Below are 69,275 nucleotides of genomic sequence, written 5' to 3'. Positions count from 1 at the left end.
GGCATATGGAAGTTCCCCAGGCTAGAGGTCGATATGGAGCTGTAGCTGCTGGCCTACACCACAGCCACAGCCACTCGGGATCGGAGCCACGTGTGTGACCTACACCACAGCTCACGGCAACACCAGATTCTTAACCCACTAAGCAAAGCCAGGGATGGAACCAGCAACCTCACGGTTACTAGTCGGATTCATTTCCACTGCACCACAATGGGAACTCCAGGTCTTTTTTCATATGACAGCAACAGCACAGTTACACTTACCCCCAATTAACAGTAATGACCTGATATCACTTCATGCATGACCATACTCAAAGTTGCCTCCTTGTCCTCCTAAATGACTCAGTAGTGGATTCGTTCAATCAAGCCTGGTCTGGAACCACCACAGGTTGCATTTGTAAATTTCTCTTATCTATAACAGACCCCTATTTCCCCCCATGCCTTTAACTTGAACAGCTGGGACCAACTGTCCCGAGACAGGTACTTTAGAGAAAAGAGAGATGGGGCGAGAGGGTGTGGCTTTGATTTAAATGGTCAGAGACGCTCTCAGAGGAGGGCATGTCTGGGCTGGCCCAACAGCCAGCCGTGCAAAGTTCTAGAGGAAAATTGTGCCCAGCAGGGGCGAGGCTCAGTATGTTGAAGGAGGTGGGTGGAGGCCAGAGTGGGTGGCCGGTGAGCAGGAGGAAGGGCTAGAAGTGCAGTCAGAGAAGCAGGCGGGAGCCAGGTCAGGAGGAGCTGAATGAGTGCGTGGACAAAGGCTGGCACAGACATTCTTATTGGATGACTGCCTATAATTATGAATCATCTGCTGGGCATGAGGTACATGCTGGGCACCATTCTAAGCATTTTATATTATCAACTCAAGATTTCCTATCAGTCAGGACCTGCTAGGTTCTGCAGCAGTAACAAACTGCTCCAAAAATCTCAGCCACTGAAACCACACAGGTTTTCTTCTTGCTCCTGCTACCTAGTCATCCCTAACAGGGTTGTCCAAGGGCTCGGTAATGAATGTTTAGCCTGGCTTAGACGTTGCCAGGGGCAAGCTCAGGAGGAGCAGTTGGGAGCTCCATGCTGGAAGATTCTGCTGACAGCTCATCAGCCAGAACTGACAGCACTGCTCTAACCATGAGAAGGGCAGGAAGTTTGTTCTCACTGGGTGCCCAGAAGCTGGGAAGTGGGAAATAGCCCAGCAGCATTGAGGCCCCACTTTGTAGATGAGGAAACGAGTTTAAAAAGGATGAAAGAAAGTGGCCCAAGGCTTTACACCTGGTTATTGGACAGGCAGGGACTGTTGGCCCAAACTTTGATGACAGAGGCCATAGCAGAACAGTGACAGGTGTGGCGGGTGTGGCTGCTCCTGCCCCATGACACAAGGCAGAAGAGTTTTCCCTGTCTGCCTCAGAAGGCTGGAATCTTGGAGTTCCCTGGTGGCCTAGCAGTTAAGGTTCCAGTGTTGTCACTGCTGAGGTGCAGGTTTGATCCCTGGCCTAGGAATTACTGCATGCCAATGGCGTGGCCAAAAAAGAAAAAATGCTAGGGGGAGTTCCCATCATGGCTCAATGGAAATGAATCAGGCTGGTATCTGTGAGGATGCAGGTTTAATCTCTAGCCTTGCTCAGTGGGTCTGGGATCCAGTGTTGCCATGAGCTGTGGTGTAGGTTGCAGACGCAGCTTGGATCCCACATTGCTGTGGCTGTAGCGTAGGCCGGCAGCTGTAGCTCCAATTTGACCCCTAGCCTGGGAACTTCCATATGCCTCGAGTATGGCCCTAAAAAGACAAAAAAAACAAAACAAAACCAAAAAAAATGTTGGAGAGTTCCATTGCAGTTCAGGAGGTTATGAACCCGACTAGTACCCATGAGGATGTGGGTTTGATCCCTGGCCTCTATCAGTGGCTTAAAGATCCAGCATTGCTGTGAGATGTGGTGTGGGTCACAGATGCGACTCTGATCTGGCATTGCTGTGGCTGTGGTGTAGGTTGGCAGCTGCAGCTCTGATTTAACCCCTAGCCTGGGAACTTCCATATGCTGCAAGTGCAGCCCTAAAAAAGACCAAAAAAAAGCTGGAGTCCGCCTCCAGACACTTGCTTCCTAGCCTGGAGTCTCCCCAGGTCCCTGGGGGCACTGTGCAACTGGGGGCCAAGGGCTGGGACCAGGAGCCACAGGCTTCCTTGGCTCAGGCCAGTGGAGTCATGTTACCCACGCCTCCATCTGCACATTCTCTGGGCCCTTCACGCTGCATCGCCTGGGGCCTCTGGCTTCTCCTGGGTTTGGCCACCCAGGGGCACTTGGTCCCAGCTGTGAGTTCCAGTATCCCCAGCCCCAACCCCCACCCAGTTCCAGCACCCCCTGCAGGCCAGGCAGAGCCCCTGCTCCCTGCACAGCTCTGGGACTAGCCCTTCACTAACATCCAGTGAAACTCTTCAGAGTGGGATTATTTCCCACCAGGATCCTGACTGTAATGGGAATAAAGCTGGTGGTCACTTTCCCAGGGACATGCAGGTGACACTTCACACTACAATCAACTGAGGGCTTCCTGAGAGCTAGATACCGATGGAGGTTCTAGAAAATTCCTTCCATCATGGAGGTCCAGTGAGGGAGACATTCAAACACCATTAAACAAGGTCTGTTAAATGGTGATGGGTCCCCTGGAGGAGGGGGTCCAAGTGTTCGGGAAGAGTCACCACTCTCAATAGGGAGGTCAGGGAGTTCCCTGGTGGTGCAGTGGGTTAAGGATCCAGCATTGTCACTGCAGCGGCTTGGATCACTCCTGTGGTGTGGGTTCAGTCCCTGGCCTGGGAAATTCTCCAAGCTGTAGGTGAGGAAAAAAAAAAAAAAAACAGGGAGGTCAGGACCTGAGGAAGAAAGGGGAGCTGGGGGAGATCTAAGAGAGACAGGCCTCTCCCAGCTAAGCAAACAGCAAGTGCAAAGGCCGTGGGGCAGGGATGTCCATGTATTGCGTGAGGCAGGATACACCAGGTGGGATGGCAGAGGCAAAGGTGTCCAGCCTAGAGTGTGAGGACCTGAGCTCCTGCTCTGAGTGAACTGGGAGTTATTGGGAAGGAGCTGTAGGCTGTAACTTGGGTTTTCCAAGAGTTGTGGGCCTGCAGAGGTAAGCAGAGACTGGGGCAGGGACACAGGCTATGAATGCAACCCAGGAGAGAGACACCGGTGGCAGAAACCAGTGTTTCCCACCTAGGTTAGATGCTGTCCTGGCTGGATAGTGTCCCCTCAAATTCATGTCCACCCAGAACCTCAGAATGTGACCCTATTTGGTTTGGGGCTTTTTTTTTGGACTGCACCTGCAACATGCAAAATTTCCTTGGGCCAGGGATCAAACCCTCGCCACAACAGTAACCAGAGCCACATTGATGACAATGCTGGATCCACCAGCCACCCTCAATGGGCTTAAACCACTGATCCCCCAGGGAACCCCAGCATGTGATATTCTTTAGACATAAATTTTTTTTTTTCATGTTACAGCTGCACCTGTGGCATATGGAAGTTACCATGCTAGGGGCTGAATCAGAGCTGCAGCTATTGGCCTACACCACAGCTCGCAACAATACCAGATCCTCAACCCACTGAGCAAGGCCAGATATTGAAACCCATGTCCTCACAAACACTATATTGGGTTCTTAACCTACTAAGCCACAAGGGGAACTCTCTAGATCACTTTGGAATATAGAGCCAATGGGGTTTCCAGATGTGCTGGAAAGCGTGGGTCAGGGATGCCTACAGGGTTCTGGCCTGAGCAGAAGGAAGGATGGACGTGGAGCCCGGAGATAGGAAGCCTGCCACCCCTGTCTTGAGGGAAACACCCAAGGCACCCCTGGGCTGGGGTTACCCAAGAAGAGGTCCCTGCCTCTCCTGCTCCCTCCCTGCAGACCCAGCAGGACTGTTCTGCTCAAAGACCCTCTGTGGGAGTTCCCGTTGTGGCTCAGTGGTTAACGAAGCTGACTAGCATCCATGAGGATGCAGGTTCAATCCCTGGCCTTGCTCAGTGGGTTAAGGATCCAGCGTTGCTGTGGCTGTGGTGTAGGCCTGCACAGCTGCAGCTCCAATTCCACCCCTAGCCTGGGAACCTCCATATGCCATAGGTGCAGCCCTAAAAAGAAAAAAAAAAAGCCTCCGTGGCAGAGTTCCCATCACAGCTCATCGGGTTTAGAACCCAACTAGTATCCATGAGGACACAGGTTCAATCCCTGGCCTCCCTCATTGGGTTAAGGATCTGGTGTTGCCTTGAGCTGTGGTGTAGGTCTTAGATATGGCTGGCTCAGATCTGGCATTGCAATGGCTGTGGCATAGGCTGGCAGCTACACCTCCGATTTAACCCCTGGCCTGGGAACCTCCATATGCCATGGGAGCAGCCCTAGAAAAGGCAAAAAGACAAAAAAAAAAATCTTAACCACAGAGCCTCCTTGCCTGCCTGGTTGCATCTTTTATAAGCATCCTATCTTAATACATCTATTTCTTGCCTAAAAAAAAATCTTAACCACTTCAGGAGTTTCTAATGTAGCTCAGTGGGTTAAGAACCTGACTAATATTCACGAGGATGCAGGTTCAATCCTTGGCCTCACTCAGTGGGTTAAGGTTCTGACATTGCCATGAGCTGTGGTGTAGGTCACAGACTGGTTTGGATCTGGCATTGCTGTGGCTGTGTCTCAGGCCGGCAGCTACAGCTCCAATTTGACCTAGCCTGGGACCCTCCATATGCCATGGGTGCAGCCCTGAAAGGGACAAAAAAAATCTTATCCACTTTAGACTTCCCTGGTGGCTCATAGGGTTAAGGATCAGGCATTGTCACTGCAGTGGCTCAGGTCGCTGCTGTGGTACGGATTTGACACCTGGCCTAGGAATTTTCACATGCTGCGGGCACGGACCAAAAAAAAAAAAAAAAATTTAACCCCTTTGGAGAGGATGAATGGTAAGTTTCTGTTGGGGGCAAGTGAAATAAGGATGTAACTATTTCCCATTCCATTTCATAGACCCTTGATTGTGCTCCTGGTTCCGAAGACCCTGGAAACCAGTTTGGATAAGAGCCACTCAGTGCAAAGGCTCTGTAGCTGGGACAGATCTAGTGGGGCTAGATGAGGGCAATGAAGAGAGAAGACAGCGTGGTTCCAAAGAGTGTGGCTGATCAGGAGGCAGCAAGAGAGGGGTCCCTGGGTGGTCCATCCCCAGACCAAGGTTTGGACCAGTGTATGGCCAAGGCATGGAATTGGGTGGGGAGAGGACAGCAGATTGTGTTGGGGAGGTAGCTGGGGTGCGGACATCATTGGGAGACACACCTGGGTGCAGCTTAAAACTGGGAAGACCAGAGTGAGAACAGGTTTGCCAGGTGGGGAGAGCAGGACCTCGGAGGATTCTGGAATCAGGGCCCAGAGGCGTGGAAGGGAACTCTATGGCCCTGGAAGGAAGCCCAGGGCCCTGGTCCCTGCCCTGGGCCTGGCAGGTGCTTCTGCCTGCTTTTAAGATATTCCACAAACCTCTTGACTGTCTTGTCATCCATCAGCAGGGCACCTATTGTCCCTGTCAGGCTGAGTCACCCACCTGACATGGTGCGAAGGCCTTGGGGCACTCTGCTATAACTGCTGCAGGAACCAGTCTGGCCAGCTGTGGGTCAAAAAAAAAAAAAAGAATATTTCCGGTTTAGGACTTTTGTTTTTGTTTTTATTTTTGTTTTAGGGCCGAACCCAAGGCATATGGAAGTTTCCAGGCTAGGGGTCTAATCGGAGATGCATTTGCCAGCCTACACCACAGCTCCAGCAAGGCAGGATCCAAGCAGCATCTGGACTTACACCGCAGCTCACTACAATGCAGAATCCTTAACACCCTGAGCAAGGCCAGGGCTCGAACCTGCATCCTTATGGATATTAGTTGGGTTCGTTAGCACTGTACCACCACAGGAACTCCCCCATCAGGGACTTTGTGTGAATGCATGGGAGTAGGATGGCCGGGTTGTAAGGTAAATTTATTTTCAGTGTTGGGGGGTGGGGTGCACAGGGACCCAGCCCTGCCCTCTGGGCTTGGGGCTGGATGGGGCTGGCTCTTAGACCAGGGGAGTCAGTCCCTGAGGCTACTCAGGATTGAAATTAGCCCAGAGCCTCCTTAGGATCCCTGGCTGTCCCCATCCCAACCTCCTGAGGGCCAGAAAGGAAATTCACATCCATCCTGCCCCTCCCAGGATTTAGAACCAACAGGGCCTCCAGGGCAAAAGTGGTCCCCGCCCCGCCTGTTGTTTAAACCCAGTCTGAAGCCCCTGAGAGGAGCCTAAGGCTCTGAGAAGCTTTACCTCAAGTCCCCAGGGGGAGGACAAAGTCCTCTCCAGGATGAGGTCACCCATTCTCCTGTCAGCAGCATTCCCTGAGGGCCCTGGGGTTGAAATTAGTTTAGGCAGGAAGGTGGTGTGTTCCAGAGAACTCTTCTGGAGGAAGCTGGCCGTCTACATTGTTCAAGTTAATCCTCTTTAGTCTCCCTGGTGAGATAACCAAGACGCAGATTACAAATAGAAGACTACCCCAGGCTCCACCCCTGTGCCTGGTGGGGACCTACCCAGGCCGTTTCCTCCACTCAGCTCTGTGCTGCTTCAGTCCATAGTGGGGGCTGGGGGGAGGGTCAGGGCTGGAGGGACACCACCACCACCACCAGTGGTGTTTCTGAAGAACTTGAGGAGCAGGTTCACCTCTGGGCCTTGTGGACAGGGAGGATACAGACAGGAACTCCTACCTAGATTATTGGCTTTGTTTTTTTGGTTTTTTTCTTTTTGCATCTTAAGGCCTCACCAGCTGCATATGGAAATTCCCAGGCTAGGGGTCCAATTGGAGCTGTAGCTGCAAGCCTATACCACAGCCATAGCAACGCCAGATCTGAGCCACTGTCTGTGACCTACACCACAGCTCAAGGCACGCTGGATCCTTAACCCACTAAGAGACCCCAAGGATAGAACCTGTATCCTCATGGATACTAGCCAGGTTCTTAACCCTCCGAGCCACAACGGGAACTCCAGGAATTCCTACTTAGGTTTTGATCATATCCACTACCACTGTTTGGGAAAATAATTCCAAATTTGTAAGTTTCGGCATTGTCATCCTGTTGGAGCATTACTGAAGGATTACTTAATATTTCAAGACCACGGGTGCCAAACACGTTCAGTAAGGGGCCAGACAGTAAAGACAGCTTTGCAGGCCACATAGCCATCTTTGCAGCTACTCAGGTTTTCAGGTGCAGCTCAAAGTAGCCACAGACCATAAATAAGCAAACGAGTGTGGTTGAGTTTCTGTAAACTTTGTGTAGCAAAATAGGCAGCTAATGTCCAAAATACATGGAGAACTACAACTCAGACAATCCAGTTAGAAACTGGTCAAAGGACTTGAGTAGACATTTCTTCAAAGAAGATAAATAAATAGCCAATATGCACATGAGAAGATGCTCAACACCTTAATCACTAGGGAAATTCTGGAGTTTCTGTCGTGGCTCAGTGGTTAGCGAATCCAACTAGGAACCATGAGGTTTCCGGTTCGGTCCCTGCCCTTGCTCAGTGGGTTAAGGATCCGGTGTTGCCATGAGCTGTGGTGTAGGTCGAAGACGCAGCTCGGATCCCGCATTGCTGTGGCTCTGATGTAGGCCGGTGGCTACAGCTCTGATTCGACTTTGTCAAAAGTCGAAAATGACAAAAAGACAAAAAAAAAAAAAAAAAATCATTAAAACCTCAGTGAGAGGAGGTCCCTGGTGATCTAGCAGTTAAGGATTTGGTGTTGTTACTGCTATGGTGCAAGTTTGATCCCTAGCCTGGGAACTTCTGCATGCCTCAAGTGAAGGCAAAAAAGAAAAAAACAAAACAAAACAAAAAAAACAACCCACAGTGAGATCCCACTAAGACTATAACGGCTTTCTTCTCCTTCTTCTCCTCCTTCTCCTCCTTCTTCTTCTCCTTCTTCTTCGGCTCCACCTGCGACATTCAGAAGTTCCCAGGCCAGGGACTGAAGCCAAGCCACAGCAGTGACAATGTCAGATCCTTTGTGTGTGTGTGTATGTGTGTGTTTGGGGGTCACACCCAAGGCATATGGAAGTTCCCAGGATAGGGGTCCAATCGGAGCTGTAGCCACTGGCCTACACCAGAGCCACAGCAACGCGGGATCGAGTCGAGTCTGCAACCTACACCACAGCTCACGGCAATGCCAGATCATTAACCCACTGAGCAAGGGCAGGGATCGAACCCGCAACCTCCTGGTTCCTAGTCAGATTCGTTAATCACTGCGCCACGACGGGAACTCCAAACTTTTTGATCATAAGTTTGCTGATGCTCAATGCAGGGATTCTGCACCCATATTTGCCTTTCTGTGGATCAAAGGCTCTGGGTCTGTGACATTATCTTCATATTAACTGGTAGGGTTTTTTTTTTTTTTCTTTGTTTATTTTTGCTGCACATGATGCATGCAGAAGTTCCTGGGGCCAGGGAGTGAACCCATGCCACAGCAGTGATCAGAGCCACAGCAGTGACACCACCAGATTTTTAACCCACTGAGCCACAGGGGAACTCCTTAACTGGTAGGTTTTTGACACATGAGGAGTTCCTGCTGTAGTGAAATGGGATGGGTAGTGTCTCTGGAGCCCTGGGGCACAGGTTTGATCCTCAGTCTAGCACAGTCAGGTTAAGGATCCGGCTTTGCCACAGCTGGGGTCACAACTGAGGCTGGGTTCTGATCCCTGGACTGATGCCTGGCCAGGAACTCCATATGCTGCAGGGCAGCCAAAATTAAAAAAAAAAAAAAAAAAAGGAAGACCAATGCTTTCTCTGAGGTAGAAAAAATCATCAAAGGTTAAAAATTTTGCCCTGAGGAGCAATAACCAGTTTTGAATCTAACTGACCAATCTCATTCTAACTTTCTTTTCAGATCTCTATAAATAACCAATTCCTCAAATTCCACCTAGGAAGCATCTTTGCTATCTGGGTGGTACCTTCATGAATGAGTTAAATAAACTCTCTAGGCTACCTTTTTCCTATATTCATTTGAGAGTTTTTTAACTTTTTCAAAATTACACCAGCAAATTCACAATGACACAAGAAGGTGGCCCTCCATCTGTTTTAAGGCACACAAACCACCCCACACTCCTGGCACCTGTGACAGACATTACTAATCGATCACAGACCTCTTAAGTTTAAGGCCCCAGATAGCTGCCACCAGTCCCCCCCCACTCCCCGCTTTTTTTTTTTTTTTTTTTTTTTTGTCTTTTTAGGGCCACACCAACGGTATATGGAGGATGGAATTTCCCAGGGTAGGGGTCCAATCGGAGCTGTAGCTGCCAGCCTATGCCACAGCCACAGAAACGTGGAATCCGAGCCACGTCTGTAACCTACACCACAGCTCATGGCAATGCCAGATCTTTAACTCATTGAGCAAGGCCAGGGATCAAAACCAGATCCTCATGGATGCTAGTCGGGTTCCTTAACTGCTGAGCCACAATGGGAACTCTGCCACCAGTGTCTTTGACAGGATACTCATTTGCAATTCCTTTTGTAGAAGGTGGCAGCAGCACTGGAGCCCTGTCTTGGGGGGGCAGGTGGCATCTCTGATCTCAGGGAGACAGCATAGAGCGATGGCTCAACATGAGATCTTAATTCCCTGCTGAGGAATTGAAACTGAGCAGCCCTGTGTAAAAATCAGACATCCTAATTACTAGACCATCAGAGGCTAGTAGCTGGAAGCAGAGCCCCTGGATCTTGTCTGCACTGTAAACAAGGATTTTACAAAGAGATGGAAACTATAAAACAGACACAGAGTTTATTGTAAGCACAGTACATGTGGGAGAGCACCCAGAGAAGACATTTAGAAGCAAAACACACTCAGAGAGGAGTGTGGATGCCCCTGATGGTGGGGAACATGTCATAGGGGTGATTTAAATCTCTTATATAGGGGCAGTTCTTCCAGGCTTTTCTTTTCCTCTGGCCAATTATCCTGCTTTGTTTCTCATACCTGATCAAACCCAGGGCCTTCCACGATAGGAATATACATCCTTTAGCCAAGATGGGGGTCTATGGGAGGTTAGCAAAACTTACTATGGCCTGGTGTCTCCTCCCTTTTGCTGCCTTCCCCCTCCCCAACCCCCGCCCTGCCCAGAAGTCTTTCTGTGCCTGTGGAGTTGGGAAGGGCTCCTTGACCCCAGAAGGGATTGAAGTGGTCAACTTATCTTATTTTTTCCTCCAGCAGAGCTCAGATCCTGCCATTAACTTTCTCCTTGAAGCATCAAAGAGAAACAACCTCCAATTTACTCAGTCTGACAAGTCTCAGCGCTTTTCAGCCCAGGGGCCCATCTACCTCCTACCTCGTCTCCATGGAAGGTGCTTTGTTTTTGCATGTTGAGGGAGCAAGTGGGGGATGGTTTCCTTCATTCAACTTCCTTTCTTTTTTTTTCTTTTTTTCTTTCTTTTTTTTTTTTTTTTTTTTTTTTTTTTTTGGCTTTTTCGGGCTGTACCCGCAGCATATGGAAGTTCCCAGGCTAGGGGTCAAATTGGAGCTGCAGCTGCCAACCTACCTACCCCACAGCCACAGCGACGTGGGATCCGAGCCGCATCTGCGATCTACACCACAGCTCACGGCAATGCCAGATCCTTGACCCACTGAGTGAGGCCAGGGATTGAACCCGCATCCTCATGGATGTTAGTCGGGTGGGTTCATTTCCACTGCACCACAATGGGAACTCCCAGACTGCTTATTTTAAATGCTAGAGCTGCCACTAGTTAGTTGTGTGACTTTAGGCAAGTCACTTCTCTGACCCTCAGTCTCTTCTCCCATTAAGTGGAAGGAACCATAAGATCCACATCCTAGGGTTGATGTGGGCATAGGCCTTAGTTCCTGTAGAGTGTTGCCTGCACGTGGCAATAGAGCTGATTCTTACTCTTCTTGGTACTGATGCTTTATCATGTTTTCACCAACACAGGATTAGCAGATTCTGAAATTGCTCCAGGAAAAATACAGAGTTAGGTTCCTGCCACCCCCTAATCACAACATTTATGTCAACTCTACAATACATCACAGTGTGTTTATGTGCGTTTTTGCCTAAAAGACATGTTATTTAATATATGCCGTTGGGGGAGCTCCCGTTGTGGTGCAGTGGAAATGAACCCGACTTGTATCTGATCGGTTCCCAGGAGGATGGCGACAGACTCCCCCCCGCCCCCCAAGTGTGGCTGTTTATCTTGGAGACCTGCTGGGGACACCATCTCAAGTTGGGCAGCAAGAAAAAATGGCCTGTGAAAAACAATTGCCTGCATAGATCAACTGCCTATAAGGATTAACTGCCCTCTGTCACGGGACTGGACCCTCTACCCCTCCCCTGACCTTCCCCTCCTCTTTCATCGTTTCTGCCACAAGTTCCCACCATGAACTCCAGCCACAAATTCCCACCACAGATCCTTTATAAGCCTAGCACCTCCTCACAGTCAGGGCTGGTGCCATCTGGAGCTCAGCCCGTGCCCCTCTGATGCCTTAATAAATCTCTCTTGCTTTACCAACGTGACCTTGAGTGTTTCTCCCTCAGCAACCCTAACATTTGGTGACCAAACTTGTGAGGGAATGACGAGGGAACAGGTAGCAGGTCAGCGTTCCCCAAAACTCCTGGGCTTGCAACCTGGAAAGCAGCAGGCAGCAGCAGCTTGTCCTGGGCTTAACCTCGGGATCCCACCCAGATTTAGGCTCCTGATCCAGGCACCTCCCCGCCAATCCTCTCGAGCCCAGCCAGGGAGGAATGCCAAACTGGGAACTTCATCTTTCCATGACTGACTCCGTACCTAACACCGGCCTCCTAATTCTTGGGTGAGGGATTGCCACCTCTCCGGGTCTTCTGTCACACAGCTGCTGGGCCCCAGTTCCTCTGATCTGGGGATACCTACATCAGAGCATGACCTCCCGCACTCTCTCTATCTCGGGTCCACTACTCAGACCTTGGGGATGCCCAGCCTGAACAGTGGCACTCCCAAAGGTGGCCCCTTACTTACCCTCCGTCCCCTCTTAGTCCTCTCTCTCCATCTCCTCATGGGGAACACCTCCTCCACTCCCCCGGGAACATGTCTCTTGGCTGCCTCTTAATGAAACTTAGATACTCTCAGACTAAGAGGAGACATTAGGTCCAAGTGTCTTAAATTCTTTTGAAACACCGCCTGAACCCAATATACACTGGGTAACGGGTCTCAATGACCCCAAAACAGCACTTTTAATTTTAATACCTTGTGTGACCTCCGTAACTTTTGTTGCCGTAATAGCAAGTGGTTCGAAGTTACCTATGTTCAGGCCTTCTTCTTTTTTTTTCATTATTTTTAAATTTTTTGTTTTTTCCAGGGCCGCATCCTCTGCACATGGAGGTTCCCAGGCTAGGGGTCCAGTCAGAGCTACAGCTGCTGGCTCACACCACAGCAACATTAGATCTGAGCCCCGTCTTCAACCTACACCACAGCTCATGGCAGTGCCAGAGCAAGGCCAGGGATGGAACCTGCATCCTCATGGATACTAGTCAGATTCGTTTCTGCTGAGCCACGACAGGAACTCTAAGAATGGCTTCTTTCCTATCCCTTTACACCCAGACTCTCAGGACCTTTTCACCTTCACCTTCACCGACACAAATCAAGTCAGCTTCCCTGCAGGGTCTTTCCCCAGCATTTTCAGGACAGCCCCCATTTTTTCAGACGGGCCCTAGCTTCAGATCTCACCACTTCCGATCTCATCCCACGTGGATGATCTCTTACTATGCAGCACATCTTATGACACCTCTCATAAACACACAACAACGCTTTTAAACTATCTGCCTGATGAAGGATATCGGGGTCTCTCCTGCCAAAGCTCAACTTTCCTCCCCTGGGTCAAATACCTCAGACTCTCTATTATGCCCCAACATCACACTATCACTCTATACTTTTTTTTTTTTTTTTGTCTTTTTGCCTTTTCTAGGGCCGCTCTCCGCAGCATATGGAGGTTTCCAGGCTAGGGGTCCAATCGGAGCTGTAGCTGCTGGCCTATGCCGAAGCCATGCAACACCAGATCCGAGCCATGTCTTCGACCTACACCACAGCTCATGGCAACGCCAGATCCTTAACCCAATGAGCAAGGCCAGGTATCGAACCCACAACCCCACGGTCCCTGGTTGGATTCATGAACCACTGAGCCACAATGGGAACCCCATATCACTGTAGATAGAAGACAACTCTTTGCCTCTCTACTCCTACTTCCAAACAGGAACTCCTATCTTTCCTTGGCCTTGCAGCATTTCTCCATATCTGCATCCCCAACTTTGCGCTTTTGGCCCATCCCTTATACCAAGCCACAAAAGGGCCTCTAATGCAGCCACTAGACCCTGTTGTCAATATTTTCTTTTCTTTTTTTTTTTTTTTTTTTTGTCTTTTTGCCATTTCTTGGGCCACTCTCACGGCATATGGAGGTTCCCAGGCTAGGAGTCTATTTGGAGCTGGAGCTGTAGCCGCCGGCCTACGCCACAGCCACAGCAATGCCAGATCGTTAACCCACTGAGCAAGGGCAGAGGATAGAACCCGCAACCTCATGGTTCCTAGTCGGATTCGTTAACCACTGCGCCACGACGGGAACTCCTGCAGCTGCGCTCTTAACATTCGAAAGCAAAAAACTTATCTTTGGACAGTCCGCCACAGTCCAGTCCACACATAACCTCTTGGACCTTCTCTCACATAAAGCCACTCACAAACTTCCTCCCTCTAGAATACGAGCACTTCATTTGGCCTTTATTGAATCACCCAACATACATTTACCCAAAAGCCCCCCACTTAACCCGGGGCTACACTTTTACCCACCCTGGACAGGAAAATCGTACATTCTTATGAGGAAACTTTAGATTTCAAAATACCATACCTTGGAGTTCCTGTCATGGCTCAGTGGAAATGAATCTGACTAGCATCCACAAGGATGCAGGTTCAATTCCTGGCCTCACTCAGTGCGTTGAGGATTTGGCATTGCTGTGAGCTGTGGTATAGGTCGCAGACACAGCTCAGATCCTATGTTGTAGCTGTGGTATAGGCCAGAGGCTAGAGCTTGGCTTTGACCCCTAACCTGGGAACCTCCATATGAGGGGATGGGGGGGGTTGCTAAAAAGACTAAATAAATAAACACCATACCTCACTAACATTTCAGACCATCCTTTGCCTAAGGCTTCTTATATCTGCTTTATTCTCTCAGCTCCTTCTCTCAGGATGGAAAAAGGGTGACAGGATATGCAGTAGCTTCTCTTAAGGAGGTCACAGAATCTAACCCCCTTCCAATAGGAACCATCTCCCAAAAGTCAGAATTGATTGCCCTTACTCAGGCCCTGGTCTTAGCTGCAGGACAAGGTGCAAACATTCACACTGACTCCAAAAATGCCTATCATATCCTTCCCTCTCATGCCAAGATCTCTGAAGAGAGGGGGTTCCTCACCATGAAGGGCTCCCGCATAATCAATGCCTCTTTAATCTTTAAGCTTCTCCAGGCAGCCTGACTCCCCAGGGCAGCTTCATTGTAAGGGGTATCAAATGGGAAGTGATCTCCTCATTCAGGGTAACAACAAAGCAGATAGAGAAACCAAGAGGGCAGCACTACGCCAAGCCCCTTCCTATCAATGGCTAGCCGTTCCATATATTACAGCACTAGGCTCCCTGGGGAAACAGCAATCCCTCTCAGCCTCTGGAGCAGTCAGAGAAGGGACTTGGCTAACAATACAAGGAAAGCACATCCTACCAAGGGACCAAGCTCAACACATACTGAGGGACCTTCATAACTCTCTCACTTTTTTTTTTTTTTTAGGGCTGCAAGGGGTCAAATGGAAGCTGTAGCCCCCAGCCTACACCATAGCTACAGCAACATGGGATCCAAACTGTGTCTGCAACCTACACCACAGCTCACAGTGATGCCGGATCCTTAATCCACTGAGTGAGGCCAGGGATTGAATTCCTTGTTGGATTCGTTTCCCCTGCGCCATGACGGGAACTCCAGGACATTCATAACTCTCTAGACAGTGGGTTCAAATCTCTCTTACAACTCTTAAGTTCCCTCATAGCCTGCCTGCCCTCACTTTTTTTTTTTTTTCTTTTCTTTTCTTTAAGGGCAGCACCCGCGGCATGTGGAGGTTCCCAGGCTAGGGGTCCAATCCGAGCTGTAGCTGTCACCTACACCACAGCCACAGCAACTTGGGATCTGAGCTGTGTCTGCAACTTACTCCGAAGCTCACGGCAATGCTGGATCCTTAACCCACTGAGCAAGACCAGGGATCAAACCTGAGTCCTCATGGATACTAGTCAGATTTGTTTCTGCTGAGCCACGATGGGAACTCCAGTGTCCTGATCTTTTTAGAGCATGTGCTGAGAATGAACCTAGATTAGCAATTAAATCTGAGGCAGCCGTTTCATGAGGTTGTAAGATTTGAGCATTGGGCGTTAGTGCGCCTATAGTGCATGTACCTTACGAGCATCTTGGTAGTACTAGGTAGGCCATGCTGCCACATAAGAAGAGTCCAGTTTCTAATAAAGAGAGGGCTGTAGTGGTGGCAGTGGAGGCATTATATCTGTGGTCTCCTGTAAAATATTGATCTGGACACAGGACTGTAGATGCTACCTGCTTTTCTGTCTTGCTGTCTTTTTATCTCTTCCCTTGGCTGACAGAGTAGATTTTGGAATAAAAGATGAAAGAGGTCATTTTGGGCCGTTTGAGGTAAAAGTACTATTAGCCATGGGTTTAGTGAGAGTCTGTCCTGTTCAATCAGTCGGCCCAAAGAGTATAGTGTGAGAGTTATTATAGATGAAAAGATTGTGTTCATAAGTTTTTTGAACGTAATTTGGAAATTTTCCCCAGTGAGGTATTACATTATGTCACCTGCCAGGCTTATGGGGACCTACAGGCATCCATGTACCTGTAGTGGCATTTGAGTGAGAGTTTTCAGTTGCAATAGGAAATGTTCAGGTTTCCTAGGGGTAAGAACCAGGTGTAGTTGGATATTTGTTGGAAACAGAGAAAAGCCTTATCAGCCAAATGAGTAACTTCCCCTACCGACTGAGAAACTCCTGGAAATGTACTTAAATCGGTCCCAAACAGCTGATCTTTTGGAAAAATGAGGCCTTATCGTAATTTAAAGTTGGGTTAAGAAGGATCTCTGGGATGGAGTTCCCATCATGGCTCAGTGGAAACAAATCTGACTAGCATTCATGAGGACATAGGTTTGATCCCTAGCCTCACTCAGTGGGTTAAGGATCCGGCATTGCTGTGACCTGTGGTGTAGATTGAAGATGTGGTTTGGATCCCGCGTTGCCATGGCTGTGGTGTAGGCCTCCCTGTGTCCTTATGGATTCATTTCCTCTAAGCCACAACAGGAACTCCTGGGAAGGTCTTATAGGAGGGGATTCTCTCATTTCTCCTATTGGCAACTCTGGTTGATTTTAAATATGGTAGTCTTGGAATTCCCATCATGGCTTAGTGGTTAATGAATCTGACTAGGAACAATGAGGTTTGGGGTTCGATCCCTGGCCTTGTTCAGTGGGTTAGGGATCCAGCTTTGCTGTGAGCTGTGGTATAGGTTGCAGACTCGGATCTGGAATTGCTGTGGCTGTGGTGTAGGCCGGCGGCTATAGCTCCAATTAGACCCCTAGCCTGGGAGCCTCCATATGCTTCAGGTGCAGCCCTAGAAAAGACAAAAAGACAAAAAGACAAAAAAAAAAAAAAAAAAAAAAAAAAAAAAGGGAAGGCTTCATGAATTTGGGTGTTATTCTTGCCCGGGGGCCACACTAATCTTTTTTTATTTAGGGGGGCCACCCCCATGGGATGTGGAAGTTTCCAGGCCAGGGATCAAACCTAAGCCACCAACCATAGTGACAATGCTAGATCCTTAACTCACTGGACCACCAGGGACCTTCACGCTAATCTCTGTATCCTTCCAATTTTAGTATATGTGCAGCCAAAGCAAACTTGCATACTCACTGAACAAAGGGAGGGGATGGACGAGGCAGCTAGGGCATTCTGTGAGTGATCATGTGGCACTGGGAGACCTCTTCTTGGAAAGCAAAGATGGTGAGCCAGGAGATCCATTGCCTCATCCAGCTCTGATGGCTTCTGGCCCCAGTCAGTGTAGGGAGCCTGAATATCCTGGGCCCTGAAGCTAAGAGGGTAGGTGTAGATAAAGAGCTTCCGGGGCATCCTGAGTGGAGTTCCTCCCTGAGTGGTTGGCAACATAGCCCACTCTGTAATGGTGGCAGGGGAAGCCCTGGCCAGGGAACCTGCTGCTCAGAACTGTGTTCCTGCAGGCTGAAGTAACCATCCAGGGTTATTTCTGAAGGCTGAGGGTGGCCGGGAGGATTGTTTAGAATTCTGCATTTGCAGGGAGTTCCCATTGTGGCTCCTTGGTAACGAATCTGACTAGTATCTGTGAGGACGTGGGTTCTGTCCCAGGCCTTGCTCAGTGGGTTAATGATCCGGCATTGCTGTGAGCTGTGGTATAGGCTGGCAGCTGCAGCTCTGATTTGACCCCTAGCCTTGGAACTTCCAGATGCTCCAAAATGAGGCCCTAAAAAGACAAAAAAAAATGTTAAAAAATTAAAAATTCTGCATTTGCAAAAGCAACACTTGAATATGATAAAAGAAATTCAAGGTGTAAGGTGAAAAGGACTGACTCTTCCCAAAGTAACCACTGTTAACAGTTTCCCCTGTGAGAATCCTGGTTTCTCTTGCTGGCCATGTATCTTTTGGGCACACCACCTAACTTCTCTGGGCCTCAATTTTCTTATCTGTAAAAGAGGGATATAATAGCAAGTATCTCATAGAATCATTGTGAGAGTAAATGAGTTAATATGGAAATACTACAGCCTAGCATTTAGTAAGCAATGGGTTAGCTGTTACAATTACACAATATACCACATAAGTATGTATAGTACTAGGTACCATATATATGTATGTACATACATATATACATATAAGACTGTATACACACGTAGGTATTGTATACACACACCTCTCTCCAGATACTTTCTTAAATGACAAGTAATAGTCTTTCATTGTTCTGCATCTTGCTTTCACCGAATTATAAACTTTGGAGCACTTTTCATCCGAGCACACATATATTTAACCCTGCCTCTAAGAATCCGCTATGCTATTCCATAGAAAGATGCACCAAGATTTGCCTAACTTTAGACCTAGTTTTGGTGCCCTAATTTGGCGGACAATTTGTACCTATCCAACGCAATTTTAAATGCATAACCAGCAACGCAGTCGTTCTCTAAGAATTTATGCTGTTCAAGCTCCAGCCCTGGGGTACACAGGCCACGTCCCAGGTATTAACGGCGACTACGGCAAATGTGCTCTCCCGGAATGGGCAGAAAGGGACACAGCGCAAGGCTGCGGCAGAATAACCAGCCGGAGTGCGACCCTAGGCCCATGCCCGGGCTTGCAGCTCCCAGCTCTGTTCCCAAGGGGACTGGCCTGCTACTGGCCCCGCCCCAATACCTGGCCCCGCCCCAGTAGGCCCCGCCCCAGAGTCCTGCCCCCCGCAAGTGCCACCGCCCACTCAGCGCGGCCGCAGGCCAGGCCCCGCCTCGCCCCGACCAGGCCCGCCCTCAGGCCCCGCCCCGCCTGCCTAGCTGTGCGCTTGCGCCAGCGTCTCTGGCTCCGGGGCCCGGCGGCCGCGGCTCTTTTGTTTCCCTGCTGGAGCCCGAGCCGGATCCCAAGCTAGGGTCGGAGGCCGGGTCAAGACCGGGTTGGAGTCGGATCGCGTCGGCATCCCAGACTGCCCGATGGGGCGCGCCCCCTGCCCACTGCCCTCGGTCCGTGCCGTCGCCTGAGCCCCGGCCTGCCTGGCCCGGCCCGGCCCGCGCCATGGAGCCCGGCCGCGGCGGCCTGGAGGTCGTGGGCAAGTTCGAGTTCTCGCGCAAGGACTTGATTGGGCACGGCGCCTTCGCCGTGGTCTTCAAGGGGCGCCACCGCGAGGTGAGGGACTGGCGGGCCCGGACAGAACCCGGGCGAGAGCGATCCCCCACCCCGGCGTCCCCTCTCCGTACTCCACGCTCCAGGGGCCTCCCCCCGTATCCCACTAGGGACCCCACATCTACATGGCCAGGCACCAGCTCATCCCCACCCCACGCCCCAGAGACTCCCTCATCCCAATCCCACATCCTGGAGGCCCCTTATCCCCGCAGCCAGATACCCTCACCTCCACCCACATCCCCCTCACACACACTCCTGACTCCCGTCATCTCGAGGGACCTGCCAGGTGCTTACCTGGCTTGGGCAAGGCCTTCAAGGGGTCTCCGGGTTCCTAGCCCCTCAGGGATACCCCTGCTTGGTTTTCAGAAACATGACCTGGAGGTCGCTGTCAAGTGCATTAACAAGAAGAACCTCGCCAAGTCTCAGACTCTGCTGGGGAAGGAAATCAAGATCCTCAAGGTGAGCTGGCTCTGGAAGCAGGAGGGGAGGTTGGGGCTTGGGGGTTGGGGGGACATCCACCTTGCTCACAGGAAACTTGGGTTTCTGTCCTAGGAACTGAAACATGAAAACATCGTGGCTTTGTATGACTTCCAGGTAAGGCTTGGAGCCGTGGTCTCAGTGGGGAAGGGGTGTGTTTCCCTCCTAGGCTGACCCCAGTGTCTTGGGTCCCCTAGGCCAGCCAGGTGCTGTAGACCCCAGTTGGTTAGTAGTGGACTGTTCTAGGCCAGCATCTCATGTTGGGGGAGGGAGCTGGGCGCCCCCATGTGTGGATGCCTGTCTGGCCTGTCCTGCTCAGAGGCCTCATGGACCTTGGAGACCCCATCCTTGGCCCAATTCTGGGGCCCAGACTTCCTCTGGTCATGTTAGGAGGGCTGCCACCTTCCCGGCTGTCTGACTACCACAGGGACCAGCAATGCCCGCTGAAGGAGGTCTGGCTACAGCAAGACCCTCCAGGGGGAGGGGGGTGGGTAGCTGACCCAATGGCCCCGACCCGACCGCGAATCCTGTCCTGTCCCCAGTACAGGCCCAGGGCAGTCCTGTCGGCTTGGACCACCTGTCTGGGCCAGCCGATTGTTTGTTGACATTACTCCAGCGGCCTGGCATTGGCCAGTGTCTCCCTGCGTCAGACTGGGGGAGGGGAGGGGCCAAGGGAGATTCCTTCTTGCTGGCAGTTGGGGCCAGCCACCCAGCCAGGCGGCAGGCTGAGGCTGATGAGGCCACCTCAGGTCTAGCTGGCCCAAGAGGCCGCAGCTGGCTTCCCTCAGTGCCCTTAGGCCTCTGGACCTGCCGGCAAGGCCCAGCCCTGGCCAGGGTCTGGGACCCTGGATACCCAATTTGGGGACAAGGAACCTGAGGCAGCAGATCTGAGGGCCAAAGTGCTGACTAATGGTTTTGAAACCTGTTTACTGAGGCCACGGGACCAGCCCCTGGCTGAGGGGAAGTTCCTGGCCTGGCTGTCTGTGTTTTGGTAGCCTCCTCCTCCGCTGCTGTCCCCTCCCTCTCCCTTCAGAGCTGGGCTGTGGCCTTGGGGGTTGTGGCCTGACACAGATGAGATGAGGGGGGAGGGCCTAGGTCAGCGGGATGGCGCATACCTGGAAGCCTGGAAGCTGTGTTCTGGGGCCAAGTCCCTTCCCCCTTCTTTTCCTCCTCCTCTCCCACCCTTCCCAGCCCTGTCTCCCTCCCCCCAGCCTCTGCTGTCCTCCTTGGGCCACACACCTGGCTGTGGGCAGCGCCACTTCCTCCACGGCTTAGGCGCTGTGGCTTCCCTTGTGCAGAGGAAGTGCTTTAGAGGCCAGCCAGCCTCTACCCTCCAGGCCTCCCCAGCCCAGCCCAGCGCTATAAGTTCTTTGCCCTCGGGCTCAAGGGTGGCTCCTTGAGTTCTTAGATGCCTGTCTGAGACACATGTGGGACCCAGGGAAAAAGTGGCTTTTAAAACCCGATAATCATTTGGCTTTAGAAAAAGAAAGAGGGGTTCCCGTCGTGGCGCAGCGGAAATGAATTTGAGTTGGAACCATGAGGTTTGGGTTCAATCCCTGGCCTTGCTCAGTGGGTTAAGGATCCTGCGTTGCTGTGGCTGTGGTGTAGGCTGGCAGCCGTAGCTCACATTGGACCCCTATCCTGGGAACCTCCATGTTCTGTGGGTGCAGCCCTAAAAAGAAAAAAAAAAAAAAAAAAAGAAAAGAGAAACAGGGAGTTTCCCTTGTGGCAGAGGAAATATATCTGACTAGTATCCATGAGGATGTGGGTTCCATCCCTGGCCTTGCCCAATGGGCCAGGGATCTAGCATTGCAGTGAGCTGTTGTATAGGTTGCAGATGCAGCTTGGATCCCAAGTTGCTGTGGCTGTGGCGTAGGGCAGTGGCTACAGCTCCAATTCGACCCCTAGGCTGGGAACTTCCAAATGCCACAGGGGTGGCCCTAAAAAACAACAACAACAAAAAGATAAACAGTACAAAAGGGACATGGAAAAAGGTAACTCTACCATCCCTGACCCAGTGGAGCCCCATCTCCTCCAAAGGCTCTCTGTGGGTGGGGACAGAGACACATCCTCAGCTACCCCTTTGCCGCCACACCACCCACTGTCCTCCTGTGGCATTTTTTACTTCAGTATGTGTCTTGGAGAACGTCTGGGTCACCCCCATATTAACTACCTCAATCTTAAATTTTGTGAGAAAATTATTTCTGCAAGGTTCAGCACCCAGACTCTGAAACTAGATGACCTGGTTCCAATCCTGGCTCTGCCACTTAAACTGGCTGCGCGTCCTTGGACGAGTGTCTTAACCTCTCTGTGCCTCCATCTCTTTCTCAGTAAAATAGAGAGACTCTGGGGTTGTTTGGTTGAAACTGGTCCTGGTAAACACTGTGAGCATTAGTGTTGTTCTGATTGTGGCCGTGGGTGTTATTGGCAGCTGCGTGGTGTTCCGTTGCCCCATATTCCACAATTGACCTCACCAGTCCCCCGCTGATGGGACATTAGCAAGGTTATTCTGGGATTCTGACATGTCAGCAGTGTGGTGGTGACTCTCCTTGACTCACCTCTGCTGTGTGCATGTCTGCAGGGTGGATTCCTAGAAGTAAGAGGATGCGTATTTTAGTTGGGAACAGTTGGCAGGTTGTGGTCCATAGAGAGTGGACCGTGGACACAGCAGGGCTGCCTGTCTCCCCACATCCTTGCCAGGAGGTCAGTTATCAGACTTCATCTTGGCCCATGTGAGAGGTAGAAAATGGCACCTCTTATGGTTTTGCTTTTCCCTTATGAGTGAGGCTCAGCATCTCTCGATATGCATGTGAACATTAGGGATGCCTCCTGCCCCAGGATGTCTTCCTGTGGGTCGCATTACCAGGGCTGCATGGCACTGTGGTTAATGGCATGGGTTAAAGATGCCGTACTTCCTTCCTCTGAGCCCAGCACTCCCATTTACTTATCTGTGTGACCTTGGGCAAGTCCGTTGGCCTCCTGGTACCTCAGTGTTATCCAGAAAATGGGAGATTATAACAGTACAGCTATGTTGTAGGGTGGTTGTGATGACAACTTGAGACGATATATGTTAAGTGCTTAGTTCTGTGCCTGCTGCCTAAGAAGATATTATTGATTTGTCTGAACTCTTTTTTTTTTTTTTTTGTCATTTTAGGGCCGCATCAGAGGCATATGAAGGTTCCCAGGCTAAGGGTCTAATCGGAGCTACAGCTGCCGGCCTACGCCATAGCCACAGCAACGTGGGACCCAAGCCACCTCTGTGACCTATACCACACACAGCTCATGGCAATGCTGGATCCTTAACCCACAGAGCATGGCCAGGGATCAAACTTGCATTCTCATGGATACTAGGCAGATTTGTTAACCTCTGAGCCATGATAGGAACTCTGATTTGTAGCAACTCTTTATATGTTAAGGAAAGCCCTTTCATGACAGGCACCGAATATTTCCCCTCAGGTTGTGTCTTGTCTGCTGGGGGACTTTTTTTTTTTTTTTCTTATACCCACAGCATATGAAAGTTCCCAAGCTAGGGGTTGAATCAGAACTACAGCTGCAGGCCTGCACCATAGCAACAGCACTGCGGGATCAGAGCCACATCTGTGACCTGCACCACACTTCACAGCAATGCTGGATCATTAACCCACTGAGTGAGGCCAGGGATCAAACCCCTGTCTTCATGGATACTAATTGGATTCGTTATAGCTGAGCCACGAGGGGAACTCCAAGGGGGGGCTTTTGTTTTGTGACCATATGGAATAGTGACTTGTCAGGCCCATGTGGGTGCCTGGGAGGAGGGCCCCTTGGATTGCCCGGAGGCCCCCAGATCTTTGGGGAGGTGGCCTTTCCTTTAGGACCAGAGGGGTAGCCTCTTGGTCTTACGCAAGCGTTCTGTGTGGGGTCCAGATGCACTCTTTCTGGAGAAAGTGGCCATTATGGGACATAGGGTATAGGACTGTGCAGCCAGGACTAACCCTGCCCAGCATACCCAAGGCCAGCACACTGTCCAGCTGGTTCCCACAACTGGAGTGACTCACTCACCCCAGCCCAGCAGACAGAGCCAGTTCCTTGTGCCTTTCGGTTGGCAGCCACCTCAGCCAAGGGGAGCGTTCTGTCTCATGGTGGGGTCTTTCAGGATAGTGCCAACCCCGGGCCTTGCTTTTTGCAGACCCCTGGCTCTTAGTGATGGGGCATAGTGACCCAGGCAGACTTGGAGGGTCCCGGGGAAGAAGGTGTGGAATCTGTGTTTTCTGTTCTGAAAAGTCCCCTGCTTTTTCCCAGTCAGGGAAGGTGGGAAGAAGCGGGCTGGTGAGGCCACGCCTGCCTGTCCCCAGGGTGCCGCAGGCCCACAATGGGCAGCTGCAGGAGGCTCCCTGAGGAAGGAGGGTGGGCCTTCCTGCTCAGGGTGGGGCCAGGCATCCCTTCCTGTCTGGAAGCTGTCCAGAAGGACCCGGCCTGGGGGCAGGGAGCAGCTCTGCTGTGGGTGGCTGTGTTCTGCTGACAGTGGCTTTTGCCACTAAGGAGTTAACTAGGTCAGGGCCTGCCCGCCCACCTGCCCACCAGGCCCAGCCCAGGATCACCAGACAGAGTGGGCTTGGCCCAGCTGGGGAGCTGGGATCCTATTAAGCAAAGCACCTTAGCACCCTGTGGCGGGGCAGCCTCCTACGTGCCTGGACGCCCGTGCCAGGCTGCCCGGGACACCTGGCCCTGACACCCGGGCCAGCCCTCTCCACCTCAGGGACAGATCCGGGGTTTACCACCCCTTCCTTGGGGGCTGCACAGTGGAGTGGTCAGGACTCAGGGCCCACCCTTGCCCCTCCCTTGCCAGCCGTGTGATGGACAGAATTGTAGGACCTCTCTGGGCCCGTTTGCTCCCCGAAAACAGGCTGTGACCTCCATGGGACCTGCCCAGTCCTCAGGTTGTGCTGGGGGTGACTGGGCAGTGAGGGTGGCTCACTGAAGGATGTGGGGCCCGGGGCGCCTGCGCCACGGCCGTGTTGGTGTTTAGGCATTAATAATATAATGGGTGGGAGTTCCCAATGTGGCTCCGCGGTAACAAACTCGACTAGTATCCATGAGGATGAGGGTTCTGTCCCTGGGCCTTGATCAGTGGGTTAAGGATCCAGCGTTTCTAGGAGCTGCTGTGCAGGTTGCAGATGCAATTCTGATCCCGCATTGCTATGGTTGTGGTGTAGGCCAGCTGCTGCAGTTCTGATTCAACCCCCTAGCCTGGGAACTTCCCTATGCCACTGGATGTCTGTCTGTCTATCCATCTATCTATCTATCTAAAGCAGGTGCCTAAGGACGAGAACATGGCTGCTAGCTCTCATCTGCCTCCTCCAGCGGGTGAACCCTATCTGGGCTCAGGCGCTCACTGCAGCCCCAGGAAAGTCCTGGGCTTTTCCGGTGTCTAGACTGACCCCTAAGGACATGGCTTGCCATCTGGAACCCACTTGGTCTCCACTCCCCAAGGGAGCTTATGAAAACCAAATACAGCTCATGAAGCAGGCTGAGGCAGAACCTTTCCAGGTTCTGGGTGGGCAGCAGGCTGGGCAGGTGTAGACAAGCTGTTTCACAGGGACCTCCAGACCACTTTCTTCTCCCAGAGGGGCCGGAGAGCTGGCTTCTTTAGGGAGGGATGGGGCATGCAGCCTTCCTGGAAAAGTGCCCCATGGCTGGGGCTTCAGGGACCTGGCTGATGTTGGCCTTGGAGGGAGGTGGGGGACACTCCAGCTGGCCTCGACTTCACAGCCCTGTGTGTTTCCTGACCTCACAGGGCTGAGGTTCCTGCCAGGGGTGGGGGGGTTAGTAACCCCCTAACAAGTAGATGCCACAGGCAGGGAGAGAGGCCTTCTGAAGCTCTCTGCACTCTCCCAAGTCTGGGGCTCTACAGAGGTGGGTGCCACTCCCCCTCAGCCCAGCCCTGCAGTGCTCCTACCCCTGGGCCCCAGACCCAAGCCCAAGAGGGCCTGCAGGGGATGAGGCTGAGCCCAGGCTCAGGGGTGGGGTGGGGTGGGGTGGGGGAAGACAGCCTCCATCTGTGCTGAGTGATATACTGGGGAGGTGGGACAAAGATCAGAGGGAGGAGAGAAGCCTGGACCCCCACAGTCTCACATGGCCAAGAGCCTCTGGTCTCCTGCTCACTCAGGCCTGTGAGGCCCCAGCAAGGCTTCCGGGAGGTCTGGAAGAGGGGAAGGCTGGGGTGTCAGGGAGTGGGGAGTGCTTTGGAGTACTGAGCAAGGGGAAGGGGCAGTTAGGACCCCTGGGATGGGCCCTGGGGGGCAGGAAGCATCTGGTGTCGCCTTTGGAAGCTCCCCTTGGCTGGAGTGGGTATGGTGGGTGCAAGGGTCCTGTGGATTCCTGGCATGAAGGGCTGTGTGTTGTCACTGATGCCACTGGGACCTCCTTTCTGGGGGAGGTGGTTGTGGGGTCCAGGGGTCTGCTTGGATTTGGGAGTAGAAAAGTAGGCAGTGCAGTGGGCTGCACCTCCCAGCTGGCAGGCTGCTGGTCCCCACACAGCCCTGGCGTGGGGGTCAGCGTTTCTGCCAGTCCTGGGGACACTCAGTGGGGATGGGTGCTGCATCCATTTTATTTCTGCCTTGCCTGTTTTTGTCACTTTGTCCCTACCTGTCCTGGGGGCAAGTTTGGGGCTTTCCTGGGGAGCAGGGTGCCAACCTTCTGGAAGACAGGTGAGAGCTAGAGGCACTTGGGCCCGAGTCCCCACCCTGCCCCGCTGGCTGTGTGGCCTCGGCAAGGGGCTGGGCCTCTGGGCCACTCCAGGTGCTGACAGTGCCCAGGAGGTATGTGAATTCTGGAGCATACTCAGCACCAGCATGTCACCAGAGTGGCCGTTGTCCAGGTGGCAACAGGTGAGGGAGCAGGTGGCCTGGGTATCACAGGCAGTGGGTGTTTCCATCTCCTGGGTTATTTCTGGGTCCTTATCTCTGGCACCTCCCTCTGCCCTCGGCTGGGTCCTCTGCCCAAGACTCACTCCACTCTGTGGTCAGATCCTCCCTGTGCCCCCCTCCACCGTGACCTCCTTCTTCTCCCCCTCTGTCTCCTTCCATGCCCTGCCCCTCTGGCCTGGGCCCACCCAGCAGGTCCCTGTAACTGGGGACTCACTACCTGCCCGAGGTTATCTCTCTCCAGCAGCTGGCCTGGAGGGGCGGGGCCGGGGGTGGGGCTGAGGCTGTGAGGGCGGGGCCAAGGCTGCTTTCGTGGACGGAGCCCACCTCCTCCCGTTCTGGGAGGAAGGCTTCTGCCTCCCTACCTGGGCCCGCCCCCAGGGACGGGCTTGGGACTGCTGGGCAGGACGTGCGGGAACTGGTCTGAGGCCCAGCCAGCCCCAAGAGGTTTAGTGGCCACCTCTCACCCCTGCTCACTGAAACATACCAGCCCTCCATGCACAACCCTTCTGTTGGTGGAGTTCTGGAAGTGTGGGGGGTTTCTCATTTGGGAGCTGGCATTTTATTTCCTTTTTTATTTTTTTTGGCTGCCCCCCGGTGCATATGGAGTTTCCAGGTCTGGGATCAGTTACTAGCCGTAGCTATGGCAATACAGGATCCTTAAGCCACTGTGCTGGGCCAGGGATTGAACCTGCATCCCAGTGCTTCTAGATGCCACCGATCCTGTTGCACCCCAGCAGGAACTCCTCAGAGATTGACATTTAAAAACAGGGTGTCACCCTGTGGCTTCGTGTCCTTTCTCCTCACCTGCTGGTGTGAGTCTGAGCCTAGGCCCAGCCTCCTGGGGCAGGGGGACTGAGCAGGGGTCCTTTGTCCTGCCGGGGAGCGGGGGATGTCATCCCTGGGAGCTGAGGCTGGATGCTGGTTCGGGGGGTCAAGTCTCTGCCTGAGCCTTGACCCCCCTCAGGGCCACCAAGAGATGTCTCTCCTGCACCCCCTCCCTCCCTCCCCCCAGCCTGGCCTCCCTTGGGGCTCCACCCTCCATGCTTCAGACTCACTCCCCTTGCAACTGTGAGCAGAGCGCTGGTGGGGAATAAGAACTTGGTGCGTTTTCTCTGTTCGATCCCCGGCCTTGCTCAGTGGGTTAAGGATCCAGCGTTGCTGTGAGCTGTGGTGTAGTTCTCAGATATGACTCAGATCTGGCATTGCTGTGTCTGTGGTGTAGGCTGGCAGCTCTGATTTGACCCCTAGCCTGGGAACCTCCATATGCCGCAGGTACAGTCCTAAAAATACAAAAAAAAAAGTCACACCAGAGCCCACTTGGCTCTCAGATGTCCTCTTCTCCTGGCATGGCAGGCCCCAGGCCACCAGGCCAACCAGTGTCCATGCCACTGGCCTCTCCTGCCTGGAGCCCAGATGGTATGTTGGCATCTGTGAGTGCCAGCTGCCTCTGTCAGCGGGGCTAAGTCAGGCTTCCCAGAGAGCTGCCCAAGTGGAGGACAGGGCTCACTCTCTTCCGTCTCTCACTGCTTCTTATGTGTCCTGCAGGAAATGGCCAATTCCGTCTATCTGGTCATGGAGGTGAGTCCCTGGAGGCAAGCTGTGAGGACAGGGGGGCTGAGCCCTCTTGCTTCTTGGGTCCCTTTGTCATCTGGGGCTTAGAAGTAGTCCTCGTGTCTGTGGGCATAGGACCACCTCACCAGGAGCCCTGGCAGCCACAGCAGGTGCTGGAGGGGTGATGAGCATGCCCATTGACCTCTTCAAGCATGGGCTGCAGGGGACACCTGTCCCAGGGTGGTGGTAGGGCATCCAAGTGCCCAGGGAGGAGGCGTCCAGGGTGGGGAGGTGGGGAGGGCTTGAGGGTCTGCCCTGGCCACTGACCTGGGCCCATGGCTGCTCTCTTGCAGTACTGTAACGGCGGGGATCTGGCCGACTACCTGCACAGTGAGTGGACCCCCTGTGGCCAGATGGGCTGCATGCCCCGTCTCACCCTGACCCAGCCTGAGAGGTGGCCTGGCGTCAACGAGCTTTCCCGGGCCTGATCACAATGGCAGGTCCCCCTGGCGCCTGCTGGGGAACATGGAAGAGGGTGTGGAGCTCTACTGGGGACACATGCTGTGTCAGAGCCACCAGGGTTGTCCTCACAGGGCAGATGTGGTCTGGAAGAGTCACTCTTAAGCAGGGCACCTGCGGTCTGCTGGGATGAAGTGCCCCTCAGGGTCCCTGAGGCAGCTGGTTGGCTGCTCTGCAAGACGTAGGCCTGTCCTGAGCACCTTGGGCCCACACATTCGGGCCTCTGTGGGGCCCGGGTGTAGGTTGGGGACAGCGCTGAGATACATTGGTTCAGCTCCTCGCTCAGTGAGGGCTGGGACAGGGGCTCAGGGCACAGAGCTAGGGTTGGGGGGTGGGGATTGGTACACAGGAACAGGTCAAGCTTTGTGGTGTGTAGGGAAGAAGGTTCCAGACAGCCGGCAGCTGATGGGCTCGGGGCAGACGGGAGCATGTGCCCGTGCTGGGAGGGATGGCATAGGGGCTTCATGGACAGGAGCCCCTCCAGGAGGGAGGATCTGTGCCATCCCTGTCCCTGTGCTCGCAGCCCCTTGCTCCGGGGGGCTGGTGAGCTGAGCCCCATCTCCCCACAGCCATGCGGACGCTGAGCGAGGACACCATCCGGCTCTTCCTACAGCAGATTGCAGGCGCCATGCGGCTCCTGCACAGCAAAGGCATCATCCACCGGGACCTGAAGCCCCAGAACATCCTACTGTCCAACCCCGGTGGGCGCCGTGCCAACCCCAACAACATCCGGGTCAAGATTGGTGAGGCAGGGCTGGCCAGGGTGGGAGGTTGGGGGTGGAGGCCCCGGCCGCCCTCCTTACACCTCCTTCCTTGCCTGTAGCTGACTTCGGCTTCGCCCGCTACCTGCAGAGCAACATGATGGCAGCCACACTCTGCGGCTCCCCCATGTACATGGTAGGTGCGCCACTTCCACCCCAGCTGCCCCTAGAAGGGGGCGTCAGTAGTGTGGTCCCCTCCCATGTCCAGAGCTGAGCCCCGTCCTGTGGCCTCATGTTTGGGTGGCAGCTGGCATGGCCATAATGGTTCCCTCCACATCCGTGCCATTTGGGTGACAGCTGGCTGGCATCTGACCTGTGCGGCGGGTACCTGGCGGGAGCAGGCTCTGGCGGGTGCGTATTCAGTGCCCCTCCTCCTACGCTGACCCTTCATCCCGCAGGCCCCGGAGGTCATCATGTCTCAGCACTACGATGGGAAGGCGGATCTGTGGAGCATCGGCACCATCGTCTACCAGTGCCTGACGGGGAAGGCGCCCTTCCAGGTGAGGGCCGCTGCCACCTAGCTCACTCCACGTGGTCACCTCAGGGCCCTGCCCTGCTCCGAGACAAGGCCGGAGCCTCCACTGTCCCCAGGGCACACCCATGTGTCCACATGTCTGTCTGAACCAAGTTTCGTGGCCTCCTTCCACGCATTCCAGGGCTGACGTGACTCACTGAGTTGGCATCAGGATCCCAGGCTCTGGGGCGCACCTCACCCTTGGAAGGCAGTGGTACCCTCCGCTCTGTGGTGGACCCCAGAGGATCCTGGGTTCTGAGCCCACCCTCAGGGCCTGACCCAGCAGCTCTCTGCTGTCTGCAGCTTGCCCCAGAGCCTTCTGACTGCCTCGTGGCTTAGGCTGGGCCTTAGACCTTCTGCTCCTGCCACCCCACCGAGGCTGCCATTTTCCCGCATGGGCATGCAGAGGGCTGCCTCACCTGGCAGGTCACGTCAGCCTTGGGAAGGCAGCGGGCTGTCTCCTGGCTGTGCCCTGGTTCCGGGAACAGCGCCTGGCACAGCAGCGCTCAGTGAGGGCCAGCCAGGTGTCCCCCTCAGGGTGGGAGGCCCATTTGGGGGAAAGCTTATTCTGGGGCCCCTGTTGGAAGTGGGATACATGGGCTATTCTTTGATTTCAAGGAGCAAATGACCAGTGACACCAGTCATGTGGAAGGGGGGCGGGAATCCTGGCTACCTGGCTCCTGGACTCAGCGGTCCTGATGGTTTCATGGCCTGGATCGGGGGCTGGGGGAGCCCCTTCCTTGGAAATGCATGAAGGCACTCAGTGTTTGGCCATACGGGCTGGTCATGGGGCAAAGGGGCAGAGGCTCTGAACAAGCAGTGGCTGAGTGCTGTGGGATGCTCACCTCTCCCCTTGCCCACGTTGCAGGCCAGCAGCCCCCAGGACCTCCGCCTCTTCTACGAGAAGAACAAGACGCTCGTCCCCACGTGAGTGCCCCTCCCTCTGGCTGCAACCCCCCTCCCCCGCCCCCCACCCGAGGCTGCCTGGTGAGCATTGTGCTCTGTGCCCCCAGCATCCCCCGGGAGACCTCGGCCCCGCTGAGACAGCTGCTCCTGGCCCTGCTTCAGCGCAACCACAAAGACCGCATGGACTTTGGTGAGCACTGGCTGGCTCGCCCCCACCCCTCCCAGCAGGCATGGGTGGCAGGGGGGCAGGACCCTTCTGGCTGGCACCCCTGCCTCCCATGTCCTACATATCCAGCTCCCATGGGCCCCTGAGGCCACAGTGGGTGGGTTTCCCCAGTGCCCACAGCTCCTTGCCTGGCAGCACAGGTGGGTGGGGCCAGGCCTGGATCACCCTGCAGGGACCAAGTATGTTCAAGAGCCACCAGCTGGCGCTTTGTTGCCCTCCTCACCTGGTGTGAGGCAGCCGGGACAGGGGCCAGAGCTCAGCCCAGGGGACAGTGGGTGTCTTGGCCTTCACCCCAGGAGCCCTCCTGAACCCTAGGCCCTCTTATTCCTGCAGATGAGTTTTTCCATCACCCCTTCCTTGATGCCAGTGCCGCTGTGAAGAAGTGTGAGTCCCTGAGGGTCCCAAGGACTCCCCTTGGGCTGATAGCACCATCCTGGGCGGTGGGAGGGTACCAGCTCCTTAGCCTTCCTCCAGCCAGTAGTCACCCAAGGCCATTGGGTGGGCTGGAGCTCAGCCCACTTGGGGCAGCAGGTTTGGAGAGGAGGGGGCAGGGGCCTCCCTCAGGTTCCCTTCCAGGCCCTGGGTTCCTCTGTCCATGGGGCCCAAGCCAGCACTGTCCTCTGCGGAGGCTGAGGCTGATGCTGACGGGGTGGAAGCGTGCAGAGCCAGAGTGAGGGTGTCCTATCCTGACCTGCCTCCTCCGCCAGCGCCACCTGTGCCTGTGCCCTCGTACCCAAGCTCGGGGTCCGGCAGCAGTTCCAGCAGCAGCTCCACCTCACACCTGGCCTCGCCACCGGTGAGTTCTATGAAGGGTCCATGCTGCGGGCTTCTCTTCCCTGGGCTTTGGGATGGGTGGAGCCCTGCAGCAATGCTGTCGAGACTCTGCTGCCTTAGCAGCCACCTTTGTCTCTGCTGTGCCGTCTGGTCAGATCACCCCAGATAGACATGTTCTGCTCGTGAATTGTGGAGGGGTTAGAAGCGGGCAAAGACTGGAGTTCCCGTTGGGACTCAGAGGGTTAAGAACCCTACTAGTATCTACGAGGATTCCGGTTCGATCCCTGGCCTTGCTCAGTGGGTTAAGGATCCTGCATATTGCCGTGATCTGTGGTGTAGGTCACAAACATGGCTCAGATCCGGCATTGCTGTGGCTGTGGTGTAGGCCTGCAGCTGTAGCTCCAATTCGACCCCTAGCCTGGGAACTACCATATACTGTGGGTGCAGCCCTAAAAAAATAAAATAAAGGAGTGAAGAACCCCCGTCAGGGCCCCCCTGTCCCCATTCAGGATCATGGCAGCTCCAAGCCTTGGTGTGTGCTGGCTGGTATGCAGGTGGACTCGAACAGAGCCCTCATGTTCAGGGATCTTGTGTCCCGGGACCCCACCCACAGCCCATGTGACGGCACGGGTGGTGTGAGGTCTGCGAAGGTTGTGCACAGGGATTGGGGGGATTGGGGCTTGTCCCTCCCTCTGTCTGTCCTGCGCGGCCCAGCTGGGGCTCTCGCTCATGCCTGAAGGCAGACCTTCCAGGTGCCCCTTCTGCTGAGCAGAAGGCAGGGCCAGCCAACAGGAAGATCTCCTTTGCACATGTCCCCAGCACACCACACTGTTCAGGCCTTCACAGGACAGATGGCGAGATGGGGGGAGGGTGACCTGAAATGGGGTCTCCCTGGAGCTCTGTGGGAGCCAAGTGTTTCCTCACTCTGGGTGGCGGGGTGAGGTGACTGTCCCTTCGGGGTTCAGGCTCGGCCTGGGTGTGGCTTCAGAAATCACAGAGGATGGACTGACCTTACAGCTCAGCGGGTTAAGGATCTGGTGTTGTCACTGCTGCGGCTCGGGTGGCTGCTGTGGTGCAGGTTTGATCCCTGGCCCAGGAACTTCCACACGATGCGGGTGCAGCCTAAAAGGAAAAAGAAAGAAATCAGAGGAGAGGAATGGCCTGTGGGGAGAATAAAGTGCAGAGCCCTCTTCCCAGGGGTCTGCCCTCACCCAGGGCCTGAGCCCCAGTCTCAGTGACCTCCGCACTAACCCCCAGTCCCTGGGAGAGATGCAGCAGCAGCTCCAGAAGACCCTGACCTCCCCAGCCGACGCCGCCGGCTTCCTGCAGGGCTCCCGGGACTCAGGCGGCAGCAGCAAGGACTCATCCTGTGACACCGACGACTTTGTCATGGTCCCAGCCCAGTTTCCAGGTCAGGGATTCACTCGGAGGGGTGGTCAAGGGGAGCGCCGTGGGTCCCACATGTGCCTTGAGGATGGGCTTCTGGAAGCTTCCACACCATGGCTTAGCCATAGAGTCAGAGCTCAGCCCCGCTGTGGGCTGTGGGTGGGCAGAGGGCCATGAACAGACCCTGCTTTTCTCACCTCCCAATACTGTCTAGTACCCGAGTGAAAGCCAGCGTGGGCTCTTTCTGAGAGCCCTGCTCCGTATGGGGAGCTGTGCCCACTCTGTATTTGCTGAGGGTGTGTGTTGGTGGGGAGGTGCTCTAGCCTCTGGGGCAGGCCTGGCCCCTCCCAAAGCCCTGTCCTGGGGTCCTCAGATCTCCTGGTGACCCTGGATGCTGGCACTTCTCTCACTGGCCCTGCCAGCCCTGACACACCTCGCATAGGGCTGGGTGGGAGCAGGTGCTGGTGTCTAGTGGGCCACACCATTTGACCCTGGTTAGGGAGGGGCCCTATACCCAGTCTCGGGCTGCACAAGGAGAACGGCAGGAAGGTGGAGACCCAAAAGGTCCTGTAGGAGTGGACTGGAGCTGGGGACACCTGGCCTGGAGTTGGCTGAAGGCTGACAGGCAGGGCGGGTCTCAGAGGTCCAGGCAGGCAGAGGGGGTTGACAGTCCAAGTGACGGGTTGAGACATGAGAGCACTGGGCCCAGTGTGACCCCCAGCCTGCCCTTGAAGAGGTACCTTTGTGTCACAAAGCCAAGAGTCCCCACTTCTGTCTGTGTGGGGCCACTGGGGAGTCAGGCATAGAAGGTGGCCTGGGAGGGCTGTATGGAAGCTCGTCCTGATGAGAGAGGACACCTGGGCCTGGCCTCACCTATCTCCCTTCCACAGGTGACCTGGTAGCTGATGCAGCTTGTGCCAAGCCCCCACCGGACAGCCTGATGTGCAGCGGGTGAGCCCCTGCCCCAAACCCTCCTTGTCTTGGGGGGAGGGAAATGCCTGCAGGCTGTCCTTTGACAGCCCCTGCCCAGGTTTGACAGGAAGGAACAGGACGGATCCCAGGGAGGGCCCCGGGGCTCTGTGTGCACGGTTCGCTCGAATGTGAGGCCCTGCCTGCTCTGTCTCCACCAGGAGCTCACTGGCGGCCTCAGCTGGCCCAGAGAGCCGTGGCCGGACCCCATCTCCTTCCCCGCCCTGCAGCAGCTCCCTCAGCCCCTCAGGGTAAGCAGGGCCCCTGGCTGGGCTGGGGAGCATTGTACTCCGCCCCAGGGCCGTAGCTGGGGCTTCCCTCGCGTGTCGCAGCTCCCCATTCCTGAGTCACGTGCTGGAAGAGGCTCTGCCCGCCTTCAAGCCCAGCAGGATGCCAAGCTCCTCCTGGGTGCTCCAGCAGAGAAGGAAGGGATGCAGACCAGGGTTGGGGGTAGAGGCCAGGGGTGGCTATGGGAACCACCCGAAACCAGGGTCATCACCACCCTTGACTTCCAGAGCTGGCCTGGCCTCGCTATCCTCTATCCCACTTCCTACTTCTGGTCTCAACCAGAAGCCACCTGGGTGCAGAGAGTGGATGGAGTGGGTTGTGGACAGGCAGCCTCTGGTACCCAAATAGAAACAGAACCAGTTATGTGCAGAAGCACGGAAGCAGGTGGCCTAGAGTGGCCTCTGCCCCAGGATGTCTGGGTCAAGCGCCCCATCTGCAGTGACCCCAACCTCTCTACCCCACAGCCGGGCCGGTGCATTCTCCAGCAGCAGGTGTGGTGCCTCTGTCCCCATCCCAGTCCCCACTCAGGTGCAGAACTACCAGCGCATTGAGCAGAACCTTCAGTCACCCACCCAGTACCAGACCGCACGGTGAGTGCAAGGGGCTCCCCAGTGGCCAGGTGTGTCTTGGAAGAGAGTAATGAGAACCCCACTGCAGCCCACTGGGAGAGGTACAAGGCCATTTCACATGCACAGTTGTGTAGGCTCCTCACTGTGTAACTGTTAGCACTGCCACTTACTTTGTGGACATACTGAGATTCTAGATGTGTTGAGTGTTTTCTGAATGTCAGTAAAGTGTCTTGTGTTTACGAAACCGGCATTGATTTTTATAAATTTCAACAGACAGGAGAGGGGCCTTTTTTTTTTTTTGGTAATTCACAGAAGCCACTGGGGGTTGGCGGTTGCCCAGGCAAGGGATTTCGACCTCAGGCCTGAGGGTGCCCTGGGCACTCCCGCCTGGTTTTCACTTCTGGGGAAGCCCATTATTTGAATGGAGGGGGGCCCAACATGTGGCGTGCTCATGGGCATGGCTGAGGGCTCATACCTTGTGCCTTCTTGTGTGCCCAGGTCCTCTGCCATCCGCAGGTCGGGCAGCACCAGCCCGCTGGGCTTTGCACGGGCCAGCCCATCGCCCCCATCTCATGCCGAGCATGGAGCTGCCTTGGCCAGGAAGCTCTCCCTGGGTGGAGGCCGGCCTTACACACCATCTCCCCAAGGTGAGCTGCACATTGCAGAGACTGGGCGTCTCCCTGTGTGAGTGGGGGGTGGGGGCACACGCACGTCGTCTCCATCCCACCTTGACCTTGGTGATTCCTCTTTTCTCCCAAGTCGGAACCATCCCTGAGCGGCCAGGCTGGAGTGGGGCGCCCTCCCCACAAGCAGCTGAGATGCGGGGTGGCAGGTCCCCTCGACCAGGTAAGTACAGTCCTAGCCCGATGGGTGTGAGGGTGGAGCTTGGGGTCGGGGGGCAGCGTGGAGGAGCTGGGCTGACCTGTCACAATCGTCATCTCCTAGGAAGCAAAGAGAGGGAGCGGGGAGGAGTTCCCATCGTGGTGCAGTGGTTAACGAATCCGACTAGGAACCATGAGGTTGCGGGTTCGTTCCCTGGCCTTGCTCAGTGGGTTAAGGATCCGGCATTGCCGTGAGCTGTGGTGTAGGTCGCTGACGCGGCTCAGATCCCGCATTGCTGTGGCTGTGGTGTAGGCCGGCGGCTACAGCTCCAATTAGATCCCTAGCCTGGGAAGCTCCATATGCCGCGGGAGCGGCCCTAGAAAAGGCAAAAAGACAAAAAAAAAAAAAAAGAAAGAGAGAGGGTAGGGGGGAGGTTCCATGAGACTATTTTTACAAGCTGAAGCCTGGAGTTCTGTTGTGGCTCAGTAGGTTAAGAATCCAGCTGGTATCCACGAGGACGTGGGTTTGACCCCTAGCCTCACTCAGTGGATGAAGGATCTGGCATTTCTGGGAGCCGTGGTGTAGCTTGCAGATGTGCCTCAGATCCCGCATTGCTGTGGCTGTGGTGTAGACCAGCAGCTACAGCTCCAATTCCATCTCTAGCCTGAGAACTTCCATATGCCGCGTGTGGCCCTAAAGGAAAAAAACAAACAAACAAGGAAACAAAGCTGAAGGCTTCAGGTTAAGGAGGTCAACTCTGGGGTTCAAACCCCATCGCCATCCCTGCTCTCTGTGCCTGTCTCTCAGGTGTGCAGTGGAGCATAGGTGCAGTGCCACACAGGTGGCTGGGAGGGTGAAGGGGATCATTAGCAGATTTGGTGGCCTCCGTGCACTGTCCTGGTTGGTGTTGTGGCCTGGGCCACAGACAGCTGTGACTAGGCCTATCCTGTCCCACCCCAGGCTCCTCTGCGCCAGAACACTCTCCCCACACTGCTGGACTGGGCTGCCGCCTGCACAGCGCCCCCAACCTCTCCGACCTACATGTCGTCCGTCCCAAGCTGCCCAAGCCCCCCACGGACCCGCTGGGAGTGGCATTTGGCCACCCGCAGGCCAGCCCCCCGCAGCCCTCCCATGGGCTACAGTCCTGCCGGCCCTTGCGTGGTTCACCCAAGCTGCCTGACTTCCTGCAACGGAACCCCCTGCCTCCTATTCTGGGCTCCCCTACCAAGGTAACGGGACTCCGGACCCCAAGGGGTGGGTTGGGAGAGTGGCCGTTGCTGTGAAAAGATCAGAGGGGTTGGCTCTGCACTGTGGACCTCCCCCCCTGCACTGTGGACAGGAGGGGCCCAGAGGTGGGCCCCCCAGAGCCGGGGTATTCTGCAGTGGTTGGTGGCTGGCTCCATGCGTCTCCCATTTATATGTCCCCATGATGAAAACTGGCCCCCAAACCCATTGTGCTCTTTGGCCCTTAGGAAGTGTCCCGACCCTGGTCCAGCGCCCACACTCACAAGAGCCCAGGCTGCCATCGTGGGCAGATTATTTAGTTCATCCCCTGCCTCAGTTCTCCTGTCTGTGAAATGGGGCCAGAACCTGCAGCTGCCTTATGGTGTTTCTGGGAGGATGTAGGTGCACTCGCGTGTGCCCTCTGCTGTACACATGTGTGCCCGTGCATGTTACCTTCCTCCAGCACAGGGTGGAGTCAGCCACACACAGGTCTCATCACACCTTAGCTGCAGAGACCTGGGTCTTGGAAGATAGGGGCTTTGTGGCGTGGGGCCCTGCAGATGCTGGCCAGCGCCGCAGACCCCGTTGGCTTGTTAATGCCGTCGTGACTCAACAGCCCCCTGCCCCTCCTAGGCTATGCCTGCATTCGACTTCACCAAGACCCCCAGCTCCCAGAACTTGCTGACCTTCCTGGCCCGGCAGGGAGTGGTCATGACGCCGCCTCGGAACCGGACGCTGCCCGACCTCTCCGAGGCGGGGCCCTTCCAGGGGCAGCCAGTGGGCCCTGGCCTACGGCCCACTGAGGACACCAAGGGCCCCTTTGGCAGGTGAATGGACATTGCCTGTGGGAGAGAGACCCAGCCTGTCTGGCTTCACCTGTACCTCATTCCCTCTGAGACCCCTTCTGAGCTTGTTTGTGCCTCTTCAGTGGTGACACTACCTATCCTCGGGGTAGGTGGAGGGACCAAGTGGGCAGCAGGGCAGGTCAGGTTATGGCAAGCTGGCCTCAGAGTGCTGACCAGGCTGTGAGGTCCCCAAGCCCTGCCTGTGGGACAGTGCTGGACTATGGGTGGCCTGGTGCCCAGGCCCCCGGACCCCAGGGCACCACCTCTTCATGGCTCCTCACCCTTCAGGTCCCTCAGCACTGGCCGGCTCACTGATCTACTCCTTAAGGCTGCATTTGGGACGCAGGCCCCTGACTCAGGCAGCACGGACAGCCTGCAGGAAAAGCCCATGGAGATCGGTGTGCAGGGGGTACCTGCGGGGGCAGAGGGGTGCTCTGGGAAGTGGGGGACCATGCCAGGAAGACCTCTGAGCCCATCTTCTTGCTCTCCCAGCACCCTCTGCTGGCTTCGGAGGGAACCTGCACCCAGGAGCCCGTGCTGCGGGGGCCAGCAGCCCTTCCCCCGTGGTGTTCACCGTGGGCTCGCCCCCCAGCGGGACCACGCCACCCCAGGGCCCCCGCACCACCATGTTCTCAGGTGAGGACCGTCAGGAAGCCCCTCAGGGCTGCAGGGACTCCTGGCCTGAGTCTTATCAGGAGGCCTGAGGGCCATTGCTATTGAGTAGGGACAACTCTGCCCTCCACACCGAGGTGCTCTGGGAGGTCGTCCTTGTGGGGTCAGGAATCCTGGGCTTGGGGCTGCCTTGGGGTAAGCACAGGTCATGCAGATGGGTGCCTGCAGTCCCAGCCTCTAGACTTGAGGGTCTCAGCTACAGCAGGCGGGACCCAGCAGGGGTGAGGCTTCTGCTGTGGGGTCTCTTCCCCAGAGGACGTGGGTACCGGGTTTAGGGTCACAGTTGTGGAGGATTCATAGTGGGAGCATGCCCTGAGCCAGGGCGGGGGAGGGGTGTGGCAGGGGGCCTCTGCCCACTGGCCCTCTCCCCACAGTGGGCTCCTCCAGCTCCCTCAGCTCAGCTGGCTCCTCCTCTGCCCGCCACCTGGCGCCTGGGGCCTACAGTGAGGCCACTCTCGAGGTCCCAGCCCCTGGCCACTGCTGCAGCTTCGCTGACCCTGTCACTGCCAACCTGGAGGGGGCCGTGACCTTCGAGGCCCCTGATCTTCCCGAGGAGACTCTCATGGAGGTGAGGGCTGTGCTGGGGGCGGGCATGAGGCTGGAGCACACGTGCCTGCGGGCAGGGGTTGGTCCCAGGAGTGTTGAGGTCTGTCCCCTTCAGCACTGGCCCCCTGCTGCCCTGTTCCCACAGCAAGAGCACACGGAGATCCTGCACAGCCTGCGCTTCACACTCGTCTTCGTCCAGCACGTCCTGGAGATTGCGGCCCTGAAGGGCAGTGCCAGTGAGGCAGCTGGGGGGCCTGAGTACCAGCTGCAGGAGAGCGTGGTGGCCGACCAGATCAGCCTGCTGAGCCGCGAGTGGGGGTGGGTGCACCAGTGGGCCTGGTGGGGAGGCAGCCTGGGGTGTGGGGTCCCCAAGGCGCCTGATGCCTACTTGCTGCCCCCCAGCTTCGCAGAGCAGCTGGTGCTCTACCTAAAGGTGGCTGAGCTCCTCTCCTCGGGCCTGCAGACCGCCATTGACCAGATCCGGGCTGGCAAGCTCTGCCTGTCCTCCACCGTGAAGCACGGTGAGTGCTGGGCTCAGCTCATGCCTGGAGTGTTGGGGGTAGACACCGAGGAAGGGGTGCTGGGGAGGCCTTTCTGAGGAGGTTACCTGGTGGAGGAGCAGCCAGGGCATCCTGGGAGGGTCAGGTGCAAAAGCCCTGAGGCAGGGCCCCATGTGTCCAGGGGACGAGAAGGTGCAGTGTGTGTTGCTGGAGCAGAACACGTAAGAGATGGGAGATGGGCCCTGCGGACATTGTGAGGGGCCCTTGCCCACTGGTTGCACTGGTCCCCCTCGTGGGCCATGCTGAGCTGATGGGGCCTCCTATCCCCCACAGTGGTTCGGAAGCTGAACGAGCTCTATAAGACCAGCGTGGTGTCCTGCCAAGGCCTGAGCCTGCGGCTGCAGCGCTTCTTCCTGGACAAGCAGCGACTCCTGGACCGCATCCAGAGCGTCACGGCAGAGAAGCTCATCTTCAGCCATGCAGTGCAGACGGTATCATGGGCGGGACCACAGGGCTGGTGGGGAGAGTGGCCAAGGAGCAGGCAGGAGTGGTCGATGGCCTCAGCTGTGCCACATTTCAGGGGATCACTCCCAGGTGGAGAACTGCACCACGCTGTCCCCTTAGCCACAGGTGACACACCGGCCCTTCTAGGCCCCAGCAGGGAGCCAGGAGCTTCCCCTGGGTTTCATTCTCACTGTGTGGGCTCCACAGCACAGGCGGCGCCCCTGGCCACATTCCTCCCTGAAACTCAGTTTCCTTACGTGTAAACAAAAGACCTGGTTTTCAAGCCTCTCAGCAGGCGAATTGGCCTCCAGAAGAAACCGATGCAGGCAGCTTAGCTCAGAACACACAGCTTAAACACAGTAGGGAGTTTGGGGGTCTCTGCTCAGTGCTCTGTGTCTGTTGCTTTGGGGTCATTGTGCCCAAAAAGATCTACTTTGGAGGCAATGTCTTTTTTCAAGAAAATTCACCTGTGTGGTAAAAAGGTACAGTCTGCAGAGTTCCCTGGTGGTTTGGCAGGTTAAGGATCTACCTGGCATCGTCACTGCTGTGGTGCAGGTTCCATCGCTGGCCCAGGAACTTCCGCATGCCACAGGCATGACCGAAAAAACACAATCTTGGGGAGTTCCCATTGTGGCTCAGTGGTAAGGAACCTGACCAGTATCAATGAAGATATGGGCTTGATCCTTGGTCTAGCTCAGTGGGTTAAAGATCTGGCATTGCCCTGAGCTGTGGTGTAGGTCACAGACACGTCTTGGTGCTGTGGCTATGGTGTAGGCTGGCAGTAGCTGATTCAGCCACTAGCCTGGGAACTTGCATATGGTATCTGCAGGTTCAGCCCTAAAAAAAAAAATTAAGGAAAAAACCACAATCTGAACAAAAGTAGAAGAAAAGCCTGCCTCCTTATCACCAAGCTCCCCCTCTCCTATAGGTGACCCCTTTATCAAGTGACTTAGGAACACTCTGTTAGCCGGGTCGGGGATGCTGACCCACCCGGGGTGGAGCTAATCTGATCTGTAAACCCCTGCCTGCCTGAGGCCCATGAGCATCCGTTTAGACCCTCACCTACACAGGGGCCCCCACACCACACTGCCCCCATCACTTGCGCCCTCCACGTAGGGTCGGTCAGCCCTGGGTCCCCCATCCCCAGTGATGGGGGTGGCCGGGGCCCAGCCTCCACCCTTGCCCGGCAGGTACAGTCGGCCGCCCTGGATGAGATGTTCCACCGTCGGGAGGACTGTGTCCAGCGCTACCACAAGGCCCTGCTGCTCATGGAGGGGCTGCAGCAGATCCTCACAGACCAGGCGGACGTGGAGAACATCGCCAAGTGTCAGTGACTGGGCTGAGGGGCAGAGTGGGGTGGGGAAGGGGGCAGCCAGGCCCCCCACTCACAGTGGTGCCCTCCCTCACTGCAGGCAAGCTGTGCATCGAGCGAAGGCTCTCGGCCCTGCTGAGTGGCATCTGTGCCTGACCACCCGGAGGCCTGGCCCACTATGCCCGTGGGGCTGAACCATCTCTGCTGATCCTGCGGGGGAGGGGGCAGTGTGCTGGCTGGGCTTCAAGGGACAAGCCTGTGGCCTTGACACTGCTTGCTGGAGCCAGGAAAAGGACTGTGGCTTCCCATTCAGCGTCCAGAGCTAGGCCTTGAGCTGCATCTTCATCACCTGGACTCTGCAGCCGTGGACTTCAGGGCACTGGAGGGCCCTGCACAGAACCTCCACCCAGGCCAGTCCCCTGGCCTTGCTCACAGGCAGAACTCCCAGCCCAGCCAGTCATCAGAATTTCTCTCCCGGCTGCCTCCATGGCAGGTGGGGATGCACAGGCAGCTCCTGACCCCACCTAGACCCCAGGGTCATCACGCTGAGGACAAGCCAAGGCCTGGAGACCATGATGCCCACTCAAGCCAAAGCCGCCAGGCCTGCCCAGTGGATCCACCCAGGAAAAGGTGTGTCCTCCTGGCTCCCACCTGACCCTTCCCCAGACCACCCCTAGCTTTGTGAGTCACCCAGCACTTTATGCAGATGGACTGGCCCCGGTCCCAGCTGTTGCACTACAAGGCGCGTGTACATATCCATATCCACACACATACAGAAGTAGCCCCATGAGCGCGTGCGCTGTGCCTGCCAGCCCGGACCCCCCGGGAGACACAGCCGTCTTATTTAAATGTTCTTTTAGGGACGGACAGTATGAAGCACCGAGCTTCCTAAAACCCAGCACAGACGTTACAGTCTTTCTCACTTTACTCCTAAAACGTGTCTTATTTTCTTCAGCTTTTTTGTTTTTTAAAGAAGAAAACTCAAAACAAGTTGAGGACGTTTATTTTGAAATGGTGGGGGGCAGGACAGGGGTGGCCTCAGCGTCGATGCTGAGACCTGGGCGGGGCGGGGAGCCCTCCCGCTCCCTGCCCCCACCCCGAGCCGCTCCCTGCCCGAAGACAGTGGGCAGGTGAGCAGCACCGTGTTTGTGCAAAGCTCCCCCGTCCAGTTTTCACAGTAGGTTTTGATGTCAACCCCCCTCCCCCACCCAGCCAGGTCCTGGCTGCTGCAGGGGGTGGTCCACCTTCCAGGCTCAGGGGGGCCTTTCCTGGTCTGCCCAGCTCCTCCCAGAGTGTCCCTCAAATGCAGAGGGAGCCGTGCCAGCCCAGGCACCCATGGCAAGGGCTTCGAGGTCTCCACACAGACCCGGGCGGAGACCCTCTCGTGTTTCTCTCTTGCGATACTTGAAATCTCGCCACTGTGCTTGGACGTAGAAGAAGAGGAGCAGCCCTGGGAGTCGTGTCTGTCTCATCACCCGTGACTTAAGTTTCTCCCTACTGCGCAGAATGTGTTCGTATTTATTGCTTTATGGTCGGCCGGAATCCAGGGCCACCGGGAGGCTGGCGCCATGGGAGGGGCCTCTGGCAGCTGCCCATCCCGCTGCCTGCTTCCTGGGGTGCGGTGTGCGTGCTGCCAGCCCATCCTGTTCTCCGCAGCACGGCTCTGGACCCTCGGTCTACTTTAATAGAAGTTTTGTGTGCTCTCCCTCTCTTTGCGTTAAATTGTGTAACAACAATTTAAGGAAATAAAACCTCTGGAATTGTTGAGTTGGTGTTACTGATGGTTTGTCACTGTCGTTCTCCCGTGACCATCTTTGTCAGCACCCCCCACATGTCCTGCAGCAGTACCTGGAGGTTGGAGGTCAGGATCAACGAGCCTGGGGATGCACCGAGCTCTAGACCTCAACAGCAGCCACACCATTTCCATCCCCACCCACACTGTGGGAAAATGCAAGGCGATACTTGCTGTGGTTTTGATTTGCACGTGTGTGGTGGTTGGTGGCTGAGTCTTTTTACAGGTTTGGTGGCAATTTCTAGGTTTTGAAGAGATGGCTCTTCAAGTCCTTTGGGCCATTTTTGAGTCAAATGGTTTCTCTATTTGTTGTTGAGAGATAGGATTTGCATTTTTTCAGCTTCATATTGTTGTAATAGGTTAAATATGTCTCATCAAGTTACCCAAAGGGCTAACAGCAGTGTGAAACGGAAGTTCACGGAGGGGTAGCCTTAGAGGAAGTTGAAGGTGGAGGCCTCGAAAGGCTAGGTCGCAGCAGGGCTGTGTCAGTCTGGCTTCCTGGATCCTCAGACAGGAAGGGCCCTGCCCTGTGGAGCTTGGGGGCTGGGGATGCAGCCCCTTCCGCCCTGTGGGGCTCCTGGTGTGTTAGCAACAGAAGTGCCAAAAGAGGATTAATTATTTAAGACACAGCATTTTGTTAAATTAATAGACTTCAGGAGTTCCCTGGTGGTGCAGTGGGTTAAGGGTCCACCATTGTCACTGCTGTGGTATGGATTCTGTTCCTAGTCTGGGAACTTCTGCATGAAAAACAAATAGACCTTCTTTCTCCCTCCCTCCCTTCCTTCCTTTCTTCCCCCACAGAATATGGAAGTTCCCAGACCAGGGATCCAACGGGAGCTGCAACTGCCAGCCTGCACTACAGGCACAGCAATGCAGGATCCAAGCTGCATCTGTGACCTACACCACAGCTCACAGCAACGCCAGATCCTTAACCCACTGAGCAAGGCCAGGGATTGAACCTGCGTCCTTACAGACAGTACTTTGGGTTCTTAACCCACTGAGACATAATGGGAACTCCTAGACTTCATTTCTTTTTGTTTTTTATTTTTTGGGTTTTTTTTTTTTTTTTTTTTTTTTGCTTTTTTTTTAGGGCTGAACCCTTGGCATACGGAAATTCCCAGGCTAGGGTTCGAATCACAGCTATAGCTGCTGGCCTATGCCACAGCCACAGCAATGCAAGATCTGAGCCACATCTGCAAACTACACCACAGCTCATGGCAATGCTGGATCCCTGACCCACTGATTGAGGCCAGGGATTGAATCCACATTCTCATGGATACAAGTCAGATTCGTAGATTTGTTTCCGCTGAAGGATACTAGTCAGATTCGTGGATTCGTTTCCACTGAGTCACAATGGGAACTCCCTAGACTTCATTTCTTAGAGCAATTTTAAATTTACAGAAAAATTGTGCAAAAAGTTCAGTGTTCCCATATACTCTCTTCCCAGCTGCTGCTGCCTATTCACCTCTCCTGTTAACACCCCATGTGTGGGATTCATTGTTACAGCTGATGAACCTACACTGATACCGATACTGCGCAGTCCATGTTTTATGTTAGGATTCACTCTTGGTGCACACATATAATGACATACACAATTTACAGAGTTGTTTTACTGCCCTGAAACTCCTCTGTGCTCTGTGTCCAATCCCTCGACTTCAACCCCTGTCCCTTTACTGTCTCCAAAATTTCACCTCTTCCAAGAGGTCATGGAGTTGGCACCCTATGGTGTGTGGCCTTTTCAGATTGTCTGCTTCCACATCTTCATGGCTTGATGGTCTGTTTTTTTGTTTTTGTTTTTGTTTTTTTTGTCTTTTTGCTATTTCTTTGGGCCACTCTCGCAGAATATGGAGGTTCCCAGGCTAGGGGTTGAATCGGAGCTGTAGCCACTGGCCTACGCCAGAGCCACAGCAACGCGGGATCCGAGCCGTGTCTGCAGCCTACACCACAGCTCACGGCAACGCCGGATCGTTAACCCACTGAGCAAGGGCAGGGACCGAACCCGCAACCTCATAGTTCTTAGTCGGATTCGTTAACCACTACGCCACGACGGGAACTCCTGTTTTTGGTTTTTTTTTTTTTTTTTTTTTTCAGTCCTGAATGATGCTTCTGTTTGCATGTACCTAAGTTTATCCATTCATCTACTGAAGGATGTCTTCTTGCATCCAGGTTTTGGTATTTTTGAGTAAAGCTGCCATAAATACCCCTATGCCAGGGGGCCCAGGAGGGCTGGCTGGGCCTGGGGGTGCAGTGAGCACCTGGGGGTTTCAGGTGGCTCCCACCTGTCTTTCTGGGAACCTTGTCTCCTGCGCGCTGCCAGCAAGCCCACGCTCACAGGATGGGGTGGGGTGGAGGGCGGTCCGAGACCCAGCTCTAGTGCCTGTCCCACTTCAAACTGGGCACCTGTCCCAACCTCACAGGGCTCAGTTTACCCTCTGTAGATCAGAGATGCAGGATCACCCACTGCCACAGCTGGTGGATCTAGAGAGGGAGCAGGCATGCTCAGCGCCTGCCACAGCTGGTGTGCTGGAAGCTGCCTCGGTGGTCTTTTCCTTTCATTCTCTCACCTGATGCAGGAATTCTAACCTTCCAGGATGCTTACCTTCCTGCCCGCCCCGCTCCTAACAGGACCTTGGAACCGGGTTCCCACCTCCATCCTCCCACCTGCTGGCCCGGGGCCTTGCTCCTGTGACTGACCACACCTGGCCTGGGTTTTTGCTCCAGCTCTGTGAACTTCCTGGTTCACCTGGCAGGGGAGAGACTGTCCTTTCCAGGGCACAACCCAAATCTCATCGAGTCCCAAAGGTTCTTCTTCACTGCTCTAATTCCTCTGCCATCTCCAGCAGTCAGAGGTGCCCAGGTGGTGCACTCACAAGGACCTGGGGTTCTGCGTCCAACTCTGTGGGCCAGAGCAGGGCCTGGGCATCCAGAGATTCAAGGGCTGAGGGCCAGGAAGGAGTGTCCCCTGACGAATCTCTATGGTTAAGGGGTAGGGGGTGCTCTCTGTGATGGTGGGGTGCCGTGTGTGAAGACGAGGTGACCCACTGCTTCCTAAGGCTGTTCAACCACCTGAATCCCCATATCACAGGCGACCTTGGCTTTTCCTCAATCCCAGAACCCTTCTGCAGAGGGATGAGCTGTCCTGGGGGGCTGTTTGGCCCAGGTGAGCTGTCCCTCCTACCTGCTTGAGCTCTTTTCCAACTAGGCCTGACTTGTGAGTTCAGAGAAGGCTGAGTAGAGTTTGGTCCAGGAGAGAATCTTTGTCAGCAACCACTGATCCACTTTCTTTCCTGTGGATTGCTTGTTCTGGACATTTCTTACACAATGGACCTATGAACAAGGCAGGGGTTGGGGGTGCAGACCCCCTATGCAGTTGAAAATCCACAAATAACATTAAAGTTACCTTTACCCATTCGTAATTATACAGCTGTAGACTCAACCATTGGCAGGTCCAGGTGTGCTGCGGTTCACATTCAGTGAAAACAATTCTTACATAGGATGGATCCACACATTCGAACCTGTGTTCAAGGGTCAACTGTAAACAGAATCATACACACTTGTGGCCTTGTACATCTGGCTTTTTTTACTGAATGTGTTTTCAAGGTTCACTTCTGGTCAAAGCATGTGTATTTCTGAGTCATTTATGTATATACATGTAGAGAAATATATTTTTCATTATGGTTTATTACAGGATACTGAATATAGTACCTGTGCTATACAGTAGGACTTTGTTTTTTCTGTTTGTTTGTTTGTTTTTTGCTTTTTCTAGGGCCACTCCTGTGGCATATGGAGGTTCCCAGGCTAGGGGTCTAATCGGAGCTGCGGCCACCGGCCTACACCAGAGACATAGCAACACAGGATCTGAGCCGAGTCTGCAACCTACACCACAGCTCACAGCAACGCCAGATCGTTAACCCACTGAGCAAGGCCAGGGATCGAACCCGCAACTTCATGGTTCCTAGTTGGATTCGTTAACCACTGTGCCACGATGGGAACTCCAACGTCTTTATACTGAGTCTTTTTTTTTCCTTTTAGGCCAACCCATGGCATATGGAAGTTCCTGGGCCCAGGATTGAATCTGAGCTGGAGCTGCCACCACAGCTTCAGCAACACCAGATCTTTAACTATGCCAATCTGGGGATGGAACTGGTGCCCCCACAGAGATAAGCCGGATCATTAAACCACTGTACCATAGCAGGAACTCTTGTACTGAGTCATTTTTTACATGGCATTTACTACTTTATAACACTGTTTTAGGAGTTCCTTTGTGGAGCAGTGGGTTAAGAATCTGGCATTGTCATTGCAGTGGCTTGCTTCTGTGGCGTGGGTTCTATCCCTGGCCCGGGGAACTTCCACATAGGTGTGGCCAAAAACAAATAAAAAAGCCGCACACTTTTACAGATTGGTTTGTCGTCATCTGTCCCCCCTCTGGAATGGAAACTTTCCTAGGGTAGGGGTTTTGCTCACTAGTCTATTCCTAATATCTGGAGGTGCTGGGAACATAGTAGGTGCTCAGTAAATATCTACTGGCCAGATAGCCATCTCAGGTCTGGGTCCCTTCAGTAGCACTTTCTTCCACCTTAACCCCCGCTCTGTGTCTCACTCTGCCTCCATACAGTGACACCTGTGGCACTTCCCAAACCCATTTGTCTTTCACCAGTTCCTGGGAGGTCCTCACTTCCAGGAGCCCAGCATGACTCACTCTCTTCCCTGGCGTTTCTGCACCTCTCTGTACCTCAGCTTCCTCACCTGTAAAATGGGAACAAGAGAAACTTACTCAAGGTTTCCTGGGGATTGAATAAGATAAAACGCCTCAAGCGACTACAACAGCATTTGGCACATAGCAAATGCTTTATTATGACGGGTTTGATACTAAAAGGTCTGGGAAGGCGCTGGTCTGCACGTGGTTGAAAGTATACCAGGGATGGTGCTGTGTGATTTCAGGCAAGGGGCTCAGCCTCTCTGTCCCTCGGTTCCTCTTCGATAACAAAGTGCTCGCTCCTTTAGGCGGGTTAAGGGAAGGAAAGAGCCAACGCGTGTAACACAGCGCCTATAAGTGTCCGCTGTTACGAAGGTTCGGTCGCTCTAAGACGGCGCAGCTCGGCGACCAGCCGGGCTTCTACGGCGAGGAAGGCCCGCCCCCCGAAAAGCCACGCCCCCAGCCACCAAGCTCCGCCCTAAGCCCCACCTCGCCCAGAAGGACTTTTGTCCACGTCCGGCCACCGTCCGGCCGTGTGCTCCATTTCCGCCTTCTCCCACGTGGTCCGGCTCGGGCTCAGTCCGCAGCGTCGTGAGTGGGGCTGGGTCGGGGCGCGCCCCACTGGTCCCAGCGTGGGTGCTTGGTGTCTCACCGACTCCTGGGGGGAAGCCGGCCGGGCGAGCGAGAGGACAAGGGGGACCAGGAGGGACTGGGAGGTCAGAGGTCAGCCTGGGGGTCAGGGGACGTCGGAGGTTATCCGCAGGCGGAACTGGAGTGTGAGAGGGTCCTGAAGGAGGTTGGAGCTCAGGAGGGGCGGAGCTGGAGCGTGAGGGGTCTTGGGGAGGTCAGAGTTCAGAGGGCGGGGCTGGAGCGGTGAGGTGGTCGGAGTTCTGCAGGGCCGGGCTGGTGTGTAGGGGCCGCGGGGAGGTCGGGGTTTAGAGGGCCCGGGCTGGTGCGCCCAGGGGGAGGTCAGGGGTCGGGCGCGTGCCCCCCCCGCCCCCCGCCACTCTCGGCCCTGCATGGGGCTCCCCAACCTGTGGGCGGCGGCCTGGGCCCTAAGGAGAGTCTGCGGACCGTGGACCCCGCGCCTTGGACCGCGCCTCCTCTGGTAATGACAGCGCACTTGTCCGTGACCCTGGTGTAGCACGCCCGACTGCATGCCCGGCCCAGCGCTAAAAGTCCTAATCGCGTATAGTGCTGTCATTGCTCCGTTTCTCGGACAGTGAAACCGAGGCCCAAGTTGGTGGTTGGGCAAAGTCTCCAGTTAGCGCCCAGCTGGGATTTGAATTCGGTGGTCAGCCTAGGGAGTTTACCAGACCATGCTGCCACCATTACTCCTTCCCTGTGCCCTTCCTTCTGTGTTGCTCACACCCGCCCCTGTCTTTTCAGTTTGCCCCCCATGGCGGGGAATGGGGAGGCCCCGGTGCCAGTGGGGACTGGGCAGGAACAGGACAAGAAGGCCCGGAGTGGCTGGCAGGGTGCTGCCAGGATCTGGGAGGAAACAGAACAGCAGGCAAAAAAGCTCAAGAGCAGCGAGGATGGGGAGCAGCGCAGGAAGCTGCCCAAGCGGAAGATTGTTCTGCTCATGGCCTATTCCGGGAAGGGCTACCATGGCATGCAGGTAAGGGTGTGCTGAGGGCCTGGGCAGCTCCAGCTTCTCTCACAGCTGCCCTGTGCTTCCAGCAGGAACCTCAGAGTCACGGTTATTCGCTGAGGCATCTCAGGAGGTGGGAGAAGGCAGAGTCTCATTCTTCACCTGCTTTTCAGAGTTATCATGTGGGTCCCACCAAGCAAGATTTATATTTGAATTGAAGCAGCTCTGAGCCCTGCTTTCTCCATGCATCTCTTGGATGCTTGCCAGGGGCATTCACTGGTCTCCCAAGGTGGTTAAGGGCCAAACCCTGCTGCTGACCAGTGGTGTGGCCTTGGGCAGGTGACTGGAGGCTCTGGGTGCCTTGTTTCCTCATCTTTCCTTTTTTTTTTTTTTTTAAGGCCTCACCCTCAGCATATGGAGATTCACAGGCTAGGGGTCCAATTGGAGCGACACCTGCTGGCCTACGTCAGAGCCACAGCAATGCCAGATCCAAGCCACGTCTGCGACCTACACCACAACTCATGGCAACGCCAGATCCTTAAGATCCTTAACTGGCTGAGTGAGGCCAGGGATTGAACCCACATCCTCATGGATCCTAGGTGGGTTCACTAACCGCTGAGCCACAGTGGGAACTCCCCCCCCTTTTTTTTCTTGGCAATGATGTGCAGTGGGATCTTAGTTACCAGACCAGAGATTGAACTTGGGCTGCAGCATTGAAAGTGCCAAGTCCTAACCACTAGACCACCAGGGAACTCCCTCATTTCCCCATCAGTTTTTTTGGCCACACCCAAGGCATGCAGAAATTCTCAGGCCTCGGAGTTCCCATTGTGGCTACAGCTCCGATTAGACCCCTAGCCTGGGAACCTTCATATGCCGCAGGAGCGGCCCTAGAAAAGGCAAAAAGACAAAAAAAAAAAAAAAAAAAAGAAAGAAAGAAAAATTCTCAGGCCTCAAACCAGCGCCACAGCAGTGACCTGGGCTTTTGCAGTGACAACACTGATACTTACCTGCTGTCCCACAAGGGAACTTCTTGTTTCCCCATATTTAAGATGGGGATAATCGTAGTACTGACTTCATAGGGTGAAAAGATTCACTAGGCTGACCCATACTGGACACTCAAACCCAGGACAGTGCAAGCGAGGCTGAGAAGTGGCAGCTGTTACTCTTTGTTAGATTTGCTAAGGTGGGTGACAGTGACAGTGGGTGTGCAGGCACTTTAGAGTCCCCTGCCCAGCCTAGCCCTGTGGTCCTTTCCTGAAATGCAGGAGGGTCCAGGTGCCCCAACAGATGCACATAAACTTTCTTCTTGTTCCTCGTGTTCAGCACTGTGGCCCTTGAACTTCAGTTCCTTTTTTTTTTTTCCCCCCCTCTCTTTTTAGGGCCACACCCTTGGCATATGGAAGTTCCCAAGCTAGGGGTAGAATCTGAGCTGTAGCTGCCTGCCTACACCATAGCCACGGCAATGCAGGATCCTTAACCCACTGAGCAACGCCAGGGATCAAACCTGCGTCTTCATGGATACTAGTCAGGCTTGTTACCCCTGAGCCAAAATCGGCACTCCTAGTTCCTTGTTATTAAACTTCTTTAAGCTTGACTCACAGGAAAGGGTCCATGGCTATGTAGCGCATCTAACTGAAATGGAAGTTTAAGAAAATAATGTCCAACCTTACCTGTGCTAGCATAACCTTTATTATGAATAATAATAGTAATAAGATACTTTGTATCCTATTTTATATATATATATATATTTTTTTTTTTGTCTTTTTGTCTTTTTTTTTGTTGTTGTTGTTGTTGTTGCTATTTCTTGAGCCGCTCCCGCGGCATATGGAGGTTCCCAGGCTAGGGGTTGAATCGGAGCTGTAGCCACCGGCCTGCGCCAGAGCCACAGCAACGCGGGATCCGAGCCGCGTCTGCAACCTACACCACAGCTCACGGCAACGCCGGATCCTTAACCCACTGAGCAAGGGCAGGGACCGAACCCGCAACCTCGTGGTTCCTAGTCGGATTCGTTAACCACTGCGCCACGACGGGAACTCCCTATTTTATATTTTTAAAGTATAGGTTGCAGAAGTTCCCATTGTGGCTCAGCGGTAATGAGCCCAACTAGTATCCATGAGGATGCGGGTTCGATCCCTGGCCATTCTCACGGGGTTAAGGATCTGGCATTGCCCTAAGCTGTTGGTGTAGGTCATAGATGCAGCTTGGATCCCACATAGCTGTGGCTGTGGTGTAGGGAGGCAGCTGCAGCTGCAGCTCCCATTCGACCCCTAGCCTGGGAACTTCCATATACTGCAGGTGTGGCCCTAAAAGCAAAAAAAGTTTAAAAAATGAGACCATGAGACCAATTTGATGACTACTGGTAAAGTGTGACAACGGGCGGAATCACTGCTTCAATCTAAGTTACCTGTGCTCCTTTGTGTATGTTTAAATGCTTTTTGAGGATGGTTTTGATTTCATGCATTTTCGCCTTATGCACTGTCTTGAGAATTTTGCCTGTGTCTCACCATCTTCTCTTTGCCCTAGTTTCCCCATTAGGGGACTGAGGGGTGACAGTGACAGTAATTCACAGGGCCGACAGAAGGACAAGTTGAGATATGTGGAAGGATTGTTATCCCTGTTTCTTAATATCCATTGTGATCACTTGAGGAACATTTATAACTTCTTGCTGACTAACAGAGGGGACTTGAGTTGCAGTGGGAACTGTAAGGCAGCCTTTGGGAAGAACACCCCACCCACACACACACCCCTGCTGTGGTGACTCTGGGTGAAGTGCTTGTAGGCCTGTGTCCTTTGTGTTGGAAAGGTTTTCTTTGAGAAGGTCGGACTGGTGATCTCGGTGATGTCATAGGGTCATGCAGGTCCCAGACTAGGATTCCATTCTCACAGCATGTCCCTGCCGCATTGGGTGCTGGCAGTACCCTGAGTGGCTTCCTCCTTTAGCATAGGGGCCCACTGCCTGCAGTAAAGAGGGAAAGGGTCCCTGGGGTGATGAGGGAAGGCTCCTTTTTTAACCAGATGCTGCAGACAGATGAGGTGTCTCCAGCAGGAGCGGTGATGGTTTCTCATCTGACCAGCTAGGGCAGGGGGGTGATGTCTCAGGTGATGCCTTCTGTTGGCTGCCCAGGGTGAGGAGTTTCTAGGACTGTGGGCACCCTCAGGTGGCTCTCCTACTTCCTGTGGGACAGGAGATAACTGCAGAGTCTCTCCATGCCCACAGGTGTGGTCCCTGTGCTGCCGGGTATGGACCCACAGCACATGCCCCTCCCCGGCCCAGCCCCGGCCCAGCGTCTCTTACTTGTGGGTAGTGGCCGAGTGAAAAGCAATTTTTTTTCTCTTTTTCTCAGAGGAATGTTGGGTCCTCACAATTCAAGACCATTGAAGATGACCTGGTGTCCGCCCTGGTCCGGTCGGGTTGTATTCCTGAGAATCACGGGGAAGACATGAGGAAAATGTCCTTCCAGCGCTGCGCCAGGACTGACAAGGTAGGCAGTTTCCCTGCCTCTCACAGGTGTGAGCAGCATGGAACCCGCTAGTCTGTGTTTTCTGTTTACTCTTGTCCCACTTTCCATCTAAGCATCTTGATCTGACAAGATTCACTTGGTTGTGGGAGTTCCCCCTGTGGCACGACGGGATTGGCAGCATCTCTGCAGCAGCAGGAAGCAGGTTTGATCCCTGGCCCAGCACAGTGGGTTAAGGGACCCAGTGTTGTTGTAACTGCGGTGTAGGTTGCAACTATGGCTCAGATTTGATTCCTGGCCTGGGAACTCCATATGTTGTGGGGCAGCCAAAAAAGAAAAAAAAAAGGATTCTTTTGGTTACGAATGACAGAGGCACAAATCAAACTAGTCTAATTGGAAAAAAAGTTGTTGCCATGTGTGACCAAGAAGCCTGGGCATTTCTGGCCCAGGTGAGGCTAGAGTCATGTGCTCTCTGCCACAGGACCTTGTGTCCTCGTGGTCTGAGCTTTCTCCTCTGTCGCTCTTGCAGATGGCAGGGTGGCCACAACACCTGCCTTAGATCCCTCTGTCTCAGGCTTGTGATACAGGTTGGACCATGTGGCTGCAGAGGCCCACCAGTGGGTGTGATGTTAAATTTTTTAGTAGCTACAGTCAAAAGGGAAAAGGAAACAGATGGAACAGGTTTGCACGATCAATTTTATTTAATTTAGTATATCAAGATAGTCTTATTTAAACGTGTAATCAACGTAAAAAATGATTCATGAGGGAGTTTCCATTATAGCTTATCAGGTTAAGAATCTGACTAGTATCCATGAGGATATGGTTCGATCCTTGGCTTCACTTAGTGGGTTAAGGATCTGGCGTTGCTGTGAGCTGTGGTGTAGGTCAGCAGCTATAGCTCCGATTTGACTCCTAGCCTGGGAACTTCCATATGCTGCAAGTGCAGCCCTAAAAAGACCAAAAAGAAAAAAAAAAGAAAGATTTAAAAAAAGGCTTTATTGAGCTATGATTCACTCCCATATATTTTGCCCATTTAAAGAGTATAATTCATTGGATCTAGTGTTTTCTCAGAGTTGTGCAGCCATCATTACAGTCAGTCACAGAACATTTTCATCATACCTAAAAGATCCTTGTCCCCTTTATTTTTATTTTTTTATTTACAATTTTTTTTTTTTGGCTGCGCACACAGCATGTGAATGTTCCAGGGCCAGGGAAGGAATCTGCAGTACAGCAGCGACCAGAGCTACTGCAGTGACAGCACCAGATCTTTTTTTTTTTTTTTTTTTTTTTGTCTTTTTGCTATTTCTTGGGCCGCTCCCGCGGCATATGGAGGTTCCCAGGCTAGGGGTCGAATCGGAGCTGTAGCCGCCGGCCTATGCCAGCGCACAGCATGTGGGATCCGAGCCACGTCTGCGACCTACACCACAGCTCACGGCAACGCCGGATCCTTAGGCCATTGAGGAGGCCAGGGAACCAACCTGCAACCTCATGGTTCCTAGTCAGATTCGTTTCCGCTAAGCCATGACAGGAACTCCTGACATATCATTTCTAATATGCCTTGATTTTTGGTATTGGCCCAGTATCTAACCAAGGGTCAGTGATTGCATTTAGTTGCCATGTCTTTTGAGTTTCCTAAAATGGTCTTCTTGCCTCCTTTTTGTTTTTCCTGAAATGATGTTTTTGGACAGTTCAGGCCAATTATTCTGACAGATGTCCTCAATGTGTATTTGATTGTTCTTATGACTGGATTCAGGCCAAAAAGGATTTTTGGTAGGTATATTACTTGTATTACATGGTGTTCTATTACCTTGCATATATTTAAACAAATCCCGGAGTTCCTTAATGGCTCAGTGGGTTAAGGACCCAGCATTGTCACTGCTGTGGTGAGGGTTCATTCCCTGGCCCCAGAACTTCTACATGCTGTGGGACCCTTCCCCGACCCCCTGCAAAATGAACAAAAAAACCTTTTTAGGAAATGTGATTGTAGTGAGTAGAAAGGTGCATGCAGGGTCAGCATAAAGTAGAACAGATGATTCTACAGCAGACACCTGGGTAATCTCCACTCAGGTCAACATGGGACTCTGCCCACATTTCAGGAGCCCTCCTTGTCCACCCCATCACACCACTCCCCTTCCCCAGACCTTGCTGCCATATTGATGAAAACTCCCTTTTGGAAGAAAGGTATAATGTACAAATGGTAAAGTGTGCTCACGCTAAGCACAGAGCTTGATCAGTTTTCCTTGCTTAACCAGCACCCCATCCCTGCAAAGGAACTGCTCTTTTGACTTAGGTGGCAACCTCTTCCTTGCTCTGTCCCAGAGTTTTGTCCTCTAAGTTGCATTTTCTTTTTTTCATAAGTCCTGAGAGTCACATCCAAGGTGGGACTTTTATTTCGTATCTGCATGATGTCACATATTCGTTCCCTGGTGTACGTAATATTTTGAAGGTTGTGGTGTACTTAAGCTCTTGGGATATAGAGAGCTGTTCTTATATCTGATTATTCACTTCAGACACGTTTCTAAAAGTAGAATTCCTCCATGGAAGGATGTAGGGTGTGCTGGTCCTTCTGCTGAAGAGACCAGCCTGTAGAGCGTTGTGCCCGAAGAGCAAGGCCCCAGCTGGCCCTCCCGCATATGCTTCCTTTGCAGGGTGTGTCTGCGGCTGGCCAGGTCGTGTCCCTGAAGGTGTGGCTGATTGATGACATTTTAGAAAAGATCAACAGTCACCTTCCTTCTCACATTCGGATCCTGGGTAAGTCTTGCAGCGCAGGGGCTGCATGCCCAGTGGTGACCAGGCTTGCTGGTGAAACGCCTTTTCACCAGATTTCTCTGGTATGGAGAGAAGACACAGTGTGATTGCTTGGCAGTTGGTGGGAGTGGTTGTCCATCATCTGTAAAAAGAGTTCAGTATTCCTGCCTCCTTCAGAAAGGGGCACAGCTGGATAGACAGACTTTGAAAGGCCATTGGTACAACATTTCGGTGCTGCATGTGCCTCGTTTTGACCAGATGCTTGGATATGAAAGTCCAGATTTTATAGAGTTAAAGCAGGGACAATTATTCTCTTTTGAGAGAGTCCCAATAATGAGATTTCTAGGTCTTCTTTTTAAAAAATTCCATTCTGACTCTCTTCGCCTTTTTCTTTTAACTTTTTTTGTTTTTATTTATTTATTTATTTTTGCTTTTTAGGGCCGCACCTGCGGCATATGGAGGTTCCCAGGCTAGAGGTCTAATCGGAGCTACAGCTGTCTTTCTATGCCACAGCAATTTGGGATCTGAGCTGTGTTTGTGACCTACACCAGAGCTCACGGCAATGCCAGATCCGTAACCCACTGAGCGAGGCCAGGGATCAAACCTGCAACCTCATGGTGCCTAGTCGGATTTGTTACCACTGTGCCACGATGGGAACTCCTGACTCTCTTTGCCTTTTAGGTGACATATTTATAGCGTTCTTCATTAATGTGGTATTGGGATGGCTGGGTGTGGCTCTTCTTGCTTCTGTTTCTCTTTGTCCTATCCTTTTTTCCCCTTTTTCTACCTTCCTTTTGGATTAATTGATATTTTTGTAATTACATTTAATTGCCTTGGTTAGCTTATTATCTGTGACTCACTATGGTTTTTTTTAGTGATTGCTTTAGAGTTTAAAGCAAGGGTCAGCAAACCTTTTCTGTTTCTTTCTCTTTTTTTTTTTTAACTTCTTTTGTCTCTTTTTTTAATTTTAATTTTTTTTTTGGCTTTTTCTGCAAAGGGTTAGGTAGTAAAATATTTTTGGCTGTTGTCTGTGTTGCTTGTTGTTCATTTTTTTTTTTTTTTTAAACCACCCTTTTGGGAGTTCCCATCGTGGCTCAGTGGAAATGAATCCGACTAGGAACCGTGAGGTTTCGGGTTCGATCCCTGGCCTCGATTAGTAGGTTAAGGATCCAGCATTGCCATAAGCTATGGTGTAGGTCACAGAGGTGTCTCGGATCTGGTATTGCTGTGGCTCCGGTTTAAGCCGGCAGCTACAGCTTCGATTAGACCCCTAGCCGGGGAACCTCCATATGTTTCGGCCCTAAAAAGACAAAAATAAATAAATAAATAAATAAATAAATATATAATTAATTAAATTAAATAAAACCACTGTTTCAGAGTTCCTTCCTGTTGTGGCTCAGCGGTAACGAACCTGACCAGTATCCATGAGGATGCAGGTTGGATCCCTGACCTCAATCAGTGGGTTGAAGATCCGGTGTTGTCATGAGCTGTGATGTGGGTTGCAGACATGGCTCAGATCCCTTGTTGCTGTGGCTGTGGCACAGGCTGGCAGCTACAACTCCGATTAGACCCCTAGCCTAAGAACTTCCATATGCCGCAAATGTGGCCCTAAAACGACAAAAGAAAACCAAAAAAGCCCATGGTTTTGGTTATTATTTGCCAGGTCCTGTGTTAAAGCATCCATTGCTCACTTACTACAGCCTCCTTCAAGTGGAGCCAGGCCACTTGGTGTATGTCTAATACCTGCAGACACCCACTAGCACCTCTTCGGCTCTTGTGGGTAGGTATTTTATGTCTCCCTATGTCATAGCCCCCATGCTGCATTGTTACTGTTCTCTTGTAAGCAGCCAGTTTAAAAAAGGTGTTTTGTTTTGTTTTGTTTTTGTTTTTTTGGCATGCGGAAGTTCCCAGGCTGGGGATTGACCCCACACCACAGCAGTGACAATGCCAGATCCTTAACTGCTAGGTCACCAGGGGACTCCCAAATGCTTTTTCATGTTTTTTTCTTAAAGGGCTGCATCTGCGGCATATGGCAGTTATCAGGCTAGGAGTCGAATCAGAGCTGCAGTTGCTGGCCAGCTCCACAGCCCTGGCAATGCCAGGTCTGAGCTACATTTGCCAGATCCTTAACCCACTGAGGGAGGCCAGGGATCAAACCCGCATCCTCATGGATACCAGTCACGTTCTTTTTTTTTTGTCTTTTAGGGCTGCATCTGTGGCATGTGGAGGTTCCCAGGCCAGGGGTCCAGTCAGAGCTGTAGCCGCTGGCCTATGCCAGAGGTACAGCAAAGGTGGATCCAAGCCGTGTCTGCGACCTACACCACAGCTCAGGACAACACCGGATCCTTAACCCACTGAGTGAGGCCAGGGATCAAACCTGAAACCTCATGGTTCCTAGTTGGATTTGTTTCTGCTGCACCACGATGGGAACTCTACTAGTCAGGTTCTTAATCCGCAGAGCCACAACAGTAACTCCCTTAATGCTTTTTACAATTGAAATATAATCGGTGTATAACAAACTGCATATTTAATTATACAATTAAAAGGTTTCAAGGAGTTCCCACCATGGCACAGTGGGTTAAGCATCTGACTGCAGCGCCTTGGGTTGCTGCAGAGGTGCGGGTTCAATATCTGGTCTGGTGCAGTGGGTTAAAGGATGTGGCATTGCTGCAGCTGTAGTGTAGGTCCCAGGTATGGTTTGGATTCAGTCCCTGATCTGGGAACTTCCATATGCTCTGGGTTTGGCCATGAAAAAAAAAAAATGGTTTTGTTCTTTGCATTGAGCCTGGTTAAAGATTCCCGCACGTTGTGGTGTGTGGCTAGTTTATTCCTTTCCACTGTGGCCTGGTTTTTCATTCTACAAGTTTACTGGTTTACCTGGTTTTTCATTCTACAAGTTTACATTTGGTGGTGGTGGGGGAGACATGCTTCCAGCTTGGGGCTGTTACAGATAAAGCTGCCATGAACTTTTGGTTCCAGCATAAATAAGATTCTTTTTCTTTTTTTGCTTTTTAGGGCTACACGTGTGGTATATGGAAGGAAGTTCCCGGGCTAGGGATTGAATAGAAGGTACAGCTGCTGGCCTACACCATAGCCATGAGAATGTGGGATCCGTGCTGCATCTTCGACCTACACACCTCAGCTCCTGGCAATGGCAGTGCCAGATCCCTGACCCTCGGATGGAGGCCAGGGATTGAACCCACATCCTCATGGATATTAGATTTGTTTCCACTGTGCCACAAAGGAAACTCCCATAAATAGGATTCTGACTTCAAAGTCACAACCCTTGTTGTTGGATACTTGGTCCACTATTTTTTTTTTGTCTTTTCTAGGGCCACTCCTGCGGCATATGGAGGTTCCCAGGCTAGGGGTCTAATCGGAGCTGTAGCTGCTGGCCTACACCACAGCCACAGCAATGTGGGATCTGAGCAGCGTCTGTGACCAACACTACAGCTCACGGCAATGCCAGATCGTTGGCCCACTGGGCAAGGCCAGGGATCGAACCCGCAACCTCATGGTTCCTAGTCGGATTCGTTAACCACCGCGCCACGACAGGAACTCCACTTGGTGCACTATTGAATTCATTTTTAGTATAACAAAGTTTTATTTATTTATTTTGGCCCCGCCCACAACATGTGGAAGTTCCTGGGCCACATTTATTGTACTGTGGTCTTTCTCTGCCTCTTGAGGATAATTCCATTCTGAAAACCTCCTCCTGGAGTAAATCCTCTTGAAATCCTTTTTTTTTTCTTATTAGGGCTGCACCCAAGGCATATGGAAGTTTCTGTGTTAGGAGTGGAATTGGAGCTATAGCTACCAGCCTATGCCACAGCCACAGCAATGCCAGAACCAAGCCACGTCTGTGACCTATGCCATAGCTCATGGTAATGCTGGATCTTTAACCCACTGAGTGATGCCAGGGATTGAACCCACATCCAAATGGATACTCGTCCAGTTCTTAACCTGCTGAGCTACAATGGAAGCTCCTTAAAGTCGTATTTATTGCCTCTTTACCATTTGCTTCCTCAAGAAATATGAATTATTCTAACGTGTGTCATGGGTTAGTCCCCAGCCCTGCTAAAACAATACCACGCCCTACACAATTCTTTCAGCCCTAAGCACTACTTATCCTAACGTGATACAACAAGGCCGTTTCCCTCATTAACGGCCCAGCAGTGCGGTCTTCTGCCAGCGTTTTTCACTCTTCGCTTGGCAGTTGTGTTCTGCACCAGGGAAATATGCTCACAAAGCACACTTGTGATGCTCAGTGTTGATGGAATTCTTTTTTTTTTTTTGCTTTTTTAGGGCTGCCCCGGTGGCATATGGAGGCTCCCAGGCTAAGGGTCCAATCGGAGCTGCAGCTGCCAGCCTACGCCATAGCCACAGCAACGCCAGATCCAAGCCAAGTCTGCAACCTATACCACAGCTCATGGCAATGCTGGATCCTTAACCCACTAAGTGAGGCCAAGGATCTAACTCACGGATCCTAGTCAGGTTCGTTAACTGCTGAGCCATGAAGGGGACTCCGATGGAATTGACTTTTTTTTTTAATTTTTTTTTTTTTTTTTTTGCTATTTCTTGGGCTGCTCCCGCGGCATATGGAGGTTCCCAGGCTAGGGGTTGAATCGGAGCTGCAGCCACCGGCCTACTCCAGAGCCACAGCAATGCTGGATCAGAGCTGCGTCTGCAACCTACACCACAGCTCACGGCAACGTCAGATCCTTAACCCACTGAGCAAGGGCAGGGACCGAACCCGCAACCTCATGGTTCCTAGTCGGATTAGTTAATCACTGCACCACAACGGGAACTCCTTTAATTTATTTTTAATTTTTTATTACTCAATGAATTTGTTACATTTATAGTTGTACAATGATCATCACAATCTTACTTTATAGGATTTCCATTCCACAACCCCAGTGGATCCCCCCACCTCCTGAACTGTCTCCTTCGGAGACCATAAGTTTTTCAAAGTCTGTGAGTCAGCATCTGTTCTGCAAAGAAGTTCAGTCTGTCCTTTTTTCAGATTCCACATGTCAGTGAAAGCATTTGATGTTGGTGTCTCATTGTATGGCTGACTTCACTTAGCATGATAATTTCTAGGTCCATCCATGTTGCTAAAATGCTGGTATTTCATTCCTTTTAATGGCTGAGTAGTATTCCATTGTGTATATGTACCACATCTTCTTGATCCACTCCTCTGTCGATGGCATTTAGGTTGTTTCCAAGTCTTGGCTATTGAAAACAGTGTTGCAGTGAACATTGGAGTACCTGTGTCTTTGCGAGTCATGGTTTTCTCTGGGTAGATGCCCAGGAGTGGGATTGCTGGATCAAATGATGGTTCTCTTTTTAGTTTTCTGAGGAATCTCCATACTGTTTCCACAGTGGTTGCACCAATTTACAATCCCACCAACAGTGTACTGGGGTTCTTTTTTCTCCACGCTCTCTCTAGCACTTATTGTTTGTAGACTTTTTGATGATGGCCATTCTGGCTGGTGTAAGGTGGTACCTCAGAGTGGTTTTGATTTCCATTTCTCTGATAATGAGTGATGTTGAACATCTTTTCATGTGTTTTTTGGCCAACTGTATGTCTTCTTTGGAGAACTGTCTGTTTAGATTTTCTGCCCATTTTTTGATGGGGTTGCTTGTTTTTTTTGGTATGGAGCTGCACAAGGTGTTTATAAATTGTGGAGATTAATTCCATTCTGTGGGCTGTCTTTTTGTTTTGTTTAGGGTTTCCTTTGCTTTTAAGTTTGATTAGGTCCCATTTGTTTATTTTTGCTTTTACTGTCATTACTCTAAGAGGTGGATCTGAGAAGATGTCAGAGTGTTTGGCCTTTGTTTCCCTCTAAGTTTTATAGTGTCTAGTCTTATATCTAGGTCTTTAATCCATTTTGAGTTTATTTTTATGTATGACATTAGGGAGTGTGGAATTGAATTCTTAATGCAGACAAAAAAAATAAGATTACCCCAAATCAAACACATAGCAGAGACAGAAACAGGGAGGGTGTGGAGGCGGCCTTGAACAGGCAGCCCCAGGGCAGGGGTGTGTGTTCCTGCCTGGCTGCTGAGAAGGGCGGGATTCAAATCCAATCCTGTAAGTATGGAGCCAGACTTGGCCTCTGTCACTGCTCATGAGATGGACCCTCAGCCTCAGGTCGTGACTTTAACGTGAGGACAGCCACACGGCACCTAGTGTCCAGGGGCACAGAGAGCGCTTATTGGTCTCCAGCTCTGGAAGTCACCCCCGCTAACAGGTCTTGGGATTCTTTTAGAAATTTTCTATATAAATACAGACATAATCCATATGTTTGCATTCTTTTCACAAAGAGAATTCCTCTGCGTATAGGTTAGTTTTTTTTTCGTTTTTTTTTTTTTTTTTTTTTTGCTTTTTAGGGCCACACCTATGGCATATGGAAGTTCCCAGGCTAGGGGTTGAATCAGAGCTGCAGCTGCCCGCCTACACCACAGCCACAGCAACGCCAGATCCAAGTCATGTATGCGACCTACACCACACCTCATGGCAACACTGGATCCTTCACCCACTGAACAAGGCCAGGGATTGAACCTGCATCCTTGTGGATACTAGTTGGGTTCATTTCCACTGAGCCACAATGAAACTCCCTGTAGTTCTCCATTTTGCTTTTATTCCCACCTACTAGTTAACATATTTGTTGAGTACCTGCTCTGTCCAGTCGGCACCCAAAGGTGTGGTCTTCATTCCTAGAGACATGCCATCTTGTCTCCAGGGGCTGCCTCCAGCCTCATTCTACAAATATCTAGAACCTGTCATTTTCCTCCCTTTGGACTTTTTGTTTCCCACTTTTTCTGCTATTGAACTCACTGTCTGCTGCCTCTGGCCTCAACTGTAGGATGACTTCTGACACTCGGGTTCCGGGTCACAGTCACCGTCTGGTGCATGTGTGCCTGTGTGGCAGCTGTGCCCGGTCATGCCAGCGTCAGGATGTCCAACACCTTTGCCCACCCTGGGTTTTAACAAGAGCCTGTGTTTTTGTGCGGGTTGGTTTGGCTCTGAGCTTGAGCATCTGGAGGGCTTGAGGGCTCAGTGCCTAGAATCCGGGTCTCCCAGCCCCAGGCGGGGCACTGTCAGCATCTCCTCATTGACTCCCCTCTCCCCAGGACTGAAGAGGGTCACAGGCGGCTTCAACTCTAAGAACAAGTGCGATGCCAGGACCTACTTCTACATGCTGCCCACGTTCGCTTTCGCCCACAAGGACCATGATGTGCAGGACGAGACGTACCGGCTGAGCACAGAGACGCTGCAGCGTGTGAACCGGCTCCTTGCCTGCTATAAGGGCACCCACAACTTCCATAACTTCACCTCACAGAAGGGGCCACGGGAGCCCAGTGCCCGGCGCTACATCCTCGACATGTTCTGCGAGGAGCCCTTCGTGCGTGAGGGCATGGAGTTCGCAGTGATCAAGGTCAAGGGCCAGAGCTTCATGACGCATCAGATCCGGAAGATGGTGGGCCTGGTGGTGGCCATCATCAAGGGCTACGCGCCCGAGAGCGTGCTGGAGCGCAGCTGGGGGGAGGCGAAGGTGGACGTGCCCAAGGCGCCAGGGCTTGGCCTGGTCCTGGAGAGGGTGCACTTCGAGAAGTACAACCAGCGCTTCGGCCACGATGGGGTACACGAGCCACTGGACTGGGCACGGGAGGAGGCGGAGGTCATGGCCTTCAAGGAGCAGCACATCTACCCCACGATCATTAGCACCGAGCGCCACGAGAAGTCCATGGCCCAGTGGCTGAGCACCCTGCCCATGCACAACTTCAGCGCCACCGCCCAGGAGGCGGCTGGCCTGGGCTCCAAGGTGGGGCTGGGGCCTTGGGTGGCTGGGGGTCAGGGGGGCCAGGGGACTAGGGGGGTCATAGTGTTGGGGGGTGGGGACCATGGGGGCTGGGGCTGGCCCTTCTAGGAACTCAGGCAAGTGCCATCTATATCCATCATTGTCATGGCTAAGCTTCTAGCCCACTCTGCCCCCTTTGTCATTGTGTCCTTTGTCTTGAGCAAGCTGAGTTACCAAGAGATGCACCACTCCCCCAGGGTCACACCAGTGGGAGGAGCAGAGTTAGGGCATTGGACCTGGTGGCCAGCATCCTGGCACTTACCCCCTGCCATGCACTTAGTGACTCTGGGTGAGGGACATGTTCCGTGACCCATCTTCCCATTCTTGAGGTGGAGATGCCAGTAGGTTGTCCTTCTCTGGCTGACGTTGCTGGTCATTTGGCACGTATCTGGCCCCAGAACTCAGGGTCACTTGAGGGGAGGCCCCCGGTATGCTGAGCAGCCAGGTGGTATTCCCTCGCCCTCTCTGAGTGGCTTTCCTATGCAGGCCTGCAGTGCTCCTCTCTGCCCCAGAGGGGGCACAGGCTGCACCTAGACTCTGCTTCTGGACCAGCCTCCCCAGAGCCCCGCTGGTCAGGTGGCTCTGCTCCATGAGCACAGGGGCCAGGCGTGCCTCCCTTCCCTACTCTTAGTAGGACCCAGGTCAAGGTGTCACGCATCTGTTAGTTAACTGCCAACCTTATTTTAGAAGAACAGCCATGATTTGTGGTGTTGTAGCTAACAGTTAATATCTTACTTTAGCTCTCAGTTCTTTACCCTGAGGTGAGAGAAGTCCCCAAAACCCATGTTCTCTTGCTGGCCCAGCTGGCTTTCCAAGGGTGGGATTCTCCCTGGGGCTCTGAGATTTCTTCCCAATAGCTAGATATCCAGAAAAGCACTGTCCTTCCTGCACACCTTGCTTGTGACCTCAAGTGCATACAGGTAAGGGAAATAAGCGAGGTGGGCCAGGTGTAAGAAAAGCAGGAGTGCAGGTCGAGTGGTGAATGGCAGGTAACGTCAGGGACGCCATAGGGATTGGTGGAGACTGTGACAAACAGGAGAGCTCTTGATCCACCTGAAGGGGCTAGTGCAGCTCAGCACCACTTGTGGAAGGGGGCCACAGGTGTTGTCAGAGCTTAAATTTTCTCAAGAGGACCTGGCATTGCAGAATTATATGTGAAATAGTCCACTCTTTTTTTTTTTTTTTGGCTCTGCCTGTGGCATGTGAAAGTTCCAGGCCAGGGATGGAGCCTGTGCCACAGTAATGACAACACCAGATCCTTAACCCGCTGGGCTACCCAGAAACTTGTGAAATGTGCCACTCTTTTTTTTTTTTTTTTTTTTTTTTTTTGTCTTTTTGCGTTTTCTTGAGCCGCTCCCACGGCATATGGAGGTTCCCAGGCTAGGGGTCCAATTGGAGCTGTAGCCACCAGCCTACACCAGAGACACAGCAACGCGGGATCCGAGCTGCACCTGCAATGCCACAGCTCATGGCAACGCCGGATCGTTAACCCACTGAGCAAGGCCAGGGATCGAACCCGCAATCTCATGGTTCCTAGTCGGGATTCGTTAACCACTGTGCCACGACGGGAACTCCCTGCCACTCTTTAAATGTTGACAGTTATTTTCCCAAGCACTGTGAGGCCAAATGGAGCACATGTACAGATTTGACCTGGGGCCCAAACTTTGTCCCCAGTTTGATTCCCAACCAATAGAGGGTCCTGACCATTTACCATCTCTACATACTGCTGAGGGGCTTCTACTTGTCCAGTTCAGTTTTGCAGTAGCCCAACTTTAAGTCCCCAAGGTCATTGCACCTCAGGGGATTTGAAGGAGCCCAGTGAAGACCCCGTCCCTCTCACCTCTTGTCCCCAGCCCCCAGCTTTCCTATACAAGACAGGTATTTTGTTTGTCTGTTGTCTTTTTAGGGCTGTACCCACGGCATATGGAAGTTCTTAGGCTAGGGGTTGAATTGAAGCTGCAGCTGCCAGCCTATCCACAGCCACAGCAACTCAGGATCCAAGCCGTGTCTGTAACCTACACCAAAGCTCACAGCAGCACTGGATCCTTAACCCACAGAGCGAGGCCAGGAATTGAACCCACGTCCTCATGGATACTAGTCAAGTTCATTACTCCTGAGCCACAATGGGAACTCCTCAAGACAGATTCAACATAGTGGATTCAGCATTGTCATTACAGCAACTGCTGTGTGGGGGTTGCTGCTGTGTGGGGGTTCAGTCCCTGGCTTGGGAATTTCCACATGTTGTGGGTGTGGCCAGGAAAGAAAAAGATGTTCTTGAACCAGTTAAGAGAAAGACAAGGGGTCAGCCTGAGCTCTGGCAGCCTTCTTTACAGGGAGGAAGTACCCACTCCCGGGCAGCATGCTCTCCCACAGCCATTTTCCTGTCTGCTTGCTCTGCAGGACCCCAACCCCTTGGAAGGCAGTGAAGGGGATGGTGATAGTGACTGAGGCCTGGGCCATCCCCAGAGCGTAATGGAATTGGCCCATGACACACGCCAGGACCTGCCAGCCTGCTGTTGGCTGTGTGCCTCACCGAGACCTGAGAGCCTCCGAGTGGCCTCCTAACCTCAGGATCTTGAGACCTGCATCATTTGGAGTTTTCATCACAGGGAGAACCTGCTGGGAATCTATTTTCAGCTCACGCGTTGACTACATACACCTCAGCATGTAAAGACGTTATTTTTTTAAAGAAGCGATTTTCTTATTAAATAAGTACAGACTTTACTTAGTCACTTCTTTTACCTTTTTCTTGCTTGCCCTTCATCGAGAGAGATGAAAGGAGCCCCATGCGCTGTGTTAGCAACAGACGCAGCCCCGCCTTCCTGGGAGCCCTGGGACCGGTCACCTGGCGAGTGCGTGTGCCAGTGGGCAGGGCATCGAGAGGCTCTTGGCAGGATTTGCTGTGAGGCTGTCAAGATGGGGCTCAGTAACCAGGCAAGTGGCACAGACAGGAACAGAACAGGGCAGTGGTCAGGCCAGGGGCAGCGGTTGCCAGTGCTGGAGAACCTAGTCCTCTGTGTGTCCACCTGGCCCTCTTCAGCATGTAGTTTTCATCCTGGTCCATCCATCCATCCTTGGTACTGCCCATGTTCCAGACAAGAGGAATGAGGGCAGGAAAAAGATGCACGTCGTTGAATGTGTCCCTTAGCGAGCTCTCCTGGAAGCATGGACAGCAACTTCTTTCCCTCATTGTGTGACACGTGGTCATGTCTGGAAGGGAGGCAGGGAAACACTTTGTATGAAGTGGTGCACTGCCCAAGAGAAGTGATCTGTTAGCAAGGAAGAGGGGACCAGGTGGTGGGCAGGCAGTCAGCAGGTTGGCTGCAAAAGGTGTGGGAGGGTTTCAAGTGGAGAATTGGTGTGTGTGCTATGCCTACATGGCTACATGTGTGCACATGTAATGTATGTGTGCATATGCTGTGTGGTATGTGCTTACCCATGTGTATACACATGCGATATGTAAGTGGTCTGTGCATGTGTATTTACCATTGTGTAATCGTAGGCAAGATGCATGCATGGGTACAGGTGTGCAAGTGATGCATGCATGCATGTGCTGTGGGGTATGTATGTACCCCTGTGTATGCACATGTAGTGTGCAAGTGCTGTGTGTGTGTGTGTAATTGTTGGTGCTGTGAGTGCATGGGTATGTGTGCATGTGTGATGTATGTTGCACATACGTGTGCACAGCGGAGCCGGACAGATCTCTTCCTAGAGACCACTCCCTTTCAGAGAACAGATGGGGCAGGGTGAGTAGAATCAGGGAGGCACCATGGTGGTGGATAGGCCGAGTGAGGTGTGTCTTTGGGTCAGAGAAACAGTAGTGCCTGCTTCTGCCCAGTGGTCTGGAGCTGGGACAGGAGGGAGGGCTTAAGGCTGACTTGGGCTTTGGATTTGAGAACTTGATGAAATGGATCACGTCAACAGGAGGGGTGATCGGGAACAGGATGAACTTGAAGGAGAAATACTGGGGGTTGGCTTTCAGCATGTTAATTTTACCTGTGATGGGGCTTTTGAAGTCACTTCCCAGGCCAGAAAGTAACCTAAAAACAGATGGCATTGTGGGCTTCTTTCCAGGAAAGGCTCCATGGTCTTGGTTTCAGGGTTAAATCAAGCCGCTCTGTTAGTTCCCAGTTTTGACTCCAGGCAGTCAGTGGGTGACTCAGTTAAGTCACTTTGGAGGATCCATGGGTATGTGATATTTTAAAGTAATACATGTTCTTGGAGAAACAATCAGAGTACACAGAAAAGAAGGTGCCTTCCTTCCCTCATTCCCAGTACCTCTCTATAGGTCCCTCCTCTTACTTTTTTCTTGCAGTTCCTTCCAGAAAGCTTTGTGTATATGATCATGTTTGACCCTTTCCTTACACAAATGGTGGCCTTTCTCAGCATATCTGTCATCACAAAAAGTCTACATCATTCTGTGTACATGGTCCACACTACTCAGCTTGCTGGTGGACATTTGTCCAATATTTTATTTTATGCACTGACTATCCTTATACATCCTTGTCCACATATGTGAGTGTTCCCAGATGCAGGCTTGGTGTTCTAATGGGTTTCTAATGGCTACCTCATTTTGACAGTTCTTGCCCTCCATAGAGGTGGTTCAGAATTGGATCCCTGGAGTTTCCATTGTGGCTCAGCAGTAACAAACACGACTAGTATATACGAGGATGTGAGTTCAATCCCTGACCTCACTCAGTGAGGTTAAGGATCCAGTGTTGCTGTGAGCTGTGGTATTAGTGGTGTAGGATGGTGGCTACAGCCCCAATTTTAAATTTATACTCTGGCCACCATGGGAACTTACATGCTGTGGGTGAGGCACTAAAAAGACAAAAAAATAAAACAAAACAAAAAAAAAAACCACAAACAAAAAAACAAAAACAACCAGAATTGGATCCCTACCAGACAGTGCCTGTTCCCCGACTCTGAAGAACACCAGGGAACAAACCCGACCTTGAGGCCGGCTTTTTACTGGGTTCCTTGCTTCTTCCCCAAGTGTGGAAGCCCACTCAGGAAAATGTTGAGTCAGGGGTCTGCATAGTCAGGGTCTCAGTTGTCGGCAACTGGTGATGACTGGCTGATTTAGACAGAAAGCACTGTATCCCTGAGATGCAGGAAGGCAAGCAAAGCTTGAGCTAGCACCACCTCTCCCTGCCCTCCTGGCTCAGGAGGAGCTCAGTGGCCCTCCATATCAGCTGTCCTGGCCGCCCTGCAGATTCCAATGGCGGCCAGAGTGTAAGATGTGCATAGGAACTAGCCATCCAGGAAGATGGTGGGAAAATCATTTAAGCATTTTTTTTTAATTGAAAAAAAAATGTGGGCATTTTCATTGTGGCGCAACAGGTTAAGAAACTGACATAGTGTTGGTGAGGATGATCCCTGGCCTTGCCCAGTGGGTTAGGAATACACCTGCTGCAAGCTGCCATGTAGGTCCCAGATGCAGCTTGGATCTGGGGTTGCTGTGGCTGAGGCAGGGGCCAACGGTTGCAGCTCTGACTCGACAACCCCTGGGAACTTCCACATGCTGCAGTTGCTGTCATAAAAAAGAAAGAAAATTCTTTTTTGGTCGGGCCCATGGCCCATAGAAGTTCCTGGGCCAGACATTGAACCTGTGCCACAGCAGTGACTCGTGCCACAGCAGTGACTCAAGCCATAGCAGTGACAATGCTGGATCCTTAACCCACTAGACCACCAGGGAACTCCTAGAACTCATCCTTTCAAAGGGCACAATTCAGTGCTTAGTAAATTCACAAAGTTGTGCAACCATCAGCACTACCTCATTTCACCTTTTCATCACCCTCCAAACTGAACCCCCCACATCCACCTACAGTCATGGTGGATGCCTATTCTGTCCATTTTATATAAATGGAGTCATATGATATGCGGCCTTTTGTGCCT

At 53.1% G+C, this 69,275-nt stretch overlaps 2 protein-coding genes across 12 annotated transcripts; both read left to right on the top strand.

Annotated features, from left to right (window-relative positions):
- Positions 18,554 to 42,991, top strand: ULK1 (unc-51 like autophagy activating kinase 1). 7 transcript variants are annotated; one of them, XM_021072523.1, is made up of 28 exons: positions 18,554 to 18,957; positions 19,321 to 19,413; positions 19,507 to 19,548; positions 27,882 to 27,914; positions 28,241 to 28,277; positions 28,976 to 29,149; positions 29,230 to 29,303; positions 29,566 to 29,667; positions 30,550 to 30,608; positions 30,695 to 30,777; positions 31,147 to 31,197; positions 31,521 to 31,609; positions 32,845 to 32,998; positions 33,864 to 33,924; positions 34,104 to 34,193; positions 34,695 to 34,820; positions 35,298 to 35,446; positions 35,559 to 35,645; positions 36,582 to 36,850; positions 37,479 to 37,672; positions 37,979 to 38,088; positions 38,183 to 38,326; positions 38,737 to 38,930; positions 39,054 to 39,226; positions 39,311 to 39,429; positions 39,742 to 39,899; positions 41,103 to 41,238; positions 41,325 to 42,991. In XM_021072523.1, exons 1-28 carry the CDS (start codon positions 18,847 to 18,849, stop codon positions 41,378 to 41,380), a joined length of 3,168 nt encoding a protein of 1,055 aa, XP_020928182.1. In that variant the 5' UTR covers positions 18,554 to 18,846; the 3' UTR covers positions 41,381 to 42,991. The 7 variants fall into 7 exon arrangements, 2 of the variants coding, with proteins under 2 accessions (XP_020928182.1, XP_020928184.1); XR_002338390.1 differs by having other exon boundaries at positions 18,615 to 18,957; positions 39,742 to 41,238; XM_021072525.1 differs by lacking the exon at positions 34,104 to 34,193 and having other exon boundaries at positions 18,615 to 18,957.
- Positions 48,214 to 66,109, top strand: PUS1 (pseudouridylate synthase 1). Of its 5 annotated transcripts, none has more exons than XM_001928590.5 (6): positions 48,214 to 48,303; positions 49,102 to 49,333; positions 52,651 to 52,788; positions 55,413 to 55,515; positions 62,650 to 63,341; positions 65,778 to 66,109. In XM_001928590.5, the coding sequence occupies exons 2-6, from the start codon at positions 49,112 to 49,114 to the stop codon at positions 65,823 to 65,825; spliced, it is 1,203 nt and encodes a 400-aa protein (XP_001928625.1). In that variant the 5' UTR covers positions 48,214 to 48,303; positions 49,102 to 49,111; the 3' UTR covers positions 65,826 to 66,109. The 5 variants fall into 5 exon arrangements, with proteins under 5 accessions (XP_001928625.1, XP_005670582.1, XP_005670580.1 ...); XM_005670525.3 differs by having other exon boundaries at positions 48,259 to 48,428; XM_005670523.3 differs by having other exon boundaries at positions 48,259 to 48,435.

Source organism: Sus scrofa, chromosome 14 (genome assembly GCF_000003025.6).
Source record: "Sus scrofa isolate TJ Tabasco breed Duroc chromosome 14, Sscrofa11.1, whole genome shotgun sequence".
Lineage (NCBI taxonomy): Eukaryota > Metazoa > Chordata > Mammalia > Artiodactyla > Suidae > Sus > Sus scrofa.
This window is presented reverse-complemented; position numbering and strand designations above follow the sequence as displayed.

Coding starts and splice junctions, on each gene's coding strand:
- ULK1 (XM_021072523.1), top strand. CDS start 18,847: ATGGAGCCCGGCCGCGGCGGCCTGGAGGTCGTGGGCAAGTTCGAGTTC. Junction 31,198..31,520: donor CAGTGCCGCTGTGAAGAAGT/GTGAGTCCCTGA, acceptor CTCCTCCGCCAG/CGCCACCTGTGCCTGTGCCC. Junction 32,999..33,863: donor GGTCCCAGCCCAGTTTCCAG/GTCAGGGATTCA, acceptor TCCCTTCCACAG/GTGACCTGGTAGCTGATGCA.
- PUS1 (XM_003132854.5), top strand. CDS start 48,732: ATGGGGCTCCCCAACCTGTGGGCGGCGGCCTGGGCCCTAAGGAGAGTC. Junction 48,821..49,101: donor CTTGGACCGCGCCTCCTCTG/GTAATGACAGCG, acceptor CTGTCTTTTCAG/TTTGCCCCCCATGGCGGGGA. Junction 55,516..62,649: donor TTCTCACATTCGGATCCTGG/GTAAGTCTTGCA, acceptor CCCTCTCCCCAG/GACTGAAGAGGGTCACAGGC.